The 72,089-nt window shown below is 44.5% G+C and overlaps 1 protein-coding gene across 2 annotated transcripts; it reads right to left on the reverse strand.

Annotated features, from left to right (window-relative positions):
- Positions 1-4,269: 4,269 nt before the first annotated feature.
- On the reverse strand, positions 4,270-33,704 carry CEP78 (centrosomal protein 78). 2 transcript variants are annotated; one of them, XM_056118756.1, is made up of 16 exons: positions 33,451-33,704; positions 31,448-31,620; positions 31,065-31,137; positions 28,278-28,381; positions 25,850-26,024; positions 23,183-23,296; positions 20,844-20,908; positions 19,931-20,042; positions 17,401-17,533; positions 16,003-16,048; positions 13,885-14,010; positions 9,013-9,090; positions 7,811-7,977; positions 6,263-6,434; positions 5,888-5,935; positions 4,270-4,888 (listed from the first exon to the last, which is right to left on the reverse strand). In XM_056118756.1, exons 1-16 carry the CDS (start codon positions 33,701-33,703, stop codon positions 4,334-4,336), a joined length of 2,394 nt encoding a protein of 797 aa, XP_055974731.1. In that variant the 5' UTR covers position 33,704; the 3' UTR covers positions 4,270-4,333. The 2 variants fall into 2 exon arrangements, with proteins under 2 accessions (XP_055974731.1, XP_055974732.1); XM_056118757.1 differs by lacking the exon at positions 5,888-5,935.
- Positions 33,705-72,089: the final 38,385 nt, after the last annotated feature.

Raw genomic sequence — 72,089 nt, forward strand, 5'->3', positions numbered from 1 at the left:
GAATATGTTCTTTAAGAAGTTTTTCTGCAAAATGGTACTTTTTATCAGCCAAAAATGAACATTATTTTTTTTACATGGTTCAGCCTTTTTTTTTTTGCTGTATTAACATTTTATTTTTATTTTTATTAATTTTTTTTTTAGATTTTTATTAGTGAAACACCATGAGGTACAGTTGTAGATTTACAAATTTTTGTGCTTGGGTTTCAGTTATACAATGATCGAATACCCATCCCTCCACCAGTGCCCATTCTCCACTACCACTGATCCCAATATCCTTCCCACCCCCCGCCTGTCCCCCCCATCCCACCCTGCCTCTGTGGCATTCCCTTTTGTTCTCTCTCTCCTTCTGGGTATGGTTCAGCCCTTTTGGAAAACAGTATGGACGATTCTCAAAAAATTAGAAATTGAGCTCCCATTTGACCCAGCAATACCACTCCTGAGAATATATCCCAGAGAGGCAAAAGAGTATAGTCGAAATGACATCTGCACTTGTTTGTTCATTGCAGCACTGTTTACAATAGCTAGAATCTGGAAAAAACCTGAGTCCCCAAGAACAGATGACTGGTTAAAGAAACTTTGGTACATCTACACAATGGAGTACTATATAGCTGTTAGAAAAGATGAAGTCATGAAATTTACATACAAGTGGTACTACATGGAAAGTATCATGAGCGAAATGAGTCAGAAAGAGAGGGACAGACATAGAAAGATTGCATTCATCTGGGGGAACACAAACAAAATAGGAGACTAACACCCAAGAATAGCCAAGATAAGTACCAGGAGGTTTACTCCATGGCTTGGAGGCTAGCCGCACACACTAGGGGAAAAGGCAGCTCAGATAGAGAAGGGAGCACCAAATAAAGGGTGTTGGGAGGATCCTCCTAGGATGGGAGAAGCATGCTGAAAGCAGACTATAGACCAAACATAAGTGCCACTCAATGCCTCTTTTGCAAACTACAGCACCCAAAGGGAGAGAGAGAACAAAGGGGAATGCCCTGCCACAGAGGCAGGGTGGGATGGGGGATGGGGGGTAGGAGCGATACTGGATCAGTGGTGGTGGAGAATGGGCACTGGTGGAGGGATGGGTACTTGATCATTGTATAACTGAAACCCAAGCACAAAAATTTGAAGTCTACAACTGTATCTCATGGTGTTTCACTAATAAAAAATTTTTTAAAAATCTGGTTTACTACAGCATCACCTATCTTTATTTTACTTTAGTTTACTACCCTATCTGTTTATTTGAACTTTTGAGCCACACCCTGCAGTGTCTGGGGGTCACTCCCAGCAGTGTTTGAGTGACCAAAGAAGTGCAGGGGGTTATTACCATAAGCAAGGCGAATGTCTCATCTATTGCATCATCCCTCCAGCCCACCAACCTTTCATGTACACAATGTCACTCTTGGGTAATGCTTGGAGGACCATGCGATGTTGGAGATTGAACCCAGTAGAAACTGCTTTCTTGGTCTAGTGTATTCGTATTTTGCCACATCCACTATGCTCAGGTACCACTCCTGGCTCGGTACTCAAGAATCACTCCTAGCAAGGGTTGGGGACCACCTGGGGTTCCAGGACTAGACTTGGGGGTCAGCTGTATGTAAGCCAAGCGCCCTACCTATTGTACTCTCTCTCCAGCCATGTAATAGATCTTTTTAATCATCACGTAGAGATAAACACTAGATCCTTCCCTCAAGTAAGACAAAATTCAGAAAACAATTCTTCTTTCTATAGCCTGTCCTCCATTTGTGTTGAAACCTACAATTTCAGTTCACTTTACTTTCACATATACATGATGTTTAGAATTTTCCTGATTAAAAAGAGAGATCTCTGGTGCCTGTGCAGTGGGATGGTGTTTCCCAAAGTATCATCAATGCCTTTGATTTAAAATATTGCAGAGATTCACTGTTCAGTTTGCTTAGTAATTTTAAGGAAAGGTTTATGCTGAGGAATCTAGTTGTCTGCCCCAATCTGATCTTCAATAGTCTCAATTCAACAAGTATTTGTGCGTTCACCACCTCCCAATCCCTGTACTCCCTGGGATTGTTTTTCCCCCGTAATCTTTATTCCCATGCACAGAATATTATGGGCTCTTCAATCAAACCTTGGGCCCCACAAATTTAAGCTTCAGTTGAATTCATTCTGCTTACTTCATATTCTGGGCATACTCCAAGAACGAGATTATTCAAAGACCAGCAGAAAGTCTCAGCTGTTCAATTCTTTCATGGACTGATCTAATTCCCCATTGTTTATTTTCTGGCCTCCCAAATCTATTGATTCTCACCTGTTTTAATATTTTTCCAGTTAGCTCAAAGGGATTCTGTGAGAGATAAGGACATGTTCAGTTACCCATGTGAAATCATACATTCCAGTTAAGTAGCACTGTCCTCCCTATTGTTCATCAATTTGCTCGAGTGGGCCCAGTAATGTCTCCATTGTGAGACTTGTTGTTACTGTGTTTGACATATCGAATACAACATGAGTAGCTTGCCAGGCTTTGCCGTGTGGGAGAGATACTCTCAGTAGCTTTCCAGGCTCTCCGAGAGGGGTGGAGGAATCGAACCCGCATCTGCCTGGCTGGCCACGTGTAAGGCAAATGCCCTACCGCGTGCTATCGCTCTAGCTCTCCAGTTAGGTAGTTTGAGAATATTTTAAAAATTAATCATCATGGGCCGGAGTGAGGATGCTCAGCCCCGATCGGAGCAGGCTTGGAGATCTCAGCCCCGGGACCTGCATGCCTTTGTTCCTCTGCCGGTACCTTCATGCGTGTGGAGAGTGGTCTCAGCATGGTGGTGGCTGGTTCTGGAGGTCTTCGGCTGCCGGAGCCCTCATTGGGGCGGGGAGGAAAACTCAACCCGCTCTCCTCCAAGGGGCCTTGGCGAGGACAGCCAGGCGCAGGGGCAGGAGATCAAAAACCCAAAATTAAAATTAAGGACTCTCTAATCAAAATACATGTGAGAAGGGCCGCATAGCACTATGCCTGTCTGAGGGGAGTCATACTAACAACCAAAAGCAGCCCTGGCATAAGGAACCGCATGTGCCTTTATTTGCACTGGGGTCTCCTTGGTGTTCGCCTGCAAAGGCCTTCCTGGGACCGTGGGGGGAGGGGGGGAGTGAGCAGGCGTTAAGTTCCACTTAACACTAAGAAACAAGGTTTGGCACTTCTTTGAATTCCTTTCCCAGCTGAAGCTAATGATCTGAAATCCGAATCTGATTACCCGACTCCCCGCGTGGAGTTATTTCCTGAGGAAGAACAACGGCTTTATGCCACACAGGTTCTCAGAGCTGCCGCCTAACATTCCTCGAGCTCCAAACCACCCGTGCCACAGTTCCGCAGACACACCTCTCACCACCCTACATTTGGTCCTGCTCTTCCCCTGTGTCTCAGCATCTCTTTCCTTCATCACCGTCTCCACCCAGTTCTAAGTAGTCCTTAAAGACTTCTGTGTTTCCGGTTTACATGAACTTTTCTCGGCCCTGCAGCTCTCTTGCCTCTTCACCAAACCCTGACCGAGTTCCGGAGTCTTCCCCTCACAGAAGCATCTGCTGTGTCTCCTCATCCTGCAACAAAGAGCACAAACACTACCTGGTTCTTGGCCTCTTCCTCTCACTATTCATTGAACAGAATGGCAAGAGCTCTCTGGTGATAATCAAGCCAAGAGCTTCCAGAAGGGATATGGCCCTTAGCTTTTGTTTGATCTTACCTTTCAAGTCATTCAGTCTCACTGAACCTAAGGACCACCCTTTCCTAGAGGCGACACTCTGGTTTGTATTTCAGCTCAACCCCTTATTTGTAGCTGTGGAATTGGGGCACAGTCCAATGACTCCTTGGACTTCTCTGTAAAATGGATATAATAATAATTTCTTCCCTCACAGGGTTACTATAAACCATCAACATGGCTAAGGGCCTTGGGGAATGTTTGCTGCTCTGGTTACTATAAACGAGGATTTATCAATAATGTCTAGTCAAGTATATCGTATTTATATATTTAAATACAGGGTAAGCAAGCCCAGTTGCTTGCTTCCATCCCTCATTTCACTGCGTTGCTGATTTTTCCTTTCTACACAGAGTATTAGTTTCATGAAATACAGGCTTTGTCTTTATTGCTCGAAGTTACCATGTCTAAATCAATATCATATAACCGAGACTCTGTAAATATTGGATGAATGGTGTGAAGCATAAATGGAAAAAGACACCAACAGCTTTGTTACGTAAAAGAAAAATCTTCCTCTAGTGGTATCTATTGCTACATTTTAAAACACCATAAGCCATAAGGAAAAGATAAGAAATTTATTCAAGTTTCAAGGCAAAAACATAATTCTAGAAGATTCCCACCTATGTCAGGTGTGACAGAGTATGGATGCTTTCTTGAAATTCAAAATCAGACCCAACACTGTCATTTTCAGATACATTGAGTTTGCTTGTGGTTGTCTTGGATGAAACAGTCACTATTCTACTTTCTTTCTTAACAGAAATGTGTTTTTTCAGAGATTCGCTTTTAACTGGTTCACTAACCAAAGAGCTTTTCCGTCCAATCCCTTTGCTTTTCCCGTTAACAGATGAGCTGGAGTGGGAACGCAGGTCCTTTTCTTGCTGGCTCTTAACAGAGTGGGCTTTCTTTGTATATTCACCTGTCTTGGCCATTTTCTCGGAAAATGATCCGCTATGTCTGGACAACTCCTCCTCATTTTTTGGACTTGCATTCCCGGAAATCACATCTCCCGAAGAACATGTCTGCGCAATAAATTCCTGCAAAGATTTCTCCTGTGGCTCCGAGGTAGGGATTTCCACGCTGTCTTCGCAAGTGTCTAAGGTCTCCTGAGTAGAAACTGCAACCGGGAAGGTGTCAAGGGGCAAAGGAATTCTGGCATCACTGGTGATTTGCTGAAACTGGAGGGGAAAACAAAAGAAAAGAAAGCAAAAAATTCAGTGATTAACACATTAGAAAATAGAAACTCAAAATTTCAGTTAACTCTGTGAGGTGCTCAGGGCACCATACAGAGTGCCAGGCATGAAACCTGGTAGACCTCAAGTAAGGCAAGTGCCCTCCTGCTAACTAGAGCTCTGGCCCTTATTACATGATTTTATTACAGCAACCTACACATTGTCTAGCAGATTTTAGAGCCTTTTCTTATTTACAACTTGTATTTCTCTTTCTAAATGATCTCCAATATTATATAATATTCAAGGTTGTTTCCACTACATTTTTAGAGTTTGGTGTCTGGATCATCATAACTCACAACCTTTTTTCTCTTACCTCCTAAGAACATTAATTCCCCCTCTCTATTCCAGACACATGCATCAGTATCCAAGTTGTTTCTGTTCTTTTTTTTTTTTTCGCTTTTTGGGACACACCCAGCGATGCACAGGGGTTACTCCTGGCTCTGCATCAGTAATTACCGCTGGTGGTGCTCAGGGGACCATATGGGATGCTGGGAATCGAACCCAGGTCGACTGTGTGCAAGGCAAATACCCTAGCTGCTATGCTATTGCTCCAGCCCCTGTTCTGTTTTGTTTTGAGGCCGCACCTGGCGATCCTCAGGGCTTATACCTGGCTCTGCACTTGGGAATTACTTGTGGCAGTGCTCAGGAGTCCATTTGAGATGCCAGGGATCAAACCTGGGTGAGCTTTCAAGTCCTGCCCATTGTACCATCTCTCTAGCCCCAGATTTTTTTTTTTTTTTTAGTATTCAAGTTGTGACTGACTGTTCTCAAGCTGCCAGTTCCGGTCTGAGGTGGTTGAGTAGAGCTGTGGGCTGTGAGGAAGGGTGGAGGAAGGGCCGACAGGCTTTGCCCTCATTCCCACAACTGCACGATTTTCAAGGATCTACTGCCTCTTAGTTTTATCTGGGTCACTGAATTCAACATTAGCTGTATTGCAACTTGTACCTTCATTCGTGTTCCTTCATTGTAAGCTGACTGCATACAAATAGAAACCTAGATGAGATATGAATAGAATACATTTATACCACTCAGAATTGGGAATATTTTCACTAATCTCTTATTTTTGTCTAAGGACAGTGTGTTCTGAATGATAAGTTGTCAAAAGAACTTTCCGTGTACTTATATCCACGATTACAATATCACAAAATCAGCACTTATTTAAAGTCTTAGGTTTGAAAAGCAGCAGAGAGTTCTGGGCAGGAGTTTTCCAGTTTTGGAGGCTCTGAGTGATTAGGGACAGCTTGCTAATATTTTTTTTCTGCCTTGGTCATTTCCTTTTTTTGCTAAGTCCTCTGACTTGGCCAAGTTTTGTCCACTTACTTGGATATTCTGCATTTGTCCTAAGGCACTGTGCTTTGATTCTGATTTTTCTTCTTCGGTGGTCTTCTTCTCTTCTTTTAGTGGACTACTAAGGGTGGAATTCATTTGGGGATGACCCGGTACGTGGAAATCTGACTGATCTATACCAGCCATTGATGCTAGCTGGCCAAGCCTGGGGAAAGGAGAGGAGGGAAGGCCAGGATTATTAGACACAGATGATGCTAAGCCAGTTTAGATCTGACATTACAAAAGTTAATGAAATGCTTCCGAAATATTTTCAACACTTTTCTGGAGGTGCCAGGATGGAAGCCAGGCTTTAAATATGTGCAGTGTAACACCACTGGAGTGTCTTCTCAAGTATCAAAATCTAGTATCCTCTGAAAGCCTCACGTCTCCTTACTTCTCAGCCCTGTTTATTTTCATTAGGGGGCCACACACACCATGGCAGAGCCTAGCAAGCTCCCCGTGGCGTATTCGATATGCCAAAAACAGTAACAATAACGGGTCTCGTTCCCATGACCCTGAAAGAACCTCCAAAACGGCAATGTTGGGAAAGACGAGTAAGGAGAGGCTGCTAAAATCTCAGGGCTGGGACGAATGGAGACATTACTGGTGCCCGCTTGAGTAAATGAATGAACAACGGGATGGCAGTGATACAGTAATACAGGGGGCCACACAGGGCAGTGAAGGAGCTATTTCTGGCTCTGCCTCCCCCTCCCTGTTCATCTCTGGGCCACACCTGGTGGTGCTCAGGGTACTCCTGGCTCTGTGCTCAGGGATTATTTCTCGAGGGCTGGAGAGACCAACTGTCATATGTGGTGCCCAGGGTCAGAACTGGATTGGCTGTGTGCAAGGCGGGCATCTTCATCTTCCCCGCTGTCCTAACTTTCCAGCCCAGGTTCCGGCCTTTTGAGATCAAGCTCTAGGAACACATCAGATCATCCTTCCTTCAAGAACTCTCGTCCCAACAGTGTACCCAACATCACGCCATCTTATTTCCCTTCCTTTCCTTCCTAAACACCTTCCCCCTAGCAGCCTTGTGCTTCTGATCCCGCACCTCTTTTTGCCCCTTCCCCAGCATCCAAGGACAAATCTGTTCCTTCTTTCCCAATACTTCACCTGCAAAATATCACTCCATTAGTTATCGATCTCCAGTTCTAAAAGAATCTTTTTTTTTCTAGCAAAATGCCTCCCAGCAGAGACTGACTTTATCTACCCTGCAGAATCCTCTGCACTTCTGACTGGTTTCAATTACTGCTTTCTCACGGGATCTCTACGGAAGCAGGTTTGCCGTTTTAGGGAGCTTAGGAATTTTGATTCCTCATTGAAAATCAATGACTCTGGGCAGCAGAGATAGTACAGGGTGGAAAGCACTTGTCTTGCAGTGGCCAACCCAGGCTTGATCCCCGGCACTACTTGCAGATCCTGAGCAGAGCCAGGAGTGATCTCTGAGTTGCAGAGTTAGGAATAAGCCCTGAGCACCGCCAGGCGTGGCCTCAAATCTCCAAACAGTAAAACAATACAAATCATGGGAAGAAGTGTACGAACCCAGCGTCTTTAAGGAGATCCAAGAAAGCATGAAACTTCTGAAAAGAACTCTCAATGCTGCCCAAAACCCCTTCATCATCCAGAACCATGCTTGTCAACGAATGTGCATGAAGGGCTTCAGATAAAGAGAAATTTATATTTCTTAACTGGGCATTTTCATGTTCAAGCTATAAGAGAAGATTGAAAAGGTCTGATGTTATTGTCACCAAAAGTTTTTAAATAACACAATAAAAATAAAACATCTTGAAATAGAATCTGCAATGAATCCAATTCTCCATCATTAAAGACAGGGACCATATCACATAATTATTAAAACCCAGAGACAGATCAAATCTCCCTATAAACAATTAGGTGATGTATAGAAAAATTAAATTAACTTATTAATGATTTTCAAAAATATCACACTTCAAACCTTATTTTCTATGTTAGTAACTGACATATCTCATTCTCCATGATTAGAAAATTAGCTTAAGGTTTCCATTACACTAGAAAATGAAATGCACTTTGATTTCAATAAAGCCTACTATTACGATTCTCTTAAATGCTAAAGCTTAACTTTAGTGAACAAAATATTCAATGTGTAAGTAATGAAGTCCTAAATGATACTAGTTGTATATTTAGGAAGATTCTCCTTGGTTTTTTAAAAATACTCATTCCCATGAGACACTTTTTGTTTTGCATAAGTAGGAACTCAATAGTTATTGAATGGGTATTCTCCAATTCAATTTTCCTAAGGAGGGAAGTACAAAAACTCCTCATGAAATTCACCTTGTAATAATAAACTATATTTATATAAAACTTTCTAGAACTTGTCTTGCTCTCACGGTACATTATTCTAATGTAATTTCCATTGTATATTTTTACTTTTTATTTTGCTCCTAGCAGTTTTCCGTATCTTACACTTATTTAGACAATTCATTTTCTCACTGTCAGTAAATGGTCTAATAAATGTCAGCAAAGTACTTTCGTGAATGGTAAATTAAGTCACATAAGACACAAACACAGAAAATCACCTTTCTCATTTTTAAATCATGTTTTCTGTGATTAACTCATGAGACCAAAATACAGTATGAAGTTGCTATGATATTTTCTCATATTGAAGTTTACAAGTTATATGTACTGTATTTAAACCACAAACTGTAACTCACAATCAAAGCAAAATAAAGAAAAACTCTCAAAAGTATTAAAAAAAGTTTATTTACCTCACTGACTCTTCTATCAGTTTTAAGTCTTATTATTCTCTCCTCTCTTAACTGCTTCAGGCATTCGTCCAGTTTTCCCTAGTATGAAGAAATAAATTTATTACCGAATAATTTTTAGGATTTTATTTGAGAGCGGAGTCAGAAATGAATTCAGATTTCAGGTTTAGAGTCCACACTTGTGGTCTCTTGTGATGCTAGTGAATCTAATCAACAAATTACATGAAATTGGGTTAAAGATTTAAATACCATTCCTTCTGGAAGAAAATAAAGGCAACTCACCTTTATAAAAGACCTATGTCAGAAATACAAAGTTAAGGACAAGAAAAAGAAAAGACCCTTTTGTGAGGGTCCATTTCTAAGAGGAAGCCCCATCAAGATGTTTAACACACCTAAGTCATAAAGTTGCATTCAAATACATTTCTTAAAAAGGAAGTACTTTAAAGGAATGTATATGTCCAGCACTGTTCTAGGAGTCTCTTAGGTATTCAATCACTTGGTCAAGGACCCCTGGAAGGAGAGGACAATCACTGACTTCCTTTTCTGATCCACAGCTATGAAAGCTGATGAACCAAGGGCACGTCTCAAGAAACTGTTCGCCATTTCTGTCCATTTACTTGTCTTTATTATTATTTTCTGATTTTTAAACCACACCGGTGGGCTTGGGGTACCATGTGGGATGCTGGGGACTGAACCCAGGTTGGATGCGAGCAAGGCAAAAGCCAGACCTGCTGTACTCCTGCTCCAGCCCTTGTCAAATGGTTCAGAGAGCTGTTCTCGCTCACCCAAAATCCACAACATTGAATGGGTATCAGCAAACTTCCTTGAAGATTCTAAGATCCCTGAAAGTAAGACTTTATTGCAGGCAAATTTCTAAAATCAGCCTCTAAGATTCCTAACCTGCCGGAGCACCTAAACTTCCCACTTATGCAAACACACATTGACCCAGGTGCTATGGTGAAAAGATGCGTAAGGTATGAACAAAGCTCTGAAGTCCGTAGGTCATTGTCAGATATGAAAATGAGCCCAGGTAATCATGACCTAACTAAACTGTCCATTAAAAGGAACCATCTTCCTTCCTGAGGGGGCTTTACAGAAATAAAACACAAGGATTTTGAGCAAAGAATGCAGGCCAGAGTCTTCTAGAGAGTTTAAGCAGCCCCCTGACGAGCTTCTGTCCTGTGCCTCCAGAAGCTGAACTGTGCCAATGAACTGATATGCTCAGACTCGGGGGAGTCTGCCATCCTGATTGCTTCGTGATGAGACTCTGAGCAGAGAATCCTTCATGGGGCATTCCAACCCCAACCTACAGAACGGTAAGCTAATAAACATTCTGGTTGCTTCTCAGTCTTTTTTGGGGGGAGGGCATGGTGTGGGGCATAAACACATACCTGGCCATACTCAGGGGTTACTCCTGGCTCTGGGCTCTACTAAAGAGTGACAGTCCAGGGCCCAGAAAGATAGTGTAGTGAAGCTTGCTTTGCACATGGCCAGGACAGTTTCAATCCCCAGAATCCCATATGGTCACTTGAGAATCACGAGGAGGGTTTCCTGAGCTGAGACAGAAGTAGCCCCAAGCATATCCAGGTGTGGCCCCCAAACAAAACAGAAACTAAAAGAAAAAAGAGTAATAACCCCTAGCAGTGCGTGGGGACCACATGTGGTACGTTGGATAGAGACAGGGTTGGCCCCATGCAAGTTCAGCATCTCAACATCATACTATCTCTCTGTTCCCAATTAATGCTATTTTAAGTTACTGCATTTACAAAAGGCAAGTAATATACTATCAGATTCTACTGAATAGTATATTATAAATACACACCATATATTATAAAACCAAGCTCTCGGAAGCATGCGGCCGCATTTGCGGCGCGCAATCTCTTATTGTCTAGTTCTCACTCTCAGAGAACCTGGCAGGCTACCGAGAGTATCCTGCCCACACGGCAGAGTCTGGCAAGCTCCCTGTGGCATATCTGATATGCCAAACCCCAGTAATAATGATGGGTCTCATTCCCCTGACCCTGAAAGATCCTCCAATGTGGCACTTGCTAAAATGTCAGGGCTAGGACGAATGAAGACGTTACTGGTGCCTGCCCAAGGAAATCAATGAACAACGGGATGACAGTGACAATGACAGTGACCATAAAATCATATAACATATACTATAAAATACTATAAAATAAAATATAAAAAAGTTCATGAGCAAAATAACTCAAACTATTTCGGTGTTGTTTCTTATAATAATTTAAACACACATGTACTTAATAAAGAACATATGTCATATTTACTTATTTAAAAGACTTTCAAACAATCAAACCATTTAAACTCAAAACAAAGCACTTCAACTTTTTACTTATCACTAGTATATACATAATTAAGGGGGTGGAGACTCATAAGCCACTACTGAGAAGCTAGTGGTACCTCCTTTCTGGAGAGAAATATTTAATACAGACAAACTTCCATCTGTGAATTTATTATCATTATTCTGGTTTGGGGACTGTAGCACTGTAGCACTGTCCTCCCATTGTTCATCGATTTGCTCAAGCAGGCCCAGTAAGGTCTCCACTATGAGACTTGTTGTTACTGTGTTTGGCATATCGAATACATCACGGGTAGGTTGCCAGGCTTTGCCGTGTGGGCGAGATACTCTCGGCAGTTTGCCGGGCTCCCTGAGAGGGGTGGAGGAATCAAACCTGGGTCGGCTGCGTGCAAGGCAAACGCCCTACCCGCTGTGCTATTGCTCCAACCTGGTTTGGGGACAACACCTGTCAATTCTTTTTTTTTTTTTGCATTTTGGGTCACACCCAGTGACTCACAGGGGTTACTTCTGGCTCATGCACTCAGGAATTACTCCTAGCAGTGCTCGGGGGATGATATGGGAGCTGGGAATTGAACCCAGGTTGGCTGCGTGCAAGGCAAACACCCTACCTGCTGTGCTAGTGCTCCAGTCTCAACATCTGTCAATTTGTAGGGCTTATTCCTGGCTCTGTTATGCTCAGTAATCACTCCTGGTGGTGGTTCGGGGAACATATGTTGTGCCAGGGCTCAAGCCTGGGTCAGCCATATGCAAGGCTAGTGTCTTACTCACGGTACTATCTGTCTGGCCCTAGGATCTTGTCTTTTAATAAGCCACTCAAGTACTACAGACTGTAGGTGCTCATATTTAAGATGAAAGGATTATGCTTGTTTACCTTGCACGCAGCCAACATGGCCGACCCGAGTTCGATTCCTCCGCCCCTCTTGGAGAGCCCAGCAAGCTACCGAGAGTATCTCGCTCGCACGGCAGAGCCAGGCAAGCTCCCCGTGACGTATTCGATATGCCAGACACAGTAACAACAAAGTCTCCAGCGGAGATGTTACTGGGCCCGCTCGAGCAAATCGACGAACAACGGGAGGGCCTTTACCTTTACCTTTACCTTACCACATTATACATTTCTTCCTGTGACATGCTATACTTTTCTAGATACTTATATTAATCTTATATAAACATCATTACTTTAATGAAAGAAAAGAAGAAAATATGGCTTTCCTTTTCTTTAAATTCAAACAGTTATTTTCATGGTACTAGAAGATGGGATGACCAAGTTCTGTACCGTTTCATGCTAAAATCAAATCACATTAATAATTTTAACATGAGGAGCTGCAGTGACAGGACAGTGGGTAGGGCATTTGCCTTGCATGCGGCCAACCAGGGTTCGATCCCTGGCATTCCATATGGTCTCCAGAGCACAGCCAGGAATAATTCCTGAGTATTGCTGGTCATGGTCACAACTCTCCTATCCCCCTTTCCCATCTTTTAACATAAAACATAAGTTTCCTTTAACTTATTAAATTACCAGCTCTACAATAAAAGTAAAGTATTTTTAGGTAAAAATATTATGAAAACCAATTTTTCCGTTACGTAGGCGCAAGTATACTGCCGTTTTTCATAACAAACAATACAAAATAATTTCATACTATCTTTTTTGGGGCAGGGGTTTGGGTTCAGGATGGAAACATCCAAAATACTGTGGTACCAGAAGGTGTGATGGTGGTGGGATTGGTGTTCGAATATTAAATGTAGTCAAATATTGTGAATTACTTCATAAAATAAAAAATAAAACAAAAAATTATAAATGGCATAAACTGTTAAACATTATATTTAGCTTGTTGAATTTTTAAATTTTATTTTAGTAAATAATAATAAATTTTGTTTACCTGAAGAAAAAAATTTTATCGAAAGGAATCTAGAGATATGAGAGAGAGTCAGATAGAGAGTCTGAGAGAGAGAGAGAGAGAGAGAGAGAGAGAGAGAGAGATGTGTTTGAGAGAAATATGTGTTTAAGAACATGGGCTTCTCCAGAGTGGGAAAAGGACACAGTATCAATTTTTTTTCTTTTTGGGTCACACCCAGCGATGCACAGGGGTTACTCGAGAATTACTCCTGGCAGTGCTCAGGGGACCATATGGGATGCTGGGAATCAAACCCGGGTCAGCCGTGTGCAAGGCAAACACCCTACCCACTTTGCTATCATTCCAGCCCCCGCAGTCTCAATTCTTAACTTTTACCTAGAACCCACATTCTGTTTTCCTTTGTATTAAAAAAAAAGTTCTGCAAGAACTGTGGACTTCCCAGTCTAATAAAAGCCCCAAATCTGCTGACTGTGGCCCTTAAAAATGGCCTTCTGGAGCTGACGGGGATCGTGATTCTCCCTGAATCCCGTGCACCAGGACGCCGAGGGGAAAGAGCATGTCACAGACTCACATTCTGACCTTCGTCCCCTGTTGTCTAAAATTCTGTCCTGTACCTTGGTCTAGGCCCCAGCACCCTTAAAGGGATGCACAGTGCTGGAATCCAGTGTCTGCCAGTGAAAGGGAGTCGGAAATGCCACCTACCTGCAGCACTTCTTGCTTCACATTGGGGCACCAAGGCGCCTCTTGAACACTGTCCGAGAAGCTGTCGATCTCTTCAACGTCTGAGGAGGAAGGGCTCTCCAAGGTCACGGTCACGGGGAAACGTGGCTGAGATGGGAGGAGGGGTGTGGGAGAGGGAAAATGCAGCAGATACTAAACATCAGGGCTACTGAAGAACACCGACCCTTCTGCATTGTCTAATCAGTACAGAGAAATGCCCTTCCCTAGTCCCTACGTCTAAACCAAGCAGTGCCAATGGAATGACAGTGACTCACTATGGCTTTATGTAGTGAGGCTTCTGTTCCTGTTAGGGACTGCCTGCATTATTTAATTAAAGGGATTTCACAGGAGCCAAGTGACGATCCCAGGTAAGTATCTTTCTCTCAGAACAGCTCTGCGCCACAAGATAATAAACGTGCGTGTTCTACAGCACCAGAAGCAAAGTCTAGGAGAATATGGAACTTTTTAGGTTAAGAAAAAAAAAAAGGCGTGAATTTGGTCATTTGTGATTACAAGGATGAAACTGGAGAGAAATATGCTATGTGAAACATGTCCACAGATACTAGAATGACAAGTCCTAGAAAGTAGCATGTGGGGTGTAAAGAAACAAAGTGGTAGAAAAGAGAAAAGCAAGTCCAGGGGCTCGAGAAGCACCAGGATTGGCCGCAGGGGTCACGGCACTGCGTGAACTGGAGTGTGGTACATGCATGTCTGCTGCCAACGCAGGGTGTGATGAACCGATACAATCTCAGTAAACAGTAAAAGTAAGGTGGAGTTCATGCAAAATTCAATCAGCCTAGTCAGTGGCTAAATAAACAGCAGTACTCCCACATTAAGAAAGAAAGAAAGAAAGAAAGAAAGAAAGAAAGAAAGAAAGAAAGAAAGAAAATGGAGCGGTCAGAGCACACACCTGCCTGTGAGAGGCCCTGGCATACAAAAAATAAAAAATGAAAAAATTAAATTAAAAGAAACTTAACCTGGTCACAAACAGCATGGAGAGCAAAGTCTACACCTCAGGGGCTTGGAAGACCAAGTGGAAGAAAAAAAATGCCTGTATGTGCATGCAGCTGAGCTCCACGGAACAATGGTGCCCCCAGTGACCAGACTCTCCCCCAGGGGCTCCGTCCCCCACACCCCACACATGCAGACATACTTCTATGTGTGGTCCCTATCCCAAAAAAGCAAAAGTCTTCAGAACAAACAAGTGTACTGGGACTACGGACCTGAGCAGAGACCAGTCACTGGGCTGTGAACACTGCTGTGGGCATGCGGGGGCCAACACTGCTACCCTGTGACTTTTCTCAAGGTCTTGGGACTCAGCCAGGTGACTGTGGGGCCTCCCAGGAATTCTATGCCAGCCAGGCACAGTCAGAGGCAAGGCTGAGGATGCAGGCTGGGAGGAATGGGACTGGCTGTGGGTCAGGCCGGAGTCTGATACAGGACACTGGTTGGCTGTCAAACTGGTAGCAGAGCGTGAATGAGAGAGAGAGAGAGAGAGAGAGAGAGAGAGAGAGAGAGAGAGAGAGAGAGAGAGAGAGAGAGAGAGTGACACAGGACACTGGTCCACTTCCAAACTGGCAGCAATATATATGTGGGATGTGTGTGTGTGTGTGTGTGTGTGTGTGTGTGTGTGTGTGTGTGTGTGTGTGTGTGTGTGTGTGTGTCTCCCCTTGGGGGAAAAGACAGGCCCAATAAAACAGAAGTTTTGCAGTTTGGGGCCTTGTTTTGGCTTTAGGATTTGAAATGTACATTAGCCCCAAATAGCATTTCTTGGAAACACTCTTAAGGATGACAGTTCATGTATTGAAATGGTTGTCAAATTCCTTTTGCCAAACAGCTGATTCAAGGGCTGGAGAAAAGCTTCCTTGCCTGCACATGAAACCCTAAGGCCCACGTCACCTGGTGACATCTTCAGAGTGGTTCACCAAGCTCCATACATTCATCTTTTTGATTATGAGCCATACCCAGGACATTCTTGGGGACTACTCCTAGCTCAGCGCTCAGGAGTGATCCCTGGTGATGCTCAAGGGACCATGTGTGATGCTCAAGGGACCATTTCCCACACCGACCCCCACACATTACAAATATGTCACTGCATACCTGTAACTGATTATAGTCCTCGTGAGTTTTAGTTAATGGGAAACACCTAGAAAAATAATGATAAATTGAGTTAATGACAAATTTGATGTCAATATACCACCAGTTAACCCAACTTAAAACCTGTTAGTGTTACACATAGTATCCACAAGGAACTATGCAAAGAACAAATTCAAAGTAAAGACTTGAAAAAGTCTTTGCTATGCAGAAAGCTGAAGTTAGCAGACTGGCTTTGTGAAATACTCTAGAGCTGTGGTTCCTACATTTGGGAAGACTGAGATCTCTAGTCTAACCGCCACCAACTGGTGACACTGATCCCCTTCCCTCACTGAGTCTTCATGACCAGGATGAAGTACAAAGTCATAAGTGACATTAGAAGACACCAAGTCACAAATCTGTACAACTAAAATGAATGACTGTATTTAATGAACACACAGTAATAAATCATATTAGTGTTTGAAAAAAAATCTGTGTTCAACAAAGATTATCAACATCAAATTACTGTAAGAAATAAAACAGACTCTGCAACCTATCCTCTAATTTTCAATCAATTCTGTCTCTCATTTTTGTGCCACATCTGGAGTTCAGGGCTCACTCCTGGTGGGCTTAGGGGACCAGATGCAGTGCCAGGGATTAAACCTTTGTGAACTATATGCAAGGTCTTTGACCCACTGTACTCTTGCCCAGGCCCTCAATTATTTTTCAAATAACTGCTAATCCCCAATACTTTTAATACAACCAATTATGTACTTGAGAATAAAAATAACAATCTAATTCACCCTGTATAATTTTACAAGCCACCCCTATAACAAAAACCACTATGAACAGTTATCCATTAAGTACCCAGTGAAAACTAATTCAATGTGGTTCACAACAACAGATTCACTAAAATGTGGGCTAGGTTAGAAGGCTGACACCGCCAGTCTATTCCAGACTTTTCACCCATTCTGCTAAACTATTTCTGTAAAATGCTTCCTCGTCCTATTCCTACCTAACGAAAGTTCTCCCTCTGTTCGTAAGGCTTGATATAATAGCACCCACTTTCAAGGAAAACTCTCTCCTCTCTCCTCCTTATCCCCCCTCTCTCTTTCTCTCTCATATTGAGCCCAGGGCCTCACACCTGCAAGGCAAGTGCTCTTCTGCAGAGCTCCATCCCTCGACCACTGGACATCCTTTCAAATCTCCTGGACCCCCACAGGGTTACTATATTTTGCTATGACAGGAAATAATGTAAAATTCCCAACTACGGTTGGTTTTTTGCTTTTCTTCCTTCAAGGACCCATTAGGCAGAAATATATGTGAATTCTCTGTTTCCGCATAAGCCAGCAGCGAAAGCTCCCACGCTGGAAGTTCCAAATCAAGGACTCAGAGAGCCTGCAGACAGGAAATGAAAACATCTACCTATTTCTTCTGGCACGATGCGCGGTGCGCCAGGGCAGGAAGCCAGACACGCCAGGTGGTAAGGGCTCAGGAGAATAGTCTTTTCCAGCGCTATGTTTTCTTCCGTTACTCACAGATTTCTTGGAGGCCAATCCTAGGTTTGGGAAAGCAGTCAAAGAATCAAGATACACTAAGGACAGATGCAGCTATGATCACCCAGGAGCACTGGAAGGCAAAGAGTACCAACGAGCACTTGCCAGCAAGGCCGTAGCTTTCAACCTCCTTTGGGGGAGGCCTAGGAGAAGTACAGGGGTTCCGTGCAGGCCGGATGCCCCAGTTAGATCCCTGGCACTGCACACTTCCCAAGTACCACATCCTAAAGCCCTAGAGGACCCCCAGGAACATGCCTGGGGGGCCCTGGAGTTCCGAGCATCACTGCAGCCTCAGACCCTGGCAGGAAGTTCGGCTGAGAACGGCCAGAAGGGTTCCTGGTCTGAGCCCCACTTGGAGGGGCTGCTCCCTCCGCTCCCCAAAAGATAGATCATCTTAGTTTCTACATAGCTCAGCAATGTTCCATGCCTACATTCTTCACAGTAAGCCACCGGTCTAACTAAAATCTATTCAAGATGCGTAGAGCACGCAAAAGCCCACAGGTATGTGAAAAAGGCTCCAGCCTACATACCCTAAGGGAGATGCAAATTCAAACTATGCGTGCTACCATGTGACGCCATGAGAGGGTCTGTAAGGAAGAGTGGAAACAGCCAGTGCTGGCGAGCGGCGGGGGGCAGTGAAGCTCAAACCACGCTGACAGGCAGCAAACTGGTGTGGCTGTCCTCTACTGAAACAACGGGGCAATTCCTGGTGAAACTACTGCAGAGCACTGAGGGTGGAGCACCTGCCATGCCTGTGTGAGGCCTTGGGGCTGACCCCTGGGACAGCAAAGACCCCCAAACTCCTCTCTCTAAAAGAGTTGGCATGTCCTGTTGGAGAGATGGTGCTGAGTTCAACACCAAGTGGTACACTGCTGGGTACAGCCGTGAGTACCTAACTGTCAGGCCTGCATGGCCGGATCATGTCACCCCCACAGAGTCCGAGCTGGGAGACCGCCAGGCCAGCACCCCCAGCTGACCACTGTCCAGGGTGGCCCCAGCACCCAGACTGCTTCAGAGTGTCTCCCCAGCCAGTCCCCACTCTGCTCCTTCTAGGGACAATAAATTGGCTCTCGGCCCTCTCAAGTGAGAATTTTCTGTCTTTCAAATCTTCCTGGTGGTGCAACAGGACTGGGGCTCTGGTTGGGGGGGCAGCATGTTTGACTATAGGCTAATCGAGGCAGGAAGAAAACAGTTCTTCACTGGAAAGCAGCAAAGGACTACCTGATTCCATAACTGTAGGTAAGAATTTGCAAGAAAGAATGGGCCAGAGAGAGAGCATACTGGGTGGTGCTGTCTTGTCTTATGTGTGGGTCACCCAGATTTGATCCCTGGCACCACATAAGGTCCCTGAGCATGGCCGAGTGAGTGTGGCCCAAAAAGCAGGAGAGATAGAAAGTGTGTGTGCGTGTGTGTGTGTGTGTGTGTGTGTGTGTGTGAGAGAGAGAGAGAGAGAGAGAAAGGATTTTGGAAGAAAAAAGAAACAAAGAAATAAAAGGAAAGTGGCGACAAAGTCTGATTTTTAGAGTATAAAAGGGTAATTCTTCAGTGGAAAAAAAATCATTCAAAACCATTGTTAATCAGTGTTATATTCAAAAGCATTACTAAAGTGTTGTAAAAATACAGCCCAAGCCCAAACTGCAAACTATGAGAACTATTAACCAGGAAATATATAAAATAAACAGTACAACAGACATTATAATTTGGTTAATTTATAAAAGGAAAATTCTAGCATTCTTCCATTAAATTCATTTATGATTTGTATGTCCTATTATGATGAGGTGACCCAAAGTTAGCGGAAAAAGCAGGTGGCTGCTAACTTTTGACTTGAGAAGCAGGATGACACACTCCAAGGATGCAGGGACAGGCTGCCTGGAGACTAACCTGAGTTTAGACAAAGTAGCTGTCACACTTTGCTCTTTTCAGCTGCCAAGTAAAAAAAATGTTAACCGCTCAATGCTATCCCCAAACATCTGGCTTCTGTACTAAAATTATGATTGCTTGCTTAGCTAGAAGAAAGTCAATTGATAATTGCCAAGCAGGATGTGATAAGAATGTATAAAAATTTTGTCTGGACTTAGATTTGGGGCTGGATTTCAATGTTCAGTACTCAGGGACCCTTGCTCTCAGTCTCGACAGCCACTGCCAGTTATAAAGGTTCTTCAACTCGGCAAACAAGTATATATGAGACTTCTTGGCTAACCTCTCACTCTGCAACACTATAAATGTTTTATGTATGTATCAAAACAATTAATATACTAATAGACATGTAGATACTGCAATTATTACCTACAATTCATGAAATAAGATCCTAAGAGATTTCGGCACACTGGAACACACAAACAGTATAATTTCTAGTAGTATTTTGAATATTCTTAATAATTCAGGACAGAAAAGATTACCAATTCGAATAGTAGCTTTTCCTTTTCTGCCACTTCCCAGAATTATAGTTTTCTTTTTCTGTTTAGCAGTTTTTGATGGTTCCTTTGTTGATGGAGAAGTTATCCATTGGTACTAGAGGAGAAATATAAATATTCCATTTCAGCTAAAGGTAATTGAGGAGAGTTAGACATTATTAAGTTATTTTAAGTTAATAGAAAGTTCACAGTACGAACTTCTGGGTCCCCAGATTAATGAATCAAACAATAGTTTAAACAACAGAGTAGGGCTGGAGAGATAGCTCAACCAGCTAGAATGCATGCTTTTCATGCTGGAGATCAGAGTTCAACCCCTCTCCCACAAGGTCCCCTGACCACCGCTGAGAGTGACCCCTCCGCCCCCATTCCAGCATTGCCTACGAAAGCCTCCTCCTAGGGTTGGAGCGATAGCACAGTGGGTAGGGCATTTGCCTTGCACGTGGCCAACCTGGGTTCCATTCCCAGCATCCCATATGGTCCTCCGAGCATTGCCAGGAGTAATTCCTGAGTCAATGAGCCAGGAGTAACCCCTGTGCATCGCCGTGTGATCAAAAAAAAAAAAAAAAACTTGAATGAAGCTAATGAAGTTGTATAACAGAATCAAGTTGTTTTAACAGAAACAAGACAATCAAGTTGTCTTAAGAGAAAAGTACCTTGCCCATTTCAGGTCACTTTTTTTTTCTTTTTGGATCACACCCAGCGATGCTCAGGATTACTCCTGGCTCTGCACTCAGGAATTACTTCTGATGGTGCTTGGGGGACCATATGGGATGAACCCAGGTCAGCCGCATGCAAGGCCCTACCCACTGTACTATCACTCTGGTCCCCTCAGTTCACTTTAAAAAAGAAAACAAGCACTAAAGAGAAATTCTGATTAGGGAAAAAAAACTTATTATACCTCTGACTTTGCACTTCTTCCATTCTGGAGAACTCTTTTGATAACTGCTTTCATCACAGAATGATCTAAAGGAGAACAGAAACTGAAATTATAGCCACTGTTTCTCAGTAAGTGGGCATCTCCATTTAAACCCAATGCCAACTAACAATTGATTTTGCTCTTTAATTAAGCATGCAACCCCTATTATGCAATGATGCTAAAGTAAAGTAAGTAAAGGCCCTCCCGTTGATCATCGATTTGCTTGAGCGGGCCCAGTAAAGTCTCCATTGGAGACTTTGTTGTTACTGTGTCTGGCATATCGAATACTCTCGGTAGCTTGCCGGGCTCTCCGAGAAGGGCGGAGGAATCGAACTCGGGTCGGCCATGTTGGCTGTGTGCAAGGCAAATGCCCTACCGCTGTGCTATCCTCCCTCATATGGGAGGGGGTCAGGCTGGGGGAGGCAGGCAGTGCACGGGGGAAGAGCTGGCGCTTTAAATATTGAGGTCCTCGGCTTAATTCCCAACACTGAAGCAGAATCAAACAGGGATGTGAGCTTCTACGAGGCCCTCACATGGCTATTTTGACCGCAGCGAAGATCAAATGCAAACACCAAATCTAAAGTGGCACTGGGTGCCTCTGGACAGGACGCAAAGAGCCTGTGCACTGCTCAGACACTAAGGACCCAGTGGTCGTGGCACTCCCCCAGAACACTCTCTCCTGGTCTCCATTCTCATCAACGATGTTGCCCAGGGCACACACGAGCCTCTGGCTCTTTACGACAATTTCCTGCAAAGGCTACATCTCACAACGCTGCACATCTTGTTCGCTAGTCTTAAAATACAACCACGTTGAACCAGTTCCAACTTTCCTCCCCCAGCTAAGTTGAAGCTCTCTCTCATACTGGAGCTCCTTGATTAGTCTCATTCTGTTTGGTTTGGGGGCCTCACCTAGCGGTACTCAAGGAATCTCTCCTGCAGGTACTGGGGATGGAACTGGGTTGGCCGCGTGCAAGTGCCCACCCACTGGACTGTCGCTCCAGCCCTTTGAGAAAACCTTCGTAGGCTTCCTGTTCCCCTTTCGTCCTCCTCTCCTCAGTTTCTCGCTTCACAGAACATTTCTCATCCTGTGCAAACCCCCCTCTGGCGTTCCTCTCACTGAAAATAACATGTCCTTCCTTGGGCCTTCAAGAACTCACAAGAACCAGCGTTGACCAGATCCTTGACCTCACAGTATGTCACCTTCTCTCTCACTCAAATGCTCCAGCTCCCTCACCCTTTCCCTTCCTTCACCGGGCCACCTGCCCCACCACTGACCTGCTTGCAGAGGGCAGCTTCCCTGTCTTGGTATGCATCCCCGGGTCTTCCAAGGCTTGTCCCTCCCTGCGCTCAGCCATCTGCTCATGTCACTGCTCCTCTGAAGCTGTCTCCAACAAGCCGACCGAATGGTCTTTCCTGTCTCCTTTCCTCTTTTTGGCATCAAAGGATTTTTTGTCCCTCTTCCTATCATCCAGAATGGTATTAATCTGACTCATTTCTATCTGAGCTCCTCCAACAGACTATAAACTCATAAGGATGAGATTCCTGTCTATCTGGTTCACTTCTACTTATTTTTTGTTTGGTTTGGGGGCCACACCTAAGCTTATTCCTGGAGAGGATCAGAGGACCATACGAGCTGCCAGGGAAAAAACCCGGGTTGGCCACATGTAAGGCAAATGCTTTCCCTTCTGTACTATTACTCCAACCCTATCTGCTTCACTTTTCCACCTCTGGTGCCTAAAGCCATGTCTGAAATGAAAATAATAGAAAAAATGTATTACAAAACTGACCAATGAATGAAATGCTCTTTGTAAGAATTCAATAGTTCCCCAACAAGAAAATAATGCTTTGTGGAAACAGGTTTATCATCGAATCAAATATAGCAACTAGTCAAAAGCAACACACAAAAATAACTCATTTTAATTAATAAATTCATGGTAAGCATGGTCCTCCCATTGTTCATCGATTTGCTCGAATGGGTCCAGTAACGTCTCCATCATGAGACTTGTTGTTACTGTGTCTGGCATATCGAATACATCATGGGGAGCTTGCCAGGCTCTGCCGTGCGGGCAAGATCCTCTCGGTAGCTTGCCTGGCTCTCCGAGAGGGGTGGAGGAATCGAACTCGGGTTGGCCATGTTGGCCGCTTATAAGGCAAACGCCCTACCACTATGCTATCGCTCCAGCCCTATTAATAAATAATTTGCTAAAAATATACAAGATGTTCCAGACTAGCAAATTCTGATTAGGAAAGAAAACAATGAGCAAACCATTATTATTTTTTGCTATTTGCTAATCAAGTTTTTTAAAACGTGGTTGACGTACCAATGAGCGGATTTTTCCTTATGTCCAGAACCACCAGCGTTTTATTGTTTTCAAGGCCCTTCAACAAAGCCTCTGCTCCTTCATTAGTAATGCCACATGCTTGCAGGTCAAGTGCTTTGGACGAAAGACAAGAGATCATTTGCAACTCTACGTATACTGAACATGCAGATAACACTCACAAATTCATGTGTGAAAGGAGATCCCTGTACACTGAGAATCAGGGTACAGTTTACCCATGGGTCAATGAAAAAAAATGGAGGAGTAAATAAACAAAAAGAGAAAAGTCAGTAAACACAATGTGCTAGCAACAAAAAGTAAAACCCCTTCGTGGATGTGCCAAGATTATTCTGCCTTAAGAACCAACAAATCACATATTTTATTATAGACTCAAAGGATATATATTAAGCTTATAGGTAAAAAAATAAACTGCACCTCAGTTTACTATTATAAGTTTACATTATTACTATTATAATAAAAATAATAGCCTGCTATTATAACAAGGTTAACAGCAAATGTACACCTCATGGGCAAGGCCTAAGTAGAGCTTAGTAAATGTACCAGAGTCTGGCAAACTCCCCGTGGCGTACCCAATATGCCAAATACCAGTAACAATGATGGGTCTCATTCTCCTAACCCTGAAAGAGCCTTGAATGTGGTACTTTTTAGAATCTCAGGGCTAGGACGAAGGAGACGTTACTGGGGCCTGCTCGAGGCAATCGACGAACAACAGGATGATCGTGATCATGATCGTGATTCTTTCCACCATGATCTCTGGCTCCAAATCCGTCTTGAGACCAAATTAAAAGGAAAATCAAAATTGTAAAAACTGTTATTTTTAGACAAAGAATCTAAGAGGATGCAAGTAACACAAAGCTAAAGACAATGTGAATATTAGCTGTAGGGAAAAAAAACAAAATAATCACAAAGACTGATGACTGAAAACTACCCCTATTACAGGTAAGAAAGAACAAATGATCTTTGGGATGAGACTGAACAATCATTTAAACCAGAGGAAACGGCACACAAGGACAGGTATTAAAAAAAACAAAAATGTATGAGTTCATTCTAATGGCAGCTTTTAAAAAAAAAAAGCCGAATTACACCAACAAAGTTTTCAAACTCGTGATGCACATGGGTTTTGCCAGAACATGATGTGACCTGTATAAAGTGTCAGCACAGTTTAGTGTGCCCAGGCCATCAATAACCAACTAGCCAAATGAATTAAAATAGCCTGAAAATCTCACCAGCAAATCACAAGAAAACAAATTAAAACACCACAATGTGATTATCCTCCTAACCAGATTAGGCCAAAATCATATAACAAAAAAGCCATACAAATGCAATGCCTTTATGAACAATTCTTTCTAATAATTTAACCACAGGAAATCAACAGATGTGGACAGGATGCTCGCAGAGTGGAAAAACTAGAAAAAGTCTACAGATTTAAAAGGAAGACACAGAATGTGCTTATGCAGACTCTTAGAACTGAACTCTACTAAAACTGATGTGGCAGCTGTAAACTGGCATGCCTGTGAAGATGCTGGTACTCTACAAAGTGGAAAAATTACTGAATCAAATTTGCATTAAAAAGGTTGTGCTTCTGGGACTGGAGTGATAGCACAGCGGGTAGGGCGTTTGCCTTGCATGCAGCCGACCCGGGTTCGATTCCCAGCATCCCATATGGTCCCCTGAGCTACCGCCAGGAGTTAATTCCTGAGTGCAGAGCTAGAAGGAACCCCTATGCACCACCGGGTGTGACCCAAAAAGCAAAAATAAAAAAAAACAAAAACCAAAAACAAACACTGTCCTCCCGTTGTTCATCGATTTGCTCGAGCGGGCCCAGTAACGTCTCCATTGTGAGACTTCTTGTTACTGTGTTTGGCATACTGAATACTCTTGGTAGCTTGCCAGGCTCTCTGAGAGGGGCGAAGGAATCGAACCTGGCTCAGTCAGGCTGGCTGCACGCAAGGCAAACACCCTACGGCTGTGCTATTGCTAAAAAAAAAGCCTGTGCTTCTTTCTACAGCTTTACAGATTTTAGGAGTGGCACATACCACTGTGTAAGTGCAAAAAACTTTCACATATACCATATTACTATGAGGGTGGACAGAACCACACAGCAATCCTGCACTGCTATTCCAGCCAGTGACTTTACAGACACTGCTTTCTTCCAAAGAGGACCCCAGGGCACATGGAGATACACAGATGTTTACTACACATGGTCTCCAATATGAAAACAAAACAAAAAAAAGCACAAATGCTCTCCATCACTGTAACAGTATTACATCACAGAGCATCAGGAAAAAGCAGAATATGAAAGTGTATACTATGGTTTTACTTTTATAAACTTGTAAGTATACAAATCAGTCTACAGAAAAAAGACCTACAGTGCAAAGACCAAGTGAACAATGATTACGTCCATGTATTAAGAGTCTGGGGTCATTTTTGATTACTTTTTATAAAGTCATGTTTTTACAAAGAATGTATGCAAATTTTAAAAAAATTTAGAAGCATTATAAAAGCTATTAGAGAACAATAGGCTTATAAAAGCTATTAGAGAACAGTAGGCTTAAAAAAATAAAATAGTGTCCCATAGCAACACTCTCAGGCCAAAAGCAAAGCACATTTAATATTACAAAATCCAGTATTCCCTAATGTAGCATTTACCTCTAAGCCATAAATCTTCACCAAGACATTCTGCAAAAGCGCTTGCGCCCAGGTCACCAATGAGTGAGTTGCAATTCAAAGTGATGCGTCTTAAGCCAGCCATACAGTCAAGATCAGGTCTTCTATAACGAAGACTCTCAGCCCAGGTTTCTTCATGCCTTCTAATGGTCTGATACTTCAAAGATGTAAAGGGTGAGATGAAAAAGACATGTGAGTAAGGCAGCAGAGGGTGTCCCCATGGAGGACGCAGTCTCACTACGTCAGTAACTCCCAGGGGCCGCGAACGTGTCCCAAGCACACACAATGTGTCAGTCTGATTCAACAGTGGCTCTGGTTTGGGCGCTCAAAGACCAGGATGTTAGTCGGTTAGTGGTGAGCTTCACACTGGCCACTGAGTGATCAATTATGCTTATTTATGCGAACTTTAGACAACTTAATGACATTTATTCTGTACATGTGATTTCCTTATCTACCCAGTCAGGGAGCTGGTTCTAAATTCTATCATTCATGGTAGAGCTGGTGAGATAGTAGAGGGCCTTGCCTTGCATGCCTCTGACCCAGGTTCAATCCCCAGCACCCATATGGTTCCCCAGCCTCACCAGGACTGAACCCTGAACATGAGCCGGAGGAACCCCTGAGCACTAACAGGGGTGTTGTCCAAAACCAAAACAAGCTAAAAAAGAAAACAGCAATTCTATTTTCCTGATCCCTAAAAACCGCATGTTTCGTATATGAAACAAAAACAGAAATCAGAATTGACCATTTTCTTCTCTTCCTCCAGTGGATCTCACATACTGGTTAGGGTCTGCAAGCCAATATCAGAGGTCTGGACTATACAACACAAATTTGACACACCTCATGCAATTTTTGGTTCACTTTTAAAATATGCCTCTTTAAAAGATACATTCAGCTCTCTAGATTCACAAAGCAAACTTGTTAATAGGAAGAACTGACCTTCAAGGAAAAGTACTTTAGTAGTTTTCTGTTGGGGGTTCGGGGGAGAAGAGAGAATATTTGGCAGTGCTCAGGGCTTCCTGCCACCTCTGAGCTCTGAGATCACACCTGGCAGTGGTTCGGGGAGACTAGATACCAAACCCGTGTTGGCTGCATGCAAGGCGAGTGCCTTATCAACTGTTCTATCTCTCCAATCTCTTTATTACATTCTTAACAACAAAGCCTCAAAGTTCCTCTGACACGCTAAAGTGAAACTCTTGTCATTTCGCTATTAATAATATACAAAAGCAAACAAATGGGGAAAACAGTAGCTTCATAATATGTATTCTATGTCAGTCACTATTCAATGAAAATCAGTCCACTTAACCTTAACTATGTAATGTGTCCAAAGTCATGAGTAACTTAAATGAAAAGAGCTGGGATTTAAACCTATGTTTTGGGTTCAGATCCATGCTCCTGACCATTTTCCAAATCTGGGACCAGCGGATTTTCTCTGTATATAGGACCTCAACAAAATTTTCCAGCCACACATCCTGCTCCCCCAGTTTCTCCTGTAACTACTCAACTCCATTCTCACAGGGTGAAAGCCAAAGCCATTAGAAAGCTAACAGGGGCAGCTAAGTTCCCTCAAAAGCATTCCTATAAATGCAGGGCTGGATGGGCTGGACTTTGGCCATTTTATCTACCTCTAATCAGTACCATCAAAATCATAAAAATCAAATTAAGTCACTTAGGGGCTGGGGAGACAGTAAGGGGCAAAAAGAACTTTCTCTGCATGTGGCTGGCTCTGGCACCTTACAGGGTCCCTCGAGCACCGCCAGGAGGGATCCCTGAGCCATGAGTAAGCCCTGAGCACTGCCAGGTATGGCTCCAAAACAGGAAAAAAAGTCACTATAGTTTAGTCTAGTAGTTATAATCACAATAAATTGTTATTTAAAAAGTGACCTTAAATGCTAATAGAGCTATTTTTATTAGTTTATAAAATAGTTAATAATATATGGTCAACTAAGAATTTTGAAACTCATGAAGTTTTTACCCCAGTACCACGTTATTTTCACTAATTGAAACTCCATGAAAGTATTGCTCCTGTTTTGTTTGAGTTCGGTCTGGACCAAACCCAACTGCTGAGGGCTGACTCCTGTTGTCAGAGATTGACTTCTGGCAGGGACTGGGGACCGTAAGAAGTGCCAGGGATCAAATCTGGGTTGGTCACATGCAAGGACTTACCCCTGCACGATCTCTCTGACCCCCACAGAGTTCAAATTTTATACATTAGTCTTTTATTCCTATAACATGAGGGCACTTTTACTAACTGGTAGGATACCAAGCTGTAATAAGTCTGTATTCTTTCAGGAAACTAGGCTTGCACTTGCCACATGCATCAAAACACAAAAAATAATTGTTATATTGTACCAAAGTATTAGTGTGCTTTAATCCTGTGTATGTTCTTGGGAAACCACGAGCATAAAATCACCTTTAAGATCTTGGCCATGTGACCAGCCCCCTGCCACGTAAGGTTGCATCCCGTGAAGTCCACTGTCTTCAGAGTGACAGAGTTCTTTATGCCTTGACAAATAACTAAAAGGAGAAAAGATGACATCCACGGTTAAGAAGAAAAGCCTGACATCAGATCAATGTTGGTTTAGTCATTCTCCTTGAGCTTCCAAGTGACTATCTAAAGCCAGTAGGATTGGCACCTATGACCTCCATCCAGCGGGGGTCGGTCACAGAGAATGAGACACACACAGCAAGAGCACGGACTGTCCCTCTCCAAGATTTATGGCCTCCTGAGCAGCCATGAGTGAGCACAGAGCCTCATCATTTATTCAACAGAGTATCACACCCCACGCTGCTCCGAACATGTAGATTACGGTTTAAATTGACAGAAACATTAAACACAGTTAATAAGCCCATCAAAATTCAGTGGGTAGACTAAGAGGAGAGAATGGGATTTCACACAGGCCACCAGTAGGGACCTTGAAATATAGAGTAAGAAGCTGACAGTTTCCTACTCTCTTTTCGCCCATGCTGCCCTCTATGTCTAGAAAACGAAACCATTTTATTCTATTCTCTCCTGGGAACGTTTTGCTTGTCCTGTGATCTATTCTTTCCTGAGTGCATTTTTTCCCGCCCACTGATATTCAAAGATCGATGGTGTTTTGCCAAGGGACTACTCTGACCCCGGGCTTGGGTGCTGGCAGGAGGATGATCTCCCACAAGTCCGAAAGCCATTACTACAATCTTCCTGGCTAACTGATGAACTGATGCACTCAAAAATATATCAGCAATAGTTTTCTTAATTTGCAGAAATAATTAATTATATTTATATACAATTGGGGCCGAAATGATAGCGCAGTGGGTAGGGCCTTTGCCTTCCATGTGGCTGACCCGGGTTTGATTCCTCCGCCCTGGGTTTGATTTCTCTGCCCCGCTCGGGCAAGCTACCAAGAGTATCTCACCCTCACGGCAAAGCCTGGCAAGCTGCCCATGACATATTCAATATGCCAAAAAACAGTAACAAGAAGTCTCACAATGGAGACGTTACTGATGCCCACTCAAGCGAATCGATGAACAATGGGAGGACAGTGCTACAGTGCTATATACAATTATTGGATATGCGTAATATTGCAAACTTTAGTCTCAACACTCTATAAAGCACTGAGACAAATAAAAAACTTCAAAATGTATCAAAAGCTTCCTATTTTCATATACAATGAAATGAAAATACTGATCCAATGCCCTGACTGTGACCAATAATTAGATAGCACCTCTAGATCCAGAATTTTATCGGGAGGTATGCAATCTACCAGAGCAATAAAACACAGAGGATCTCAAACAATCGGTAAACCTGGAACTAACAACACAGGCTTCTTTAGCCTCCAGACCATAACGGCCCACAGAGCAATCACAAATTCTTCAGCACACCCATCTATGGCCACTTAGCCCAGGATAACTGTCATGTCACAGCCCAGCCCCAAATACAACCAAGCGTACCAGCTTTTCTATATGCCCACAGCACTCTGCTTGTGTGATCATATGTTACATATGTCACATGCAGCACATGTCACAATGTGTTGTAGTTATAAAGGCATAATATGAATGCTTTAGTGGTCATGATTTTAAAATATTGATGGCCTTGGGCTTGTGTGATAGAACAGGAATTAAGGTACTGGCCTTACAGACGACTGACCCAGGTTCAATCTCCATCACTATATAAGATTCCCTGAACCCTGCCAGGAGAGATCCCTGAGCGCAGAGCCAGGAGTGAGCACAGAGCACTGCTGGGGTGACCCAAATACAAATAACAACAACAACTTGATGGCTTTTTCTTCTTTCCTTTTTACATCTTGCTAGTTTCTTTACCATAAATATTTCTTGGGTTAGAATAATAAAAAGAGGTACGTCCACAGAAAAGACAAAATACAAGCTAGAACATATTTGTGTGTCTTTGGGCATTACAGAGCCTTCAGTAAGAATTAGGTAAAGGTAAGGTAAAGGCCCTCCCGTTGATCGTCGATTTGCTCGAGCGGGCCCAGTAACGTCTCCATTGGAGACTTTGTTGTTACTGTGTTTGGCATATCGAATACTCTCAGTAGCTTGCCGGGCTCTCCAAGAGGGGCGGAGGAATCGAACTCGGGTCGGCCATGTTGGCCACTTGTAAGGCGAACGCCCTACCGCTGTGCTATCACTAGTTCAGGGTATTCAGTACAATGGGCTGGAGCGATAGCACAGCAGACCACTTGCACGTGGTCAACCCGGGTTCGATTCCTCCGTCCCTCTCGGAAAGCCCGGCAAGCTACTAAGAGTATCCCAACTGCAAGGCAGAGCCTGGCAAGCTCCCATGGCGTATTTGATATGCCAAAAACAGTACCAAGTCTCACAATGGAGACGTTACTGGTGCCCGCTCAGGCAAATCGATGAACAATGGGAGGACAGTGCTACAGTGCTATTCAGTACAGCAAGCTCTCGTGGCACAAGGGACCTGGTTCAAGTCTTGGACAAGCATAGAAGGTATTCCAGACAGAGGAAAAGTGCCGGAGCCATTGTACAGCCGGGAGGACATCTGCCTTGCACGTGGCGGACTCAGGTTCGATTCCCAGCATCCCATGTGGTCCCCCAAGCACTGCCAGGAGTAACCCCTGAGAACTGTTGAGCTGGCTCCAAAACGAAAACAAAGAAAAAAAAAAACAGAAAAGTTGCAGACAGGAATGAACATGGCAGCAATATGATGGGAAGAGACTTAAACATGATTGAAACTCACTTTCTAAACCTGTATCTCCAATTGGACAGTTGGCAAGAGACAGGTGCACCAACGCAGCAGACTTATTCAATCCCTTTAATGAAGAAAGGTAAACAAACAAACAAAAAAATTAAGTTTAGTTTCCCCCGGGCTGGAGCAATAGCACAGCGGGTAGGGCGTTCGCCTTACAAGCGGCCAACATGGCCGACCCAAGTTCGATTCCTCCACCCCTCTCGGAGAGCCCGGCAAGCTACCGAGAGTCTTCGATATGCCAGACACAGTAACAACAAAGTCTCCAATGGAGACGTTACTGGGCCCGCTCGAGCAAATAGACGATCAACGGGAGGGCCTTCCCCCGAGGAGCAAGGACCCAATGTCCACCGACCGAACTTCCCCAGACTTACCTTTGTTAGGACGATTAAATCTCTCTCTCTCAGAACTAGTCCATTGAGCTCCAGGCTCCTGAGAGCACCAGAGGCACTCAAACAGCATTTAAGAGATTTGCACAACTGGTAAGTCACATCTTTGCTGCGTATTGCAGGAATGCGGCTCCTGCAGATTTTACTTCTCTCGAAACCTAGACCAACAAGGTGGCAAAACGTGTGATTTTTAACCACATGTTGATTTTTTACTCAGAAAGCATCTGCTCTGTGCTTAGGTGTCAAAGGATTCCAACCCTCTAACTCCTTTTTTCACAAGGGATGGCCGTGGACTCAGAAGACTGAGTCCCCTCCCCCAAGTAAACAAACAAAGGCCTGAGCCTCCGAGACACAGAGTCATGGTATTTACAGATGTTTCTATGGAAGCAAACACCAAAGGGACGGTTTCAGGACAACCCCGTCCAAGGCTCTCAATGACCAGAATGATTTGGGAGGCACACGGGATCCTTGCACGCAGCTGACCCGAGTTCGATTCCTCTGCCCCTCTACGAGAGCCCAGGAAGCTGCTGAGAGTATCCAGCTGTATGGAGGAGCCTGACAAGCTCCCTGTGGCGTATTTGATATGCCAAAAAAAGTACCAACAAGTGCCCGCTTCAGCAAATCGATGAACAATGGGAGGACAGTGCTACAGGACAGTACTACAGTACAGGGCCAGAAAAGATGTCCCAGGTCAAGGGCTCCAGAGTTCCATTCCTGTCACTGCCGCCACCCTGCTTTTCAGTACACCCCCATGGTGCCGCCTCTTTTCAGAGCAAGATCCCTGGGCTTGCGTCATCCTCAGAAAGTGTTTGATCTGTTTACCTCTTTCATATACTTGGATCCCTAGAGCCCTGGAAAGAGTGCTCAGGCATAAAAGGGTCCCCAGGGGCCAGAGATAATAGGAAGCCTGCCTGACATTTGGACGACCTGGGGTTGATCCCATAAGTCTGGTAAGGAATGATCCCTGAGCAGAGCCAGGTATACATCCTGAGTATCACTGGGTGTGTTCCCCTCCAAAAAAAAAGTGGGGGGGGGTGTCCTTTATTGATGGAAACGTAAATAGCATGCTCAGGACCAACTCACTGGCTGCAAGAGATAAAAAGATGCTGAAAAGGAATTCAATAGGTTTTTTTTTCCGGTTTGGGCTCACACCTGTGGTGCTCAGCGCCTACTGCTCGCTATTTCCTGCCGGGCAGCGGAGCAAGTGTGCAGAGCTGGGCCAGAATGCCAGGACACTGCAACGAGGGATGCCCTTATCAAAAACCATGTGCTCAGTGCCACTGTACACTTGTGGGGTGGCAGGAGAGATAACCTGCACGAACAAAGGCAACAGGAGCCGAAGAAGGGTCAGCAGAATTAGGCTCACCCAGCGCGGGACCTGGGATAACGGTGGAAGGAAGAGGTCACTCGGAGGGTTAGGGGTCGGTCTGTCTGTTTAGGGAGTGACTTTGGGCCACACCAGGCCATGCTCAAGGATTCCTTCTGGCTCTGTGCTCAAGGATCACACCTGATGGTGCTCAGGTGTCACTCCTGGCAGGGGCTCGGGGAACTTATTGCGGTGCTGAACTCTCTCTCTGGTCCGGAGTCGGATGCATGAAACCCGACCGTGCACAACTGCACTGTGAGTCACGGTCCCGCCAGTGCGACCGAAAAGAATCGACCCTGTATCAGGAATCAGTGGTTCTCACGATCTCACGGGGCCACGCCGTGCAATCCCACTATTCCTGGAGTTTTAAAGCGCCTTCTCGGGACGCCCTCCAGGGACCGCCCGGCAGCGCCCCGAGCTTGCACCTGCACCTGCGGCTGCACCCAGACCGTTCTCCCGACGACGGAGTCCAGGTCCCATGGTGACCAAGCCCGCGAGGCCGCCCGGGAGCCGCTGCCGCCCGCCCCGCCCTTCCCCGTCCCACTGCTCGGGCCCGGGTGGATGCTCCGGGGCTCGCGGCACGTACGTCCCGACCCGCTCCCGCCCGCCGCCGCCCACGGACCTGCGTCGCCGGGTCGCGGCTGGAAGCAGCTCCGGACGGCGACGCGCGGCAGATCGCGGGCGGCCTGCAGCGCGCGCAGCAGCGGCGTCCAGTCGGCCAGGCGCAGGCGGTCGGCCGGCACGTCCAGCTCACCCTCCCGCAGGCAGGCGCGCACGTCGGCCAGCGGCGCCGCGTCCTGCAGCGCGCACAGGCTCTCGTACTGCGACACGAAGTCGGCGGCCGCCACCTGCAGCCGCGGCTCCGCGTCCAGCATGCCGGGGGACCGGGCGACGCGTCCGCAGCTCGTCCGGGAGACGCGCGACGCTCGCCCGGGCCTCCGCCAAGCCGCTTCCCGCGCAGCGGTCCGCTCCGAGTGACGGCGGTTGGGCCCGCCTCCCCGCTTTCAGCCGAGCGCCGGGGCAGCTCGCGCGGGCTGGCCCGGCTCCCAGGGGGCGGCGCCTAGCACGTCAGCGCGCCCAGGCGCCCGTACGCTAGCCACGCCCCCGTGGGGGCGGAGTCCAACGACGTGGCCCGCGCTGAGTGGTGGGGCGGGGCCTGCGGGGCGGGGCGGGACGGGGTCTGAGAGATAGGCGGAACCTGAAGGGCGGGGCGAGACCTGAGAGACAAAGCGGGGCGAGGCGGGGCTCTAGAGAACCTGAGAGGCGGGGGCGGAGCCTGAGGGATGGGGCGGGGCCAGAAGAGCGGGGCGGGACCTGACAAAGAGGGGCCCAAGAGAACCTGCGAGGTGAGGGCGGGGCCTGAGGGATGGGGCGGGGCCTGAGAGACGAAGGCGGAACCTGAAGAGCAGGGCGAGACCTGACCGACAAAGCGGGGCGAGGCGGGGCCCAAGAGAACCTGCGAGGCGGGGGCGGGGCCTGAGGGATGGGGCGGGGCCTGAAGGGCGGGGAAAGACCTGGCAAAGAGCGGCCCAAGAGAACCTGAGAGGAGGGGGCGGGGCCTGAGAGATGAGGCGGGGCCTAAGAGATGGAGGCGGGACCTGGGGGCGGAGCGAGACCTGACAGACAAAGCGGGACCTGAGAGGAGGGGCCGAGAGGTGGGCGTGGTATGAGGGGGGTGGGGCGGGGCCTGAGAGTCAGGCCACTGAGGTGATGATTTTCCAGGTTTAGAGTTTCCGGAAAAAGTTTGCGAAAAATCTGAAGAGAGGTGAGCACGTATGCAGCAACCCACTTCTAAAGACGGTCCCAGCTCTTGCATCATTCAAGAGAGAGTACACTCAGCAACTGGTGTATCAGCTGATTTCATTCAACCTTTCCTGTCTGTGACTGTTTCTGCAAAGAACCCCACTTTCTGTACTTGGGTATTGGCAACCTGTTCAATGTTCCATGAATTCAGGGCAGGATTGTGACTACTAATTTCCACGTTGTTTTGTATTGATGGAGAAGGGTGTTCAAGAGTCTGCTAGCTGCTCTGCTTTTGGTCTCCTGGGCGTTATTTCAGCACTGTTTCAGAATGAAATCATTAATTTCCCCCTAATAACTCCACAAGGGACATACTGCTGAACATCCACTTCACAAAAGGCAAGTTGAAGTACATGAATAAAGTAACAGCTTCCTTAGTGGAAGATGCAGATCATTGACCTCAGAACCAATGTTTGCATCCGATTTCTGAACAATGATTGTCTCTGGTGGGGCTTTGTGTTTACTGAACTTTCATTCACTGCCAGGTGGCATCTCCATTCACTATCAGGACACATCTGAGCCACTAAAATTCCCCAGATGTGGACAGTAATGGCATGTCTAATGCAAACCCGTTATAACGTTCAAGCAGTTTATGAAGTGGAACGTGATCATCCGTTGAAGAGCCTGGGTAACTGTTCTCCGAATTACAGCCATTCCCTTTGGACCCTGGATAATTATTTTTTCTACTCCTGCTACATGTGCAAGTGTCCTAATAAGCAACAGTCTGTTTTCTCCCGTTACTTGCTCTATTTAATGTTAATGAGCAGGAACAGAAGTGTAGGTCAGTTTCAATCTCTGCCCATGAAACAGGTAGCCAATCAGAATGGACACTGGGATGGTTGGGGGTGGGATTTGGTAGCACATAAAAGGAAGTTCCCCAGCTGGCTCTCCCCCTCCCCTCTCCCCTCCCTTCCAATGCTCCCCACCTCTCTCTTTTCTCTCTCTCTCTCTCTCTCTCTCTCTCTCTCTCTCTCTCTCTGTCTGTCTGTCTCTCTCTCTGCCTTCCTCTCCACCCTCCCCCTCACTCCCTCTGCAGTACTCTCTGGACTCTCCTCTTTCAGGTAGAACTGTGTGCCCAGGCAGGGACAGTATACAGCAGGGCTGGGTCTCCCAGGAAACCTCAGGCCCAGGCAAGGGTCAGATGACAAGGTGCCACCCACATCACTTGGTGGTGGCTGGAGACTAGGAAAGATGGGACAGGATGACAGAAACTGCTGGGGTGCAATTGGGAGGCCCAGCCACCAGCACAGAGCACTGGAATCTTGCCCATGAGCAGGCGGCTATGGCCGTAGACTGGGGAAAGTGTATGTGGGACAGAGAGAGCAGTTCAGGGACAGGATCTAGCATTCGTGGGAAATGACTAGACCGTGTAGGATCAGACAGGGCAGTCATTCATAGCACCAGTCAGCAACTGGGACAGGACTGGTGATGTCGTATATGGTAAAGGAGAGGCCTGGACATCTGGGGAGGGACCCATCTACTCATCTGTACAATAAAACTAATTACAAACTTTTAAATTTTATATGCAGATCTTTCATACAATTCTTAAGAACCCACCAGCTTAGGAAAATCCTCTTTCACGGTAACATCATTAGGTTCACCAAGGTCCTGCTGACTTGTTAAGATCTAGCTCATGCATTTTCCTTGCTGCATAAGAGTCTTTCTTGTGTAGGAAATCACAGGAGTTTCTTGTCGATGGGAATGTCAACTTTTGCAGCTTTTGGGCATGATTTATTTGTTGCTGCACTCATTTGGTAAGGCTCCAGCATCACTTGCCATTGTTCACCCTCTTAAAAGCTCCAGCAGCATTACTTGTCATTATAATTACCAATTATAAGCTCTCTCTTCTGTATTTTCCATGATTCCTTTAGAGATGCTGTCTCTCCATGACTTTTTTTAAATTATTGAATCACTCACTGTGAGATAGACCCGTACAAAGCTGTTTATGATTAGATTTTAGTCATACAGTGTTCCAACACCTATCTCTCCACCAGCCACATTTCCCAATTTCCCAGCACCAGTGTCCCCAACCAATTTCCCTCCCATCAGCCCCCATTCTACCCCCAGTCTGCCTCTATGGCAGGGGCACTTCTCTCTCTCTCTCTCTCTCTCTCTCTCTCTCTCTCTCTCTCCAACTCCCTCTCTCTATCTCTCTCTCCCCCCTTTTAAGTATTATGACTTGCAATACTGAAAGGTTGTTTCTCCATAACTTTTTAGTGCTTGACTTCTACTTGTTTTCTGATCTGAGTTGGGGAGGCCTTCTATCCCCTGAGCTTTGTCTCATCTTTCAACTTCTTTGTGCTTCATTGATCTGCTCCTTGGTCTCCCTGTCTCACAACGCATCCAGGTCTACAAGGCATAGACCATGCCTCCTTCTTGCTCTAGCATCCCTGTGCCTAGCACTTGTTGGTAAAGAGAAAAAATGCTGAATAATGACGATGAGAGCATTCGCTTCTGTTCTTCCTCCAAGTTCTCATCAACACCATGGCTGCTGTCTTCAGCTGAAGTTCAAGTATCTTTTCACCAGATGAATTCATCATTTGCATATTCATTTAAAAATTTTTATTAGTGAAACACCATGAGGTACAGTTGTACACTTACAAATTTTTGTGCTTGGGTTTCAGTTATACAATGATTGAACACCCATCCCTCCACCAGTGCCCATTTTCCACCACCATGGATCCCAGTATCCCTCCCACCCCCCATCCCCCCATCCCCTCCTTCCTCTGTGGCAGGGCATTCCCTTTTGTTCTCTCTCTCTCCTTTTGGGTGCTGTGGTTTGCACAAGAGGCATTGAGTGGCAATCACGTTCAGTCTATAGTCTACTTTCAGCATGCATCTCCCATCCTGGGATGATCCTCCGAACACCCTTTATTTGATGCTCCCTTCTCTATCTGAGCAGTCATTTCCCCTAGCGTGTGCAGCTGGCCTCCAAACTGTAGAGTAAACCTACTGGTACTTATCTTGGCTATTCTTGGGTGTTAGTCTCCTATTTTGTAACTTTATGTTCCCCAGATGAATGCAATCTTTCCATGTCCTGTCTTTCTGACTCATTTCACTTAGCATGATACTTTCCATGTAGTACCACTTGTATGTAAATTTCATGACTTCATCTTTTCTAACAGCTACATAGTACTCCATTGTGCAGATGTACCAACGTTTTTTTTTAACCAGTCATCTGTTCTCAGGCACTCGGGTTTTTTTTTCCAGATTCTAGCTATTGTAAACAGTGCTGCAATAAACAAACAAGTGCAGATGTCACTTGCATATTCATTTAAACTTTATGTTTCCCAGAACTTAATTTTTTTCCAGTAAAATTGTTTCCCAGACTTGCCTGATAACTTCTGTTCTGCTTCTATGAATTACAGTTTAATAGTGGCTTGAGTTCTTCTTTCAGCTGCTGGTGGGCTCTATGTACATGCTTTCCTAAGCATAACTTCACACTGAAGAAATTACAGGGTTACAAACTGCCAAGGAAATGCAGAGGGTACGATCCTACACATAGAAAATCCTAAAGCCCCCACTAAAACAGCCCCAGTAGAATGAATAAACTAACACAATAAAGTGGGAGGCTCTAAAATCAAAATTCAAAACTCTGCACTTCTATGTATTAGCAGTGAAGTAGAAGAGAGATGTATCTTTTTAAAATTCCATTTGCAATCACATCTATAAGAATTAAGATTTTAGGAACAAACTTAGTAAAGAAGACAAAAGCTTCACGCCCAACCGAGGCCATGAGTTGCCCCCCATGAGCGGGTCTCCGGTATGGCCATGGCACCAGAGGAACATGGAACTAATCCAGAGCCCAGTAGCTTGCGGCAGATACATGAATGGACTATGCGTTAAACTCCAGTGCCATGCCACCCCCCCACCCCCGGGAAAGAGTGTCTGTCTCTTCCACTTCCTCGCCCCACCCCACCACCCTTCAGCACGATGGCCACAGTCTCAGAGCTTATTGGAGAGCCAGGTATGAACCAGTGGTGATGGGGCAACTGCAGCCTCATGGGAAGGGGAGCAGAACCAGCTCGTCCTTCAAGCCCAACAGAGGCCACGAGTTGCCCTCCATGAGCAGCTCTCCAGCACGGCCATGGCATCAGATGCACAGAAACAAATCTTGTAATTATCCGGCTCTTGGCAGAAATCCCTCCAGACTTAATAAAGTATCAGAAATCCAAAATCACATGGCTATCGCGGCCGCGTGACATCATATGGTTTCCATAACCAGCAATAGAAAACAAATTATTTCACAATGCCTTTTCAGCAGTTCTGATTGTTGGGGGGAAATTCCAAACAATAATGGTGCATCTTTTGTTGAAATAATGAATGTATTCAAAGCAGAGAGAGAGTTAAGTACAAATCATCTGCCACACAGGCATCAGGAGGGGTGGGAGGGAGGTATATTTGGGTTCTTGGTGGTGAAAAATAATTACTGGTGATGCAAGGAGTGTTTGATCATTGTATAACCAAGACTTAAACCTGAAAGCTTTGAAACTTTTCTCTCGGTGATTCAATAAATCATTTTCATTTCATTTTTCATTTCATCATCCTGTTAATCGTCGATTGCCTCGAGCAGGCCCCAGTAACGTCTCTTTCATCCTAGCCCGGAGATTATATTCAAGGCTCTTTAGGAGAATGAGACCATCATTGTTACTGGTATTTGGCATATTTGGTAGGCCACGGGGAGTTTGCCAGACTCTGCCCTGTGGGCAGGCTACATTCGACAGCCTGCAAGTTTGTCCAAAGTAGGAATGAGATAATAAGATGTCCCGGTTCCGGGATCTGGATTTTATAGTCTCTGAGTCTTGGCCACTGATGGGATTACACGGCGCCAGGGGGCCAGGTGGTGGGTGTGACCCCCGCCTACTGGAATTTGGAGGATCTGGGTGGAAGATGCTCGACTCCAATTCGAGTAGGCTTGGAGGTCTCGGCCCCGGAACCCGCGTGGCTTTGTCCCTCTGCCAGTACCTTCAGGTGTGCGGAGAGTGGTCTCAGCATGGTGGTGGCTGGTCCTGGAGGTCTCCGGCTGCCGTAGCCCTGGCCGGGGCGGGGAGGAAAGCTCAACCCGCTCCCCTCCAAGGGACTCCGGGAAGGAACACCGAGGCGCGGGGGCAGAGACTGCACTGCTCTCGTCCGGGATCTGGATTTTATAGTCTCTGAGTCTTGGCCACTGATGGGATTACACGGCACCAGGGGGCCAGGTGGTGGGTGTGACCCCCGCCTACTGGAATTTGGAGGATCTGGGTGGAAGATGCTCGACTCCAATTCGAGTAGGCTTGGAGGTCTCGGCCCCGGAACCCGCGTGGCTTTGTCCCTCTGCCAGTACCTTCAGGTGTGCGGAGAGTGGTCTCAGCATGGTGGTGGCTGGTCCTGGAGGTCTCCGGCTGCCATAGCCCTGGCCGGGGCGGGGAGGAAAGCTCAACCCGCTCCCCTCCAAGGGACTCCGGGAAGGAACACCGAGGCGCGGGGGCAGAGACTGCACTGCTCTCGTCCGGGATCTGGATTTTATAGTCTCTGAGTCTTGGCCACTGATGGGATTACACGGCGCCAGGGGGCCAGGTGGTGGGTGTGACCCCCGCCTACTGGAATTTGGAGGATCTGGGTGGAAGATGCTCGACTCCAATTCGAGTGGGCTTGGAGGTCTCGGCCCCGGAACCCACGTGGCTTTGTCCCTCTGCCAGTACCTTCAGGTGTGCGGAGAGTGGTCTCAGCATGGTGGTGGCTGGTCCTGGAGGTCTTCGGCTGCCGTAGCCCTGGCCGGGGCGGGGAGGAAAGCTCAACCCGCTCCCCTCCAAGGGACTCCGGGAAGGAACACCGAGGCGCGGGGGCAGAGACTTTGAAAAAAATTAGAGTGTTCAATAAATCAATCAATAAATAAAAGAAAGCAAAGGATTTGTACATTAAAAATGAAGTTGAGATGGCAGCCACATGGGAGCCTTGTGGAGAGCAGGTATGAGCCGGGGATGTGGGGGAGACTAAAACCTCATGGGAAGGGGGGCGTTCCGGCCTGTCCTCCACGCCCTACCGAGGTCACCAGTTGACCCCCACGAGCGGCTCTCGGCACAGCCGCGGCCCCAGAAGCACAAGGACTTAATGCAGAAACCAGCAGCTTGGAGCAGAAAAGTGAACGGACTATGCGTTAATCCACACCATCATGCCTGCCCGGAGGGGAAAGGATGTTGCTCCATTCACCCTCTACTCTCTGGAAAGAAAGATGGCGGCCGCATGGGAGCCTTGTGGACAGCAGATATGAGCCGGGGTTCTGGGGGCGACAAAAACCTCATGGGAAGGGGGGCATTCCGGCCCGTCCTTCACGCCCTATCGAGGTCACCAGTTGCCCCCTACAAGCGGCTCTCTGGCACGGCCACGACTCCAGAGCACAGAAACCAATCTCTTGATTATCTGACTTTCAGTAGAAATACTTCCAGGATTAATAAGTAAGACAGCAGAAATCCAAAACCACGTGGCCACAATAGCGGCTGCACAACAACATTTAATTCTTGAACCCAGCTGTAGAAAGCAAATCATTTCACAATGCTTTGTCAGCAAAGCAAATCATTTCACAATGGTTTGTCAGCATGTCTGATTTGGGGGGAGGGGTAAACTCTAAATAATAATGGTGCATCTTTTATCGAAACAATGAATCTAGTCAAAGTAGACAGAGTGTTAACTAGAATTCATCTGCCTCACAGACATTGGGAGGGGTGGGGTGGAGTTTTATTGGGGTTCTTCGTGGTAAAAAATAAGTATTGGTAAAGGGAAATGTGTTTGATATTTGCATAACTGAGACCTAAACCTGAAAACTTTGTAACTTTTCCCACAATGATTCAATAAATAAATAAATAAATTATATAAATAAATAAGTAAAAATGAAGTTGAACTGCAGGGATATCACAGGGATTAAGGCACTTGCTTGGCATGTGACCGACCCCAGTTCAATCTCTAATATTGCATATGATGCCATGAGCACCACTATGAGTGATTCCTGGGCACAGAACCATGGCTAAGCCCTGAAAACAACAGTGTGTGGCCCACTTTCCACCTCCAAAATTTTAAGTCACAGTTAAAATAAATAGTAGAAGACAAGGAGATTGAGAGACTTTCTGTGCTCATAGATCACAAGGACCAATGTTGTAAAAATGATCATCCTAGAGTCTGGAGAGATTGCAGGGGCAAAAGTGCTTGCCTTGCATTCATTCAATGCATGTTCAATCCTTGACATCCACATAAGGTCCCAGGAACAATACTAGGAGTGATCCCTAAACAGAGTCATGAATAAGTCCTGACCAAAGCTGGTGTGCCTACCTACCGACCTCCCAAAAGACTATTCTACCCAAAACATTACATAGATTTAATGCAGTCTGTCAAATCTCAATGGCCTTATATCATGAAATAGAACAAACATTAATAAAATTTAGATAGCACCATCAAAGACCCTGAATAGCCAAAGTAACTCCTAGACAAAAGAAAAATGGAGAGAACATACTCCCTGATCCAAACTATACTACAAAAAGATAGTGTTCATTTTTTCCTGAAATTCATACGGAGGAATAACCCCCCAAAATAGTTAAAGCAATCCTTTGGGAAAAGAAGATGGGTGGCATCACCTTGCCCAACTTCAAACTCTACTACAAAGTAGTAGTAATTAAAACAGCATGGTATTGGAACAGAAACAGATTCACAGACCAATGGAGCAGAGTTGAATATTCTGACACAGACTCTCGAGTATATGATCACTTAATCTTTGAAAAAGTAGCAAGAAATGGTGCTGGCAAAACCGAACAGTGGTGCTGGCAAGACTGAACAGCTACATGCAAAAGAAAAATTAACTCTGACCTCTCTCTAACGCCAATCACAAAAGTCAGATCAAAATGAATTCAAGACCTCAATATCACACCTGAATCCGTAAGGTATATTGAAGACTAGGTTGGTAAAACCCTCCATTGAAACTAAAAGCATCTTCAAGGAGGAAACACTACTGACTAAACAAATATAAGCAAATGGGACTACATTAAACTAGGAAGCTTCTGCACCGCAAAAGAAACAGTGACCAAAATATAGAGAGAGCCCACAGAATGGGAAAAAATTATTTACCCTATATCCATCAGATAGAGGTTTAATTTCAAGGATATACAAGACACTGGTAGAACTTTACAAGAAAAAAAAACCTCCAACCCCATAAAAAGTGGAGAGAACTGAACAGAAACTTCCTCAAAAAAGAAATACAAATGGCCAAAAGGCACGTAAAAATGCTCTACAATGCTAATCATCAGGGATATGCAAATCAAAAATGCAACAATAAGATATCATCTTACACCACAGAAACTGGCACATATCCAAAAGTACAAGGACAACCAGTGCTGGTGTGGATGTGGGGAGAAAAGGACTCTCATTCATTGTTGGTAGGAATGCCAACTAGAGCAGCCTTTTTGGAAAACAATATGGACATTCCTCTAAAAACTAGAACTTGAGCTCCCATATGACCAAGCAATACCACTCTGGGAATATATCCTAGGGATGAAAAAAAGCACAGTAGAAATGACATCTGCACTTGCATGTTTATTGCAGCACTGTTCACAATAGCCAGAATCTGGAAAGAACACGAATGCCCAGAGACTGGTTAAAGAAACAACCCGAGACTGGTTAAAGAAACTTAGGTACATCTACACAATGGAATACTATGCAGCTGTTAGAAAAGATGAAGTCATGAAATTTGCTTATAAGTGGATGGACATGAAGAGTATCATTTAAATGAAATGAGTCAGAAAGATAGGGGCAGACATAGAATGACTGCACGCATTTGTGGAATATAGGATAACATAAATGAGACTAACACCCAAGGACAGTAGAGGCAATGCCCCAGAGGATCGCTCCGAAGTTTGGAATCCTGCCTCATGCTCTGGGGGAAAAGGCAATTGGGATGGAGAAGGGACCACTAAGTCAATGATAGTTGGAGGGATCACTCAGGATGGAAGATGTGTGCTAAAAGAAGACTAAGGCCAAATATGATGTCCTCTCAGTATCTCTATTGCAAACCAAAATGCCCAAAAGTAGAGAGAGAGTAAGAAGGATGATGCCTGCCACAGAGGCAGGGGGTGAGATGGGGTGGAGGTGGCGGGAGGGAACATAGCTACTGGGAACATTGTTAGTGGAAAATGCACACTGATGGAGGGATGAGTGTTCGATCATTATATGACTGAAACTCAATCATAGAAGCTTTGCAGCTGTATCTTATGGCGATTCAATTAAAAAGTTTTTTAAAGATAGTGTTCAAACCAATATGGGATTGGTCTCAAAATAGACACAGAGATAAATGAAATAGAACTGAGACCCCAAAATTACATCTTCGCTATGAGATAGCTTCTTTGGGTGAGACAACAGACACATAGAATAGAGTCTAGTGACATTAAGGGTGAAATAAAAACTATGATGGAGAGGGGGTAGGGATAAAAGTAAAATGGATAATGCACAGGCTTCAAGTGATGGAGAGCTGGGTTTGATCCTTGGCAATGCATGGACTCCTGAGCACTGCCAGAAACAACCCCAAGCATCAATCTGGGAATAGCCTCTGGGTACCACTAGGTGTAACCCTTGAATGAACAAAAAAAGCAACACAAAATAATGAAGGTGGGGCTGGAGAGATAGCACAGCGGGTAGGGCGTTTGCCTTGCACCCGGCCGACCCGGGTTCAATTCCCAACATCCCATATGGTCCCTTGAGCACCACCAGGAGTAACTCCTGAGTGCAGAGCCAGGAGTAACCCCTTGAATCGCCAGGTGTGACACCCCAAAAAAGGAAAAAAAAATAATGAAGGTAAGAAAGGTGTGGAAGAGCATTGTGAACAGCCATGAATAAAGGAAGAAAGTGGAAAAAAGAAATGGGGACCGCATGTCACTTATGACAGTCCATGTGGACCAGATTGACACAAAGCTGCATTTGGCTCCAGCAAAACTCACTTCCCTGAAAGCAGGTCTAGAGGTGATGAATATTAGACTAAATGAGCAGACAGCATTAGCACTGAGTTTTTATGGAGAGCTAAACTGGCTTGAGAGTCTGGGTCTAACATTGGCAGGATTGTGCAAGGGTAGAGAAAAATGAAGAAGAGTCACACTGCTGATACTTAATTGTACCGTAGTCAAACATTCACTCAGCTGAGCACTGACAGAGAGCCATCTCTTCTTCATTCCTCTCAAAGTTACATAACTACAGGTAAACCAAGGCATTCTTGTCTCAGATCAGCCAGGAGCCTGTCTTATCAGAGGATACCCTGGTGCTATGGGCATTTTGGGGATGAAATTTTTTTAATTGTTGAAAACTCTAAATATATAAATTTTGTGGCTAATGTATATATTTAGAGTATGAGTCCTTTGCTGGATGTATTCTGTGTGAATATTTTCTCTCATTTAATACAATGTTTTTCATTTTAGTGATGGTTTCTTCTGCTAAGTAGAGTCCTTGTAGTCTGTTGTTTATTTTTGCTTTTGATTTCTTTGCTGTAGAACATCACAGAAGTCAATATTACAAAATGTTTGGTCAAAGTTTTCTTCAATGTATTCTATAGTTTGGGGTCTGATATTCAAGGCTTTCATCTATTTTGAATGAACTTTTGTGTAGGGTGTGAGAGAGTGATCCAAATTCATTCTCTTGAATTGGCTGTCCTATTTGTCAAATACCATTTAGTGAAGAGACTTTTCTTTCTTCATTTTCTATTCTTGCCTCCTTTATTACAAAGTAACTATACTCATTGTGAGGAAAGTCCTCATCTTCCTCCTTCCTTCCCTTCCTTCCTTCCTTCCTTCCTTCCTTCCTTCCTTCTTCCTTTCTTTCTTCCTCCCCCTCTCTCTCTCTTCCTTTTCCCTTTCCTCTCTGCCTTCCAAACTATGTCTGAGGGATTGGAGAGGTGACATAAAGGATTAGAGAATGTGCTTTGTATTTTGGAGTCTCAGCTTGGATCCCTGGCACCTCATGGCCCCCTAACACCCAATGGGGAGCATCCCCTGATCACTACTGGTGTGACCTGCAAGCTCTAAGCAGGGAGGTAGCACCCAAGCACCTTTGGGAGTTACCTCTGAGCACTGCTGGTTGTGTACAAAGCAGACAAACAAAAAAAGCCAATGAAAACCACATTGTGCCTCATAATTCAGTCGCTATTGCTGCCTTTTTCAATCATTTCTGGACTTCCCATTGCTCTCAGGCTACACATAAATCTCTTTACAAAAAAAATGGTGTAAGTGATGCTACTTGATATGCAGCTTACAGACTTACTGATGGTCTAAAGCTGCTATTATTGCTTTTCTGCAGAATACAAATTCCATCCGTGCTAAGTGTGCCTATTCAGTCTTCAGATGATACTTTGTCGTGAAGGAAGTAGGGTAGAGACCTAGTCAAGACCCAGCTGCTTAACTTCCTGGCACTTTGCAAGAGAACGACAGGTTCTGAGTCTCCTGTGCATGATGAAGGTTCAGGGTTGGGGGCAGGGGCAATCCTGAGAGCATTTATCTAGCACAGGCTACTCTCATTTTCCCTTATCTGCTTACTTCCAATGCCTGCCACCCAGGCTGTCCTCTCAGAGTGACATGTCCTTCCCTTCCATCTGTACCCAGTCCTCACCTCTCCTCCTTTAATTCTCATCACTGTCACTTTGTTAAATCCCCTTCCCTACTCAGCTCACCCAACCCTGCACTCAGACACTCTCATACCACCACCTGCCTCCCCTTCAGAGGACACATCATGTTTCACAGTCATGTAATATTTCACAGTCATATTTAGACATCATGTTGTACAAGGATGGGCACTTGTGTGATTTGCTTATTCTTTCTTTCTTTCTTTCTTTCTTTCTTTCTTTCTTTCTTAAATTTTTATTAGTGAAACACCATGAGGTACAGTTGTAGACTTACAAATTTTTGTGCTTGGGTTTCAGTTATACAATGATCGCGTACCCACCCCTCCACCAGTGCCCTTGATTTGCTTATTCTTGTTTCCCCAGACATTCGCTGAATATAGCCGTAGTGATTCCAGAGCATCACTGGGAATGACCTTGTGGTACTGAGGACTCTGACTGTCTAGTTATCTTTCCGTCTTTGCTCCAACCTAACTTTACTATTATATTTAGTTGGTTAGGGGGCCATTTCTGGCAGTGTACAAGGCTTACTCCTAGTTCTGTGCTCAGGAATCTGGTGGGGTTTGGGAACCATATGCAGTGGCAGGGATCAAACTCAGGTCGTCTGCATGCCCTACCCATCGTACTATCTCATTTTATCAGGAACTAATAATATGACTGAAACAATTCTTGTGGTCCTTCTTATAATTGCAAGGTGAACTTCAGCAACCACAGTTAGAAAATGTAGGGAGAAGTTTTTGATTATTGATCACTTGATCCCCCGTTATTCATTGATTTACTCGAGCGGGTGCCAGTAACGTCTCCATTCATCCCTGTTGCATGCTAGCATAACCCAATGGCATCTGTTCGTTCTAGGAACATGCAGAGCCTCAAACCAATCATTCAGGATCTTGACGAAGAAGTCTGACCATCTTGTAGGTGGGCATCCACGCGATCTTTTGACGTCCCGTGGAATCCAATCAGTAATGGCTCTAGTCCAGTGGTTGTCTGTAAACCTCATTACATGTCCAGCCCATCTGATTTTTGATGCCTTGGCAAATGATACAGAGTCCCTGATTCTTGAGCGTTGACGGAGATCAGAACTCCGGATTCTATCTCTCATTTGAGTGAATCGTGATACTCCAAGCATAGCTCTTTCGATTCCTCTTTGAGAGGCCCAAATAGCGTTCTCATCCTGTTTTCGTAGGGCCCAGGTCTCTGAGGCATATGTTAATGCAGGAAGAACAGTGGAATCGAAGAGATGTGCTCGTAGCTGGAGGTTCTTTGTCCTCTTAGTTATTTCTTCAGTGCTCTTGATTATTGATAAGAACTAGAAACTACACAGCACCTGTTGGAGTGCAGTTAAGTTTGGGGAAGGGAAATGGAGAGAGGATGAGAAGAGAATGAGAGTGAACATTGACTAGTAAGTATGGGCATGAATCTGGGATTCTGCTTTCTTGGGGTCAAGTGAGGATTGTAGAGTTTTCTGAGTTGACTATCTGTGAATTTAAAACATAGGGCTCGAGAGATAATACAGGATGGAAGATGCTTGCATTGCACATGGTTGACCCAGGTACGATTCTAGCTGGTTGAGCTATCTCTCCAGCCCTACTCTGTTGTTTAAACTATTGTGTGATTCATTAATCTGGGGACCCAGAAGTTCAAACTGTGAACTTTCGATTAACTTAAACTATCTTAAAAATGTCTAACTCTCCTCAATTACCTTTAGCTGAAATGGAATATTTATATTTCTCCTCTAGTACCTATCCTACAATAACTGTCACCTTCCCTCCACTGCTGTTCCCATTTTCCCAACCACCCTTCAAGCATGCCCCCACAGCAGGCCCACAATGATTTATTTTATATTGCTATTACCACCCCGGCAAGCTACCGAGAGTATCTCGATATGCCAGACACAGTAACAACAAAGTCTCCAATGGAGACGTTACTGGGCCCGCTCGAGCAAATCGACGATCAACGGGAGGGCCTTTACCTTTTTTTACCTTTTACCACTAACTGGGTAATGGAATGATCAAAAAATGCTTCAGTGAAAGAAAACTTGTGAAAATTGTTGTATCTCTCCACAAAATTAAGTCCTGTCTGAGGGTTTACTTAGCTGTTGTGGATATTTGATAGTTGTTATTGATAGTTGTGTGTTGATGTTTTTGTTAGCTGAGATTGGTTAGCTTCTACATTACATTTCCTTCCAGTCTAGTGGGCTCTAACTGGGATGTTAGCATCATAGAATTGGAGACGTCATGTCACTGCAAATGCAGCCACAGGCTCCAGAAAATCCAGAATACTTAACTGGATTATTCAGCTAGAGGCACGGTGACAGCTGTTGGGATGTGAGTGCAGTTCCTAGGGCTTTGGTAGGGCAGGAACTTAGCCCACCCCTCTCCCAAGATCTCCCTGAAGTTCTCAGCTGGTACCGGGTATCCAAGAAATTTTTGCAACTAGTTGATCTCATTTGAGATTTAACTCTGAGTCTCTGGACAAGGACCATTCCAGATTATGCTCAAGGAGCCACCGAAACAAGATTGAGAAGAAAAGAGGCCCTCAGGTAGCTCCATGATAGAATCTCTGTTGCACAGGCTTGTGGCCTTGATGTGGATTCCTGGCACTTGCCCCACATAAGCTGAGTAGGATTCTAGTGGTATTGGGGATCGTCTCATGGTGTGTCCCCAGTGACATAACCACAGGGAGTACCATCTCTACAGCACTACACCAGTATGTGTCTGAGTACCACAGCCGAGTGTGTGATTTCCCCATCACTCTCCATTGGAATAAAAGCAACAAAAGGGTAGGCTGGGGGAAAACTTTGAAAACTAAATACAAAGAAGACCCTGTCTTCCCACAACAATGCTTGTTTCATTTTTTAAAATTTTTTAATTTTTAACTTTTTTATTGAATCACTGTGAGGTAGAGCATTAAAAAGCTGTTAATGGTTGGATTTCAGTCATACAGTATTCCAGCACCCATCCCTCCACCAGTGTACATTTCCCAGCACCAGTGTCCACAGGTTCCCTCCCATCATCATTCCCCCACATTCCCTGCCTGTGTCTCTTCCCTTCCCTCTCCTCCCCTCCTCTCCCCTCCCCTCCCTTCCCCTCCCTTCTCCTCTCCTCTCCTCTCCTCTCCTCTCCTCTCCTCTCCTCTTCTCTTCTCTCTCTCTCTCTCTCTCTCTCTCTCTCTCTCTCTCTCTCTCTCTCCCTCCTTTTGGGCAACCAGTGCTTATTTTAAAATAAGAACGAAAAGGAATGGAGGTAATCTGCTCCCTGTCTTCAGACTAGACCACAATGTGGTAGCAATAAAGGCAGTATGGTATTGAAATAAAAACAGATGCACAAATAGGATAGATAACTGAGAAATAAAACCCACATGTATCTGAGCATTTAATTTATGACAAGGCAGTTAAAAGCACACAGTGGAGTAATAGAAGTGTCTTCAATAAATGAAGTTGGAAAAAAAAGCACAAATAAAACAAATGAAAGTAGGCCACTACTTGGCACCCAGATACACATATGGACACACACACGCACAGCATGCATGCACACACGCATACACATGCACACACAGATGTTAGACCTGAAACCATAAAATACTTAGAAAGAACAATGGGCATGACATGCTCTAACATTGGCCCTAAGCCCAAGGGAGTCTTTGGGAACTTTTGTCTAATGTCATGGGAAAGAAAATCAAAAACAAACAACAGGATTACATCAAACTAAAAAGCTTCTGCAGAGCCAAAGACACTATCATGAGAATGAAAAGGCATTTTGATAAATGGGAAAATTACTCACCCAACGAACTCCAACAAAAGGTTGCTGTTCAAGATCTATAAATAATTCATACAGCTCAACAACCACAAAAAATAATAAGCCAACTTAAACATGGGCAGAACTGAATAGACACAGATTTCTCCAAAGAAGCTGAGAGAAGACCAAAGTAACTGAAAATACGTTTCATCTTTATTGACTATGAGGAAAATGTCAACCAAAGCTCAGTAAGATATCACCTCACATCTGTGAGAATAATCCTTGTTAGTAAGACCAGAAACATGAAACAAGTGTTGGCAAGGACGTGGCAAGAAGGAACTTTTACACTTAGACCCTCTGGGAAGGAAAGTAAATTGATTCCGCCTCTATGGAAAGCATCATGGATGCTGCTTAAAAATTTAAAGATAGATCTAGCATATGATCCAGCAATTCCACTTCCAGTATCTATTCAAAGACTATGCAACAACCAATTTTTCAAAAATGTACTTGTTAAGGAGTCATACTGGGGATGCGGTGGAGAAGGGTAGAAAGAAACCTGGGGACATTGGTGGAGAGAAGTCAACACTGGTGGTAGGATTGATGCTGGAACATTGTACTCCCAAAACTGAGCTAAGAATAACTACGTAGTTCAAGATGCCTTAATATCTAAGGTAAAGGTAAAGGTAAAGGCCCTCCCGTTGATCGTCGATTTGCTCGAGCGGGCCCAGTAACGTCTCCATTGGAGACTTTGTTGTTACTGTGTCTGGCATATCCAATACTCTCGGTAGCTTGCCGGGCTCTCCGAGAGGGGCGGAGGAATCGAACTCGGGTCGGCCATGTTGGCCGCTTGTAAGGCGAACGCCCTACCCGCTGTGCTATTGCTCCAGTAGCACAGCGGGTAGGGCGTCTGCCTTGCACGCAGCCAACATGGCCGACCCAAGTTCGATTCCTCCGCCCCTCTCGGAGAGCCCGGCAAGCTACCGAGAGTAGTCGATATGCCAGACACAGTAACAGCAAAGTCTCCAATGGAGACGTTACTGGGCCCGCTCGAGCAAATCGATGATCAACGGGAGGGCCTTAATATCTAATAAAATAAAAATTTTAAAATACCATATAAATATGAATAAAAGCATAAGGCATTCATATGTTTACTACAGCATTATTTACAACAGTCGATGAATAGATAAGAAGACAGTGTATATTCACAATGGAATAGTACTTAGCTATATAAAAAAGATGAGCTATTGCCAAGTGTACAAACATGAATTAAACTTGAGGCAATTAGCTAAGCAAAGTAAGTAGATGGAGAAAGAAAAGCACTGAAGAAATCAAAGAAACAAATCAAAAGAGCATACAAAGCAAAACCAGAACAAATGCTTGCATTAAACTGAAGGAGTGAAGTTACGAGGAGTGGAGGGGAATGAAAAAGGAGGAGAGGGAATGTGATTGATGGGGTAAAAGATTATTGATATTTTGGTAGGAGCGATAGCACAGCGGTAGGGCGTTTGACTTGCATGCAGCCAACATGGCCGACCCAAGTTAGATTCCTCCGCCCCTCTTGGAGAGCCTGACAAGCTACCGAGAGTATTTCGCCCGCATGGCAGAGCCTGGCAAGCTCCCCGTGACGTATTCGATATGCCAAATACAGTAACAACAAAGTCTCCAATGGAGACGTTACTGGGCCCACTTGAGCAAATCGATGATCAACGGGAGGGCCTTTACTTTACTTTACTTGGTAGGTTTAATATGGTAACACACATTTGACGTGTGAATCTATAACCCTAAAGCATATATACAGCTATGTCAACCAATGTTGACTCAATAAAAAATATTTCCTGGAGTATCTTGATTCCATGAGCCCTTCTGAAATAATTACCACTATGTACATAATGAAGTTTCAGTCAATGATGGTACTATTGATGGCATAGTGATTTCTCTTTAGAGCCCAGGTCTGTTGTAAGTTATACCATCTAGGTCTGTGTAAGTACACTCTATGATAACCTCGCTAAAAAAACATATGAAACCATCTAACAACTCTGCAAAACCATCTAGCAACTAATTTCTCAGAATGAATTCCCATCCCCTTCAAGGGACCCCGGTGAGGAATAGCCAGACGCAGGGGCAGGAGACTGCACTGGTCTCGTCCGGGAGCTGGATTTTATAGTCTCTGAGTCTTGGCCGCTGATGGGATTACACGGCGCCAGGGGGCCAGGTGGTGGGTGTGACCCCCGCCTACTGGAATTTGGAGGATCTGGGTGGAAGATGCTCGACTCCAATTCGAGTAGGCTTGGAGGTCTCGGCCCCGGAACCCGTGTGGCTTTGTCCCTCTGCCAGTACCTTCATGTGTGCGGAGAGTGGTCTCGGCATGGTGGTGGCTGGTCCTGGAGGTCTTCCGCTGCCGGAGCCCTGGTCGGGGCGGGGAGGAAAGCTCAACCCGCTCCCCTTCAAGGGACCCCGGTGAGGAACAGCCAGACGCAGGGGCAGGAGACTTTCCTCCCCGCCCCGACCAGGGCTCCGGCAGCGGAAGACCTCCAGGACCAGCCACCACCATGCCGAGACCACTCTCCGCACACATGAAGGTACTGGCAGAGGGACAAAGCCACGCGGGTTCCGGAGCCGAGATCTCCAAGCCTACTCGGATTGGAGTCGAGCATCCTCCACCCAGATCCTCCAAATTCCAATAGGCGGGGGTCACACCCACCACCTGGCCCCCTGGTGCCATGTAATCCCATCAGTGGCCAAGACTCAGAGACTATATAATCCAACTCCTGGAACCGCGCGGTTATCTTATCAGGACATCTTTTTATGACATCTTATTATCTCATTCCTACTTTGGACAAACTTGCAGGCTATCGAATGTAGCCTGCCCACAGGGCAGAGTCTGGCAAACTCCCCATGGTGTACCAAATATGCCAAATACCAGTAACAATGATGGGTCTCATTCTCCTAAAGAGCCTTGAATATAATCTCAGGGCTAGGATGAAAGAGACGTTACTGGGGCCTGCTCGAGGCAATCGACGAATAACAGAATGATGAAATGAAAAATGAAATGAGATGAATTCCCATCATCCAGCAATCGCTTCTACAAAGAAGAAGCATCACGTTCCTAGGGATAGCTCAATGACTGCATCTGCCTTGCAAGCTTGAAGATCAGTTTGATCTGGCTGTCTCTCACATACTTGAGTGTGTCCTGGTGGTGTAGTATTGCCAGTAGCGGTACGTAGCACCCCAACACATATGCTTCTGGGTACCACAATGAGGCATATACAATCTACCAGTGATCACCTGAGCTAAAATGTGCACAAGTACCATAGTCAAGTGTGTGACCTCTGATGAGCACCATGACCCAGTATGTGACCAGCACAACCAAGAATGTGTGGCCCCCAGTGAGTGCAACAAAAACTAAAAAAAAGAGAGGGGGGAAGGGAAAATTAGTTACAAAGAATAAAAAAGACTTAAACATTACAGTATTTCCTGGCCCTCTCAGAGAGTCCGGCAAGCTACCAAGAGTATCCCTCCCACCTGTGACATATTCTATGTGCCCCAAAGAGTAACAATAACAGGTCTCATTACCCTGACCCTGAAAGAGCCCCCAGTATGCCATTGGACTACTCTATCAAGCGACAGGGATGTATGGAGGCGTTACTGGTGCCCACTCGAACAAATTGATGAACAATGGGACGACAAATGACAAATGATAAGTGAACATTACACAATCCAGTGACCTGAGACATCAATATTAACTCTAGCATTGCACATTAAGGGAATAATCACTCACAGACTAAAGAGATAATGCAGAGAGTTGGGCACTTGTCTTGCATGCTGCTTTGGTCCCTAGTATTGACTGTGGTATCCTGAGCTCCATCTGGAAGAATCTCTGAACACAGAGCAAGAGTGAGGCCTGAGGACTGCTGAGTGTGGCCCCCAAACTAAAACAAAACCAAAAGTGAATATGGTCACTCCTAGAATTAGAAGTGAGGTTTAAGGAGAGGATGTAGCCTACAATGACTTTAATCCCTGGCAATACAGACATCAGTTCATTAAATGAGAGATAAGATGAACAAATTTCAGGTGAAGCTAAAACTGTTTCCAATAAGCAGTTTTTTAAATTATCTAATTGCTTATTAAATTATCTAATGTTTATTTCATAAACAGTTTATTAGATGGTTTATTAGTCATAATGTTAGAATTGCTACTCTGAGCCTGTTTTATGAGTGGCATGGCCTGGAACACAATAAGAAATTTTGTAGATTTTTATTTTTTTAAAAGTTTTTTAAAATTGAATTACTGTGGAGGTCTTTGGCTACCAGAGCTCTGCTCAGGGCGGGGAGGGAAACTCAACCCGCGCCCCCCCCAAGGGGCTCCCTGGCGAGGACAGCCAGGTGTGGGGGCAGGAGACTCTGTGCTGTTCTCTTCTGGGAGCTGGGTTTTATAGTCTCTGGGTCTTGGCCGTTGATGGGATTACACGGCGCCAGGGGGCCAGTTGGTGGGTGTGACCCCTGTCTACTGGAAGATGGAGGATCTGGGTGGAGGATGCTCAGCTCCTATCCGAGCAGGCGTGGAGATCTCAGCCCCGGGACCCACATGCCAAAGACCTCCAGAACCAGCCACAACCATGCTGAGACCACTCTCTACCGAATGTAACCTGCCCACATGGCAGAGTCTGGCAAACTTCCCATGGCGCACCCAATATGCCAAATACCAGTAACAATGATGGGTCTCATTCTCCTAACCCTGAAAAAGCCTTGAATCTCAGGGCTACGACGAAGGAGACATTACTGGTGCCTGCTCGAGGCAATCGACCGAACAACAGGATGATCGTGACCGTGATGGTGAATTACTGTGAGATAGATCCTTACAAAACTCTTCATAATTAGGTTTCAGTGATACAATGTTCCAGCACCCATCCCTCCACCAGTGCACATTTCCCAGCACCAGAGTCCCCAGTTTGGCTCTCATCACCACCCCCCTGCCTGTCTCTATGACAGGCACTTTTCTTCTCTCTCATTCTCTCTCTCACTCTCTCTCTCTCTTTCCCTCTCTCTCTCAGATTACTGGGGCCAGACTGACAGGACAGTGGGAAGGGCACTTGCCTTGCACATGGTCAATCTGAGTTTAAACTTTAGCACCACATGAGCTTCCTCAGTCCTTCTAGGAGTGATCCTGGGGATCAGAGCCAGGAATAAGCCCCGAACACTGCTGGGTGTGACCCCAAATACAAACACAAAAAAGAACTCATTAAATATTGCAACATCAGCTTCATTCACTTTCTTTTTTTTTTTTTTTTTGCTTTTTGGGTCTCACCCAGTGATGCACAGTGGTTACTCCTAGATCTCCACTCAGGAATTACTCCTGGTCATGCTCGGGGGACCATATGGATTGCGGGGGATCGAACCTGGGTCAGCTGCGTGCAAGGTAAACGCCCTACCTGCTGTGCTATCTATCCAGCCCCTCACTTCTTATTTTAAGGGAGCAATTTTTATAGTGAGGATTAAGATGATTTACAGCATTGGCTACAGAGATCTTAAAATAAATACTATAAATGAAGTAAGGGCAGAATAGTATGGCAGCATGAGCAAAGGCTCTCACAGAGAAGGATATGAGTAACGAAGAATAAGGAAGGTCTCTGATGTTAAGATCACTGGTTCTCAAGTTTGATGGCACATTGGAATCACCTGAGACTTAAAAAAACAACAACAACCTTATGCCGGGGGCCTGGAGAGATAGTATAGTGGGTAAGGTGCATGACCCCTGGGTTCAATTCCTGGCATCCCATGTATAGTTCCCTTAACACTTCCATGAGTGATCTCTGAGTGTAGATCCAGGAATAAGTTCTGAGCACCGCTGAGTGTGTTTCCAAAACCAAAAAATTAAAAAGAAATTTTTTAAAATACCGGCTGCCAGTCCAATCCTGAGGGATGGATTTTCTTGGTTCAACCTCAAAGATAGTTCTGCTTGGTTATGGTTGGGTCCTATTATTGGGCAAGAATATTAGAACTATGCTGTTCTAATATTAGAAAACTGCTAGTGACTGGGTAGGGCATTTGCCTTGCACACGGCTGACCTGGGTTCGATCTCCAGCATATCATATGGTCCCCTGAGCACCGCCAGGAGTAATTCCTGAGTGCAGAGCCTGGAGTAACCTCTGAGCATCGCCGGGTGTGACCCAGAAAGGAGAGAGAAAGAGAGATAAAAAGAGATAGAGAGAGAGAGAGAGAACTGGGTTTTTAAAAGCATTTATCTTTTAAAAGATAAATGGAAACTTTAAGACCCCCTGGTTTAGAGTTCCATCTGACTGTTGCCTTCTCTTTGTCAGCAGGAAGATAGGCATGACCATGACCTCCCAGGGCTGTCATCACCTCCTCTCACTATCACGGCAATGTGCTTTGACACTTGCTGGACCCTCACTCATAGCAGATTCTCCGGAATTCTGTGCCATAGGGGCATTTGGGTTGACAAGAATGAAGGGTGCCTAAGGAGAGATGAGGCCTGAGAGATAGTATAAGGATATGATGCAGGCTTTGCTTGTATCTTTTTTTTGAAGACCCTGTTCAGTCCCTGTCACTACAGAGTTCCCTGACCTTTGCAGGTGCAGCCCCATGGCCCCCTGAGCCCTGCCAGGTTGGTAGACAATCCCTAGGAACAATGCCTGGGGTCCCTTATACCTCTTGGGAGACTCTCGCCCCCATAACTCCAATTTTTAAAAAAAAATTGCAAGGGACTCAAGGAGATCACTTTGCATGTGGGGGCTTAAGTTCGATCCCCAATCTTGCAAGTTTCCCCGGTGCCTTTACTGACTCCTCTCAGAAAAAAAAATTTAAGAGCATATTTGTTTTCTTCAGAGCTTAATAGGAAATTAAATATTATCTCCTCTAATTTATCCACTATTTGGTATTTTGTGATGAAAGGGGATTTCAGAATATATAGTCATGTTAACATCGTGGAAATGAAAACTAGAGTATCTATTTTGGTCTACATACATATTTTACAATATTCTAAGCCTACTTCAGATTTCAAAAATCATTGAACAATACCAGCTTCAGTGGTATTAAAATACAGCTGATTTTTAAAAATTTTTATTAGTGAAACACCATGAGGTACAGTTGTAGACTTGTATAGTAAAGTTACAGGCTATAAAATCAATATCCAAAAGTCCATGGCTTTCCTATATGCAAATGAGAGAGAGAAGAAAGTGACATGAAAAAAAAATCCCATTCACAATTGCGCCCCAGAAAATCAAGAACCAAGGAATCAGTTTAACTAAGGACGTAAAAGACCTGTACAAAGAAAACTACAAAATGCTACTTCAAGAAGTAAAAGAGGATACAAGAAAATGGAAAGATATCCCCTGCTCATGGATCAGGAGAATTAATATTGCAAAATGGCAATACTCCCCAAAGCATTGTACAAATCCAATGAGACCCCTATAACGATACCACATTCTTCAAAGAAATGTAGCAAACTCTCCTGAAATTCATATGCAACAATAAGCCCCCACGAATACCTAAAGCAATTCTTGGGAAAAAGAAAATGGGAGGAATCAACCTCCCTAATTTCAAACTCTACTACAAAGCAGTAATAATTAAAACAGCATGGTACTGGAACAAAGGCAGAGCCACAGACCAATGGAACAGGGTTGAATATACTGACATCTCCCCCCAAAAATATGATAATCTAATCTTTGATAAGGGAGCAAGAAATGTGAAGTGGAGCAAGGAAAGCCTCTGTAACAAATTGTGCTGGAAAAACTGGACAGCTACATGCAAAAAATGGGCTCAGATCTCTGCCTAACACCACGTGCAAAAGTAAGATCAAAATGGATTAAAGACCTCAACATCAGACTGGAACCAAGCTTGAAGACAAGGTTGGCAAAACCTTCCACAACATTGAAGCTAATGGTATCTTCAAAGATGGCACGCCACTGGCCAAGCAAGTGAAATAGAGATAGACAAATGAGACTATCTTAAACTAAGAAGCTTCTGCACCTCCAAAGAAACAGTGACCAAAATACAGCTGATTTTGGAGCTGTATCTTTGTATTTTTTAACCCCTTCTCTCATTTCTCTCCTTTCCACCTCATCTCTGGAAACCACAAGTCTGTTCTCTATGTCCTAGAGCTTTGGGCTTTTGGGGTTTTTGCCTTGTCACCTTTTATTTTGTAGATTACACATTTAAGTGATATCAGACAATATTTGTTCATTCTTCATCTGACTTGTTTCTCTTAGCCTGATGATGTCAGCCTTCCAAAGCAGTATTTTCTTCTAACAATACAAATGAATAATATTCCCATTCTGTATGCCACATTTTCTGTATATTTTCCCCCATCATTGAACATGGAGACTGCATAAATAAGAGTATTTATTATTGATTCTCTTGAGTTATCACTCGAGTTGTTATCGAGTTATCATTCAAGTTGTTCACTTGAGTCATCCTGAATAGGATTGGCAGAACAATAGATGAAGGACAACCATGCGAGCAAGCCGGATTCTGAAAAGGATTCAGCACCATCTACCATATCCACATGGTGACCAAGCTCACTGAGGTTTCACGAGATTTCAAGATGCCACTCTGTCTAACATTCATCGATTTAAAGAAGGCCTTTGATTCTGTTGAGACTGAAATGGTCATCAAAGCCCTAGCCAAACAGGGTGTTCAAACTCAGTACATCAGGATCCTCCATGAGCTGTATTACGGATTCACTACCAGGATCTCACCATTCTACAGGGAAGTGATCATCAACATAAAGAGAGGGGTTCAAGAGAGCGATATCATTTCACCAAAACTCTTCAGTGCCACACTCGAGAATGTCATGAGACGACTGGAATTGGAAGAAATGGGAATGAAGATAGACGGTTGGCATCTCCACCACCTCCACTTCGCTGATGACATCGTTCTAATAATAGCAAACATTGGCCAAGCAGCAGGAATGCTGGCCGACTTTGACCTTGAGTGTGGAAAGGCTGGAGTGCAGCTGAATCTCACCAAGACAATGTTCATGAGAAACAAACTAGTTTCTGACGTTTCCTTTGCTCTCAATAGAATAAACACCTCTGAATGCAGCAGTTATGTGTACCAGGGTCGAGAACTTAACATGAAAAACGACTTGGTGCCAGAACTGCTCAGGAGGAAGAGAGCAGAGTGGAATGCCTTCAAGAACATCGAAGAAGTTAAGAGGATGAAAAACCTCTGGCTCCAGGCACATCTTTTCGACTCCACCGTTCTTCCTGCACTAACATATGCCTCAAAGACCTGGGCCTTATGAAAACAGGACGAGAATGCTACTTGGGTCCCCCAAAGAGGAATTGAAAGACTATGCTTGGAGTATCATACTTCACTCAAGCGAGAGAAGGAATACGGGGTTCTGACCTCTGTCAACAATCGAGGATCAGGGACACTGTCTTGTTTGCTGAGGCGTTGAAAATCAGATGGGCCAGACACATAATGCGGTTTGGAGATGACCGCTGGACTAGACTGTTGCTGACTGGATTCCACAGGATGTCAAAAAAACACCTGACCACCCACCTACAAGATAGTCAGACATCCTTGTCAAGACCCTGAACTAACAGTTTGATGCCCTTCGTGTTCCTGAAGCAAGCAGATGCCATTGGGCTACCCTCGTACGCAACAGAGATGAATGGAGACGTTACTGGTGCCCTCTCAAACAAATTGCTGAGCAACGGGATGACAAGTGATACAAGTGAAGTGATTGTTGATTCTCACTACTATGAAATTCAAGGTTTAGAAGGTTTAGTTTCACACACCTCTCTGTAGTGTATTATTCTTGACACTCCCACCACCATAGTTCCAATGATACCCCATGACCCAAACCACCCTGTCGTCATATCGTCCCATCATTTCCCTTATCCTCTGTGAATTACTTTTCACTGAGTATAGCAGTTGATTTTTTAAAAAGAAATTTTATTAGTGAAACACCATGAGGTACAGTTGTAGACCTACAAATTTTTGTACTTGGGTTTCAGTTATACAATGATCGAGTGCTCATCCCTCCATCAGTGCCCATTCTCCACCACCAATGATCCCAGTATCCCTCCTACCCACCCCCCATCCCACCCCATCCCACCCCGCCTCTGTGGCAGGGCATTCCCTTTTGTTCTCTCTCTCCTTTTGGTTGTTGTGGTTTGCAATAGAGGTAATGAGTGGCAATCATGTTCGGTCTATAGTCTACTTTCAGCATGCATCTCCCATCCTGGGAGGATTCTCCCAACACCCTTTACTTAGTGTTCCTTTCTCTCTCTGAGCTGCCTTTTCCCCTAGCATGTGCAGCTGGCCTCCAAGCCATGGAGCAAGCCTCCTGGTACTTATCTCTACTATTCTTGGGTGTTAGTCTCCTATTCTGTAACTTCATGTTCCCCAGATGAATGCAATCTTTCTATATCTGTCCCTTTCTTTCTGACTCATTTCACTTAGCATGATACTTTCCATGTAGAACCACTTGTATGTAAATTTCATGACTTCATCTTTTCTAACAGCTGCATAGTATTCCATTGTGCAGATGTACCAAAGTTTCTTTAACCAGTTATCTGTTCTCAGGCACTCAGGTTTTTTTCAGATTCTGGCTATTGTAAACAGTGCTACAATGAACAAACAAGTGCAGATGTCACTTCTACTATACTTTTTTGTATCTTTGGGATATATTCCCAGGAGTGATTTTGCTGGGTCAAATGGGAGCTCAATTTCTAATTCTTTGAGAATCGTCCATACTGTTTTTCAGAAGGGCTGAACCAGTCTGCATTCCCACAAGCAGTGTAGGAGGGTCCCTTTCTCCCTAAATCCATAGTAAAGTAAAGTAAGTAAAGGCCCTCCCGTTGATTATCAATTTGCTCGAGCGGGCCCAGTAACGTCTCCATTGGAGACTTTGCTGTTACTGTGTTTGGCATATCGAATACGTTACGGGGAGCTTGCCAGGTTCTGCAGTGCGGGGGAGATACTTTCGGTAGCTTGCCAGTCTCTCCGAGAGGGGCGGAGGAATCAAACTCGGGTCGGCCATGTTGGCTGCATGCAAGGCAAATGCCCTACTGCTGTGCTAACTATAGCATAATTTTATTTATTTATTTATTTATTTATTTATTTTTCTTCTTATATTTATTTATTGAATCCTTGTGGGAAAAGTTACAAAGCTTTCAGGTTTAAGTCTCAGTCATACAATGATCAAACACCTCTCCCTTCACCAGTGTTCATTTTTCACCACCAAAAACCCAAATATACCTCCCCTCCCACCCTCCCAATGCCTGTGAGGCAGATGATTTCTACTTAACTCTTCTCTACATTGATTACATTCATTATTTCAACAAAAGATGCACCATTATTGTTTAGAATTCCCCCCCCCCCCCCAACGATTAGAATTGCTGAAAAGGCATTGTGAAATGCTTTGTTTTCTATAGCTGGTTATGAGAATCATATAATGTCACGCAGCACTCGTGGGGGGCAACTCGTGACCTTGGTAGGATGTGAAGGATGTGCCGGTACCACCCCCCTTCCCATGAGACTGCAGTTGCCCCGTCACTGCCGGCTCATACCTGGCTTTCCTATAAGCTCTGAGGCAGCAGCCACCTTGCTGCCGGGGCAGGGGGTGGGGGAAAGGCAGAAGGAAGCAGCACCCTTTTCTTCCCGGGGAGGTATGGCACCAGAGTTTAACGCATGGTCCATTCACTTTTCTGCCACAAGCTGCTGGGCTCTGGATTAAGTTCTTTTGCCTCTGGAGCCATGGCCATGCTGGAGAGCCGCTCGTGGGGGGCAACTCGTGACCTCGGTAGGGCATGAAGGACGAGCTGGTACTGTCCCCCTTCCCATGAGACTGTAATTGCCCTGTCACCACCGACTCATACTTGGCTTTCTAGTAAGCTCCAAGGTGGCGGCCACCTTGCTGTCGGGGGGGAGGGGTGGGGAAGGCAGAAGGGAGCAACACCCTTTCCCTCCCCGGGGAGGTGCTCTCATTTCTTCTGTATTTTTTTTGACTATCCAATCCACTGTTTCTTTCATTTTTTCCTTTAATTTTCTCGATGTCTGCTCCATTGATTCTTTGAGTTCCTTGAACATCCTCAATATTTCATTTTGGAATTCTTTATTAGAGAGATCATATTTGTGGGTAACCCCCATTGAGGATTCGGGACTCTTTTCTTCATCCTCTCCTCTTAGTGGAGATTTGCCCTTTTTCTTTATGTTGTGGTGGTTGTATAGAGGTAGAACCTTCAAGTTCACTAGAACTGTTCCTTCTTATTGCGGGGAATTGTTCTGAATGAGCTCAATCGATGGTGGTTACATTTCTCCCCTTCTAGTATATGTCCTTCCTCTCAAATATTACTTTGTGACTTATAATAGGCATCTAGTAAAGCGCTGGAGTATATGCTCTTTTATATAAGGCTTGTACAGCTTTTTGCATACACTGGTCTTTTCATGTTGGTGTAGGCCAGTGGATTGTTGTATTGTGCTTTGGAGGCTGGGACGTTTTGCACAGAATTAGGTGATATAGGTTGGGATATGAGTTGAGAGTGCTGGGAATGGGTAAAATTGAGTGGCCTCCGATCAAACAGAAGGCCACGCCCACTTTTGATGCGGTCACACCCCCTATAGTGGAGGCCACACCCCCAGTCTGTACAGATGCTGGTACCCAGGCCCAAGGGCTTGTGCAAAAGCGGGGGGGTGGGGGGGGGCTAGGTGGGCAGGCACGTGCCAGGGAACTCCCACAGGTGTCCTCATGAATCTGTCAGGGTGGCAGGAGATCAGGGCGAATTTTGTTTATTTTTTTGCTGCTTGTTTACTTCAGTTATTTGTGTTTCACGTATGAATGAAACCATCTGGTAATTGTCTTTTACTTCTTATTTCACTTAGCATAATCACCTGAAGTTCTAACCATTTTAAGCAAAAAGTCGTGATTTCATCTTTTTCATGTCAGAGTAGTGTTCCATCGAGTATTCCATATTGTACATAGTATTATAGTATCCCATATTATATTTTAGAGAATTTAAACAATTTTTTTGGTTTTTAAAATTTATTTTAATGTAGATAAAAGCAACAACTATTGCTACAATTCTAGAATTGAAATTGATTAGATAACAAAGCTCCAATTTAAATTAAATAAGTAGCACTGTAGCACTGTCCTTCCATTGTTCATCAATTTGCTCAAGCAGGCCCAGTAAAGTCTCCATTTTGAGACTTATTGTTACTGTGTTTGACATATTGAATATGTCATGGGTAGCTTGCCAGACTTTGCCATGTGGGCAAGATACTCTTGGTAGCTTGCTGGGCTCTCCGAGAGGGGCAGAGGAATCGAACCTGGCACAGCCAGGCCAGCTGCGTGAAAGGCAAACACCCTACCACTGTGCTATGGCTCCATTTTATGTGAAAATTATTATATCTGATCAAAGGATTGTTGAGTTATTTTTTCATTATCTAAATAATTTCCTTATCTAATTTTCCTTATCTAAAAATTTATTAAGCAGATTGTGGATAGTTTAGCCTTCTTTGTTATTGTTTTCGATTGTTGAGTTTACCTGGCTTCTATGTTACTTTCCAATTTAATTTGGTGTGTTCCTACTGGAATTTCAGTTTGAAAATTCGGAGGTGACATATGGCCACATATGTGGCCATGTGGTACAAAGACTTCAGGATCTAATGTCTGGGAGAATGAGTTGGCCACTGGGACCATGGATTTTAGCTGCTTAGCTGTATCAGCTTGGAGATTTAGTGATGAATTGGTAGAAGAGGATCAGTGCGTGAGTCAACATGGTGGTGACTGTGGGAGGTGCCACATGACTGCCGGAGTTTCCAGAAGTTCATGGGATTGGGTGGTAAAGGTTTCCCACCCCAACTCCAAGAAGACACCAGAGCTCTCAGTCTGGCCATTGGGATACCTGAAATTATTGGCAGTTTTTCATCTCTGCAGAAAACATCTGTGAGGCCTGAGCCTCATCTGGAATTGAGCCCTTGGTGTGACTGCAACCATGGGGTGTGGGTGTGGCTGCCAGGGTTTCAGCTAGGTGGATATTTGGATCATCCACTTCCCTAGAATGCCCCAGAGTTTTTAGTTATGAGGACAGGTGATTCCGTAAGTTTTAGGCCCTTTATACACATCTTCTCAGAGACTTAGTCAGGAATTGGTAAAGCAGGGCTGATGAGTGAATTAACATAATAAGGGATGTGGGAGGTAGGCATGGCTTTCCCATACTATACTGAGTATTCTATACTATATATAATATTAGAATATAAAAGTATTCCATGCTATATTGGAATATTCTGTACTGTATGTATTTTTTATACTAGAACTTCTTTATCCAGGCATCTGTTGATGGGCATTTAGGTTGATTCCACCACTTTGCTATTGTAAATAATGCTGCTGTGAACATAGGGTGCAGATATAATTTCAAATAACCTTTTGATATTTCCACTCTTATTTATTTTTAATTGTATATATTTTTTGTTTTAGGGTGCTGCTTCTAGTGATTCTCAGGAACTCTGAGAATCTGGGAATCCCAACTGTTCTTGGGGGAACATGAAGTGCTTTGGATAAAAGTGGGGCGTCCCACATGTAAAACATGTATACTCGCCCTTAGAACTGTCTCTCAGACTTCATCCACTATTACTATAATTTTTTTCTTTTTGGGTCACACCCAACGATGCTCAGAGGTTACTCCTGGCTCTGCACTCAGGAATTACTCTTGGAGGTGCTTGGGGACCAAATGGGATGCTGACGATTGAACTCGGGTCAGCCACGTGAAAGGCAAACACCCTACCCACTGTACTATCAATCCACCCCACTATAATTTTTAAAAAGGAATATCCTTATTGTTTCCTTATAGAGGCTGTAACAATGTACCTTCCCACCAGCTGTGTTCAATAGTTGCTTTCGGGGGGTCACATCAGGCTGTGCTCAATGCTTAATCCTGGCTCTGTGCTCAGACATCACACCTGGAGTTGCTCCATAAACTATATGTTTATATGATCAAACCAGAGTAGGCTATGCGAAAAACAAGTGTGTTAACCCCTTTAATTTCTTGTCTTCAGTGATTCGTTTTACTTTTTCATAGCCTCACCAATAGTTGTGCCCAATCATTTAGAGAGGTTATTGTCATAGTCAATACATTGGCTCGACTCTTCACACGCTACGTGTCTGAATGCAAGGTTCCATCCCAATGGAAAACCAGCAAGACTGTACTACTATACAAGAAAGGAGACATCCACGACATTGGCAACTATCGCCCAATCTGCCTATTGTCTGTCATCTACAAACTATTCACTCGAGTCATCCTGAATAGGATTAGCAGAACACTAGATGAAGGACAACCATGTGAACAAGCTGGATTCCGAAAAGGATTCAGTACCATTGACCATATCCACACAATAACCAAGCTCATTGAGGTATCTCGGGAGTTCAAGATGCCGCTCTGTCTAACGTTCATTGATTTAAAGAAGGCCTTTGATTCTGTTGAGACGGAAGCGGTCATGGAAGCCCTAGCCAATCAGGGCGTACAAACTCAATACATCAGGATCCTTCGTGAGCTCTATTGCGGATTCACTACCAAGATCTCACCATTCTACAAAGATGTAATCATCCATATCAAGAGAGGGGTTCGGCAGGGTGATACCATTTCACCAAAACTCTTCAGTGCCACCCTCGAGAACATCATGCGACGACTGGAATGGGAAAACATGGGAGTGAAGATAGATGGTCGGCAACTACACCACCTCCGCTTTGCTGATGACATCGTTCTAATAACACCAAACATCAGCCAAGCGGCACAAATGCTGAACGACTTTGACCGCGAATGTGGAAAGGTCGGACTACAGCTGAATCTTACGAAGACAATGTTTATGAGAAACAGCCTTGTTCCTGACGCTCCATTCGCTCTCAACGGAACCACCATCTCCGAATGCAACAGTTATATATACTTAGGTCGAGAAATCAACATGATGAATGACCTGGCACCTGAGTTGCGCAGGAGGAAGAGAGCGGCTTGGAATGCCTTCAAGAGCATTGAAGAAATAACTAAAAGGACAAAGAACCTCCAGCTATGAGCACATCTCTTTGATTCCACTATTCTTCCTGCATTAACATATGCCTCAGAGACCTGGACCCTACGAAAACAGGATGAGAACGCTATTCGGGTCTCTCAAAGAGGAATCGAAAGAACTATGCTTGGAATATCACGATTCACTCAAATGAGAGATAGAATCTGAAGTTCTGATCTTCGTCAACGCTCAAGAATCCGGGACGCTGTCTCATTTGCCAAGACATCAAAAATCAGATGGGCTGGACACGTAATGAGGTTTACAGACAACCGCTGGACTAGAGCCATTACTGATTGGATTCCACGGGACATCAAAAGATCACGTGGACACCCACCTATAAGATGGTCAGACTTCTTCGTCAAGACCCTAAATGATCGGTTTGAGGCTCTGCATATTCCTAGAACGAACAGATACCATTGGCCTACGGTAGCACGCAACCGGGATGAATGGAGACGTTACTGGCACCCGCTCGAATAAATCGATGAATAACGGGGATTAAGTGATTAAGTGATTAAGTGATTGTCATAGGTGTGAAGTAATGTTTCCAATGGGTTCTACTTGTATATCTCCAATAATAAGTGACATTGAGCATTTTTTCAATATCATTTTGTAGAATGTTGATGAGAAAAAAATCAATTACTGGCCAAGACCAGTGTCTATGAGCAGACTGCATTTTCTTCTCTTTTCTTTCCCTCAGATCCCCTTCCCTGGCCTACATCCCAAGGACACGCACATTAGGTTCACAAATAATGTCAAAATTGTCCTGTCAGGAGAAATTGGGTATTATCTGCTCACATCACATCCTGAAATGTTCAGGACTGGTTCCTACCCTGAGCCATGAGTTGCCAGGATAAGAATCAGGTTACCTTTGAACCAGAGATTATCATAGTACAGGGGTTCATGCGCTTACTTGTCTTGCATGTGTGTAACTCAGATTTTATCCCTGGCTCCACATATAGTCTCCCAAGCACATCCAAGAGTGATCCCTGAACACAGTGTTGATTTTCAGTTCATCACCTCTTTCTCAGTGCAAGGTTCCCAGCTTTTAGTGCCTACATCAGCCCCTTACGCCCCCCCCCCCCCCACCCCAGCCAACTCCTTAGGTACTTGCTGTGAAGGTCCATGTTTCATCCCAGAGACAGTTATTGGGTTCTTTGACCTATTTAATCAGTGTGGTCCACTTGTCAGTCTGTGTATCATTCTGTTTTTATGTGTTCTTTGTGTTGGTGCCCTGGAGGTGTTCTCAGCTTTGTTTCTTGACAGGCATCTTGAATCTTTTGCTGGAAATCTTTTTCCAGAATATTAAAATTTCTGGAGAAGGCCCCTGCATTTAAGGAGTTGAATGCTAAATGTTTTGAAGTGGCAGTGTGTTTGAGGAGGGTTTTAAGAGTACATTACTTTCTTGTGTACCTTTCTTCTGGACTCAATGTGTCTGGAATTTCACCTCCCCAGAGACTAAGTGTGAATCCCCCATGCCCTAGAAGATAAGATACAGAGGCAGAGATGAGGTAGAAGGAAGGAAACTAATTTGTCTGTTCAATAATGGGTGGGTACCTAGGAAAGGGATCCTATGATCTAATTTCTTGTGTTAGGAAAATATTTTAAAGTAATTTATTTGGAGATTATTGAAAACTTGCAACATATTTACAAGAATTTTAAAAAAATTTTAAAAATTTACCCCACTTACTCTTCATATAACTACAGCTACAGAAATAGATATAGATAATTATTATCTCCCCCCAAACTATTCATACTAAGTTGTGAACATTTGGTTTCTTTTTCTGAGCCTTTCAGAGTTGATTTTCAAAGTAGGCATCTTTACACACCCATATTAGACTTGTCAACCTTAGGAAATCTAATATTGATATAAAACTTACTGAATCCACTATCTATATTTCAATTCTATCACTTTACTCAATATGTCCATTATGAATATTATTTTCCTTTGAATTCTGGTTCAAGCAGAGTGAACACAAGTATTGAGCATGTCTTTCTGGTCTTTGAAGATTCATAATCCCTTCACCATTCTTTGTATTTCAGAGGTGCTAGGATGTGTGAGTGTGTGGACTTTACTGACAGTGAACTTTGTTATAGTGAAGGGAGAGGAGAGGAAGTGTTAAAACGTGAGTCCTTTAGTAGATGTGGACCATGAAGAAGTTATTTTGCAGTAGGAGCAGCAAAAAAATGAGTTTGTAACTCTTTCAAACCTTCTTCACCTGGAATGAAACTGTTTGAATGTCCTATACACTGGCTGATACAGTAAAAATTAGTTGAGTTAAAGATATCTGACTTGTGAAATGATGTGGTGCTTAGTTTAAGCTGTGTAAACTTTTAGTGAAGCAGTAGGTATTTCAACCCAGGGCTATGGAAGGAAGCTGGTTGGCACTGTAAGAAAATTGGCTCTGAATATTTCTCAACTTTTATTCCCAAATTAAGCTGTTGGCTGGTGACCTGCCTGCCCTCTATCTCAACACCAGCAAAGTCAAGCATTTGCATGATAATGGTAGGTGATATGCATTAAAATTATAAAAAAATATGCACATATAAAATTTATATGCATCCCCAAGTATGCATAACCTCAACTGTCTTTTTTGGGCCATTGAAGCCCTGCAAGGTGAAAGTCAAGAATCACCTTTCTCTCCTCTTGCTTCCTAGCAGGGAGATCCCAGAGGATAAGAGGGAATACTAAAGCTTTGGAAGGACTAAGATGAGAAAGATGAAGTTGCATTTTCAGATTTGGACAAAGAGTCTTTACAGAGTTCTTCCAAGTGGCTCTCAGGTCGCATATGTGCTACTTAATGTGGCTGTGAGGGCTGGGGAAAGAACTAGGAGGATCTAAGTTTGTATCCTCCTTCTTGAGTATTCATCTATCTGGGAATCCAGATGAACTCAACCTTGAAGTCTGTTACTAGCTGGGCATCTTCTGGGATAAAAGGCCTTCAGAGCAGAGCTCCATGATAACTGATGTGATAGCTATGTAGGTCAAAGAGTTCACCTGTCTATCTGGTGGAGGTATTCATGGTGCAGTCACATAAAGACTGGGAAAATAAGAAGGAAAGTGATGGGAAGGCAGATGAAGTGAGAGAATAGGAAAAGAATGAAATGGGAAGGCATTGGATGGCTGTGGTAGAGCATATACCTGGCATAGATGAGGTCCTGGATTTAACTTCTGTCACTGAAAAAAAAAATGAAAAAGAACAAGAAGAGATTAAAGAATATTCCCTTTCTACTTATTCCTGGCTTTAAACCTTCCTCTCTCCTCCCTTCCCTCCTTCCTTCCCTCCCTCCCTCCCTCCCTCCTTCCTTCCTTCCTTCCTTCCTTCCTTCCTTCCTTCCTTCCATGTCACAGCTGGCTGTACCCAGGGCTTACTGCAAGTACTAGTACTGTGCTTAGGTATACTTTTGTTGACGCTCAATAGACATTATGAAGTGCCAAGGTTGACTATGCTAGCCTACTCTCTAGCCTACCATCCTCCTATCCTCCCTCCCTTTACCTGTACCAGGTATTCAGAGATTCACACCAAATGATAATATATGAATTGGAATATCTCAGAGACTTGCTTTGAGTCCAATGGTAAAATATTTCTGAATCCGTTTCTTTGAGTTTCTTCATACATACATAGTTGTTGAAGCAATCGAACAGAACTTCAACACTAAGGGGACTAGTATGAGACCAATATAAGATGAACAGAGGACATTGTCTAAGTCTTTCTACCTGAGTTTTTATCTTAAAACTGGGCTTCCCTACCCTTTACCAGCTCTTGCCCTCTGGAAAAATATGAAAGCATAAAAACTCATGGCAGAATAGCAAGCAAATGAGGACACTTGTACTATAGAACAATTCCAACTACTTTGTGCCCAAAAAAGTGTTTATGGGTTGAATAATGCAGAGGCCATCATAAGTTTGTCCATAGTTCTACAGTGAGTGGAAGGAGCTGTTATATTTTCTTATTTATTTATTTATTTATTGAATTACTGTGAGAACAGTCACAAAGCCGTTCAAGTCTCAGTCAGTCATACAATGATCAAACAGTGCACATTTTCCACCACCAAGAGGAGCTGTTATCTTAAAGGGTTATTTCTGACACTGAACACAAGCAGAATAGGACTGTTCAGTGTAAACCACCAAATCTCACAGACCATGTACCATGTCAGTCAGCCAAAAATGCATGAATTGGCTGCATTCAGGAGTGAAAGTTCCCAGCATCCTCAGATCTCAGCTTCTTGCACTATACAGTTTATAAAATTAGCATGATAAATGGATGATTGACCTAGATTGTCATAGTTTTATGTAAAACGATATAGTGAAATTCAAACTCAAGGTTCTCTTTGTAAGAATGGGCTGGAGCAGTAGCACAGTGGGTAGGGTGTTTGCCTTGCACAGGGCTGACCCAGGTTCGATTCCTCCGCCCCTCTCAGAGGATCTGGCAGGCTACCGAGAGTATCCCACTCGCCCAGCAAAACCTGGCAAGCTACCCATGACATGATCGATATGCCAAAAATAGTAACAACAAGTCTCACAATGGAAACGTTACTGGTGCCTGCTCGAGCAAATCAATGAACAATGGGAAGACAGTGCTACGGTGCTACAGTTTTTTTTGTAGGAATAAATAAAAATGAAAAAAACGTGTGCAGTTCTTATGACCTTTGACCATATAGATAAGTGTGTACACATATGTGCATCTTTATTTCTAGGATGAACCTCTACTTATGGAACTTCAACTTCAGAACTTAGTCTGATAAGGAAGGAATTCTTACTCCAGTATCTATGAAGTTAAGGATATACTGTAGGAGCCAGAGAGTTAGCTCAAAGACTAGTGCATATGTAGGATTATCTCAGCAATCGTCCACATCTTTACTAGTTAGAGTCTATTTACCTTTTGAAAAGTAGATGAACTCAACTTTTCATGGTTATTTTGATGACTAGCAGCCAGAAGGAATAATTTCATTCCCCAGGAACACTATTACAAATGGGGAGAGCTTAAATATCAGAATTTTTCTCTCATTGTTCTCAAGCTGGAAGTCTGAATTCAAGGCATCAGCAAAGTTGTTTCATTTTTGGTAAACGCTGAGGGAAAGGCTGTTGCATGCCTCTTTCCTAGCTTCTGGGGGCTGGCAGAAATCCTTGGCGTTCCTTGACTTAGAACATTCCAGTCTGCTTCTGTTGTCACATGGCCATTTTCCTGTGGGTGTTCTGCTATAAATTTCTCTCCTCTGCTCAGGGCATCATTGGAATAGGCCCACTCTAATCCAATATGATCTCCTCTTAATAAGATTTCATCTGCAGAAACACAGTTTCCAAATAAGGTCACTTCACAGACTCTAGGGATTAGAACTAGAACATTTCTTTGGAGAGGCTGCAGTTCAACCCAGCAACCGAAAGGTTAATTTCTTTCTTTCTTTCTTTCTTTCTTTCTTTCTTTCTTTCTTTCCTTCTTTGAATCACCGTGAGATACAGTTACAAAGCTTTCATGTTTGGGCTTCAGCCATACAATGCTTAAACACACAGCCCTCCACCAGTGCACATTTTCCACCACCAATGTCCCCATTATCACTCCCCTCATCCCAGTCCTCACACCGCCTCTACGGCAGGCAATTTCCCCAATACTCTCTCTACTTTGGGGCATTATAGTTTGCTTGAATTCTCCCACCCCCATTCAAGTCTTCAAACCTGCCTGTCAGGGACAGACGCTAGATAATTTATTTTTTATTGCTCACTTTAAATATAATAAGAGGTTGTACGGAATTCTAAGACTGGAAATGGTTGGGGCCCAGAGACATCTCTGTAGGTCACTAAATCATTTTGGGATTCAATTGGGAGTTACTGGACCAGGGCTGTTGGTGAGCTGACATGTCACTCAGAGGCAGATTGTGGGCGTGACAGCCAGGATCCCGAGCAGGCAGGGGGGGGGGGGGAGGGAGGTGGGGGGGGGAGGGGGGAGGGGGTGTTGGGGGGGGAGAGACAGCCAGAGTTCTCTGCAGCCCCGTGTGGCCTGGAGTCTTAGTTCTGGCTGGAACCCACATATCTGGGTCTTGCTTCTGGTGGTATTGGATCTGTATGGGGCCCGGAGAGATCTCTGGC

Source organism: Sorex fumeus, unplaced genomic scaffold (assembly GCF_029834395.1).
Source record: "Sorex fumeus unplaced genomic scaffold, SorFum_2.1 ptg000038l, whole genome shotgun sequence".
Taxonomy (NCBI): domain Eukaryota; kingdom Metazoa; phylum Chordata; class Mammalia; order Eulipotyphla; family Soricidae; genus Sorex; species Sorex fumeus.

Bases quoted from the DNA above. Each gene is read 5' to 3' on its own strand.
- CEP78 (XM_056118756.1), bottom strand. From the start codon at position 33,703: ATGCTGGACGCGGAGCCGCGGCTGCAGGTGGCGGCCGCCGACTTCGTG. The intron at 31,621-33,450 runs GTCCGTGGGCGG...TTGTTGGTCTAG, and splicing joins GCCGCGACCCGGCGACGCAG to GTTTCGAGAGAAGTAAAATC. The intron at 20,043-20,843 runs GTATAATAAGTT...TTTCTCCTCTAG, and splicing joins GAAGAAGTGCAAAGTCAGAG to TACCAATGGATAACTTCTCC.